Source organism: Varroa jacobsoni, unplaced genomic scaffold (assembly GCF_002532875.2).
Source record: "Varroa jacobsoni isolate VJ856 unplaced genomic scaffold, vjacob_1.0 scaffold_761, whole genome shotgun sequence".
Classification (NCBI taxonomy): Eukaryota; Metazoa; Arthropoda; class Arachnida; order Mesostigmata; family Varroidae; genus Varroa; species Varroa jacobsoni.
This window is the reverse complement of record NW_019213663.1, coordinates 140,826-212,914: the sequence shown is the minus strand read 5'-3', so window position 1 is coordinate 212,914 and position 72,089 is coordinate 140,826. Positions and strand designations below refer to the sequence as shown.

The 72,089-nt window shown below is 41.5% G+C and overlaps 1 protein-coding gene and 1 long non-coding RNA gene across 5 annotated transcripts; both read left to right on the top strand.

Moving 5' to 3' along the window:
* The first annotated feature begins 36,374 nt into the window (after nucleotides 1-36,374).
* Nucleotides 36,375-37,492, top strand: LOC147753081 (uncharacterized). Its single transcript, XR_015312287.1, has 2 exons — nucleotides 36,375-36,529; nucleotides 37,191-37,492. It is a non-coding gene; the product is annotated as an uncharacterized LOC147753081 (long non-coding RNA).
* A 22,360-nt stretch (nucleotides 37,493-59,852) lies between these two features.
* LOC111263384 (uncharacterized) lies at nucleotides 59,853-64,486 on the top strand. Of its 4 annotated transcripts, XM_022838411.2 has the most exons (7): nucleotides 59,854-60,102; nucleotides 61,076-61,585; nucleotides 61,907-62,296; nucleotides 62,603-62,929; nucleotides 63,247-63,471; nucleotides 63,676-63,981; nucleotides 64,245-64,486. In XM_022838411.2, the coding sequence occupies exons 1-7, from the start codon at nucleotides 59,998-60,000 to the stop codon at nucleotides 64,371-64,373; spliced, it is 1,992 nt and encodes a 663-aa protein (XP_022694146.1). In that variant the 5' UTR covers nucleotides 59,854-59,997; the 3' UTR covers nucleotides 64,374-64,486. The 4 variants fall into 4 exon arrangements, with proteins under 4 accessions (XP_022694143.1, XP_022694146.1, XP_022694145.1 ...); XM_022838408.2 differs by having other exon boundaries at nucleotides 59,853-60,102; nucleotides 61,907-62,929; XM_022838410.1 differs by having other exon boundaries at nucleotides 59,885-59,926; nucleotides 61,907-62,929.
* The last annotated feature ends 7,603 nt before the right edge of the window (nucleotides 64,487-72,089 follow it).

The window sequence follows — 72,089 nt, the reverse complement described above, 5'->3', positions numbered from 1 at the left end:
GTATGCAATGAGGGATGAGGTTAAGGAGGACCATGGATGTTCAAAAGCCAGCTAGCGATCGGCGACGACTAAAAACCCAACAGAAAAATAGAAGGCCCTTTGTCATCAAAACTTCTGTCTCAGAGACAAGGAGAGGGCACGCGCTGGATCTAGTGGGACGCTTAGGGCGAAATTGTCATGGTGACAGTTCCCTGCGTCACCAGCAGCGCAATGATTATTCGACGGAACGGGATGTATCAGTTGGCAGGTATAGAGGTAGCAACATAGTAGAAAGGAAGGGCTGTGCAGTCACTGATATTAATGCCACTATAAGGAGACTTCGTGCAGCTGCTAAGGGAAAGATGTACGAAGCCTTTAGGGAGCTGGGAAAGAAAAGACGTTCGTGGGAGAAAAACTGTGCAATTGTATCTCATCTGCCTGCTGAAGACGACAATGTGACAGCGTTTAAACCATTTCGAGTAGCGGGCGAAGGAAGGACTTTGAAATGAAATTATCATTCGCGCAGTGCATCTGAGACCTACGAATCAACCGTAGGGTTCTCCGCTTCAACTGTAAATCTCCTTTTTGTTTTATCTGTGAATGTACCAGTTCTCCCGATTTACTTATGCATACTCTTGTTACATACGTTGACAAGGTCGTTTTAATTATAGGGTCATTCCTATAAATTGCAATAACAAAACAGAAGGCCAACTGTTAAGTATTATTATACCTTTCCTGCAAGCTTTATTCGACCTTTACTTCGGCTTAGCCGATACCCACAGTAATAACATCTAATATCCTTTAATTCGAATTAAAATTGATTTCTGGTAGGTTTCATGCTAAAGGATTGGGTATCAATTATGTAGTGTTCGTAGGCAGTAGTACGTCTCGGACTAAACTTAAAAGTTATTAATCAGTATAGAGAGTCCATTATGAACCGCCTTGACTCACATACGACAGACGCTGGTACGGATGAATGTAAGTCATCGATAAATATATTGTGATGTGTACTTTTTCGAACTTTTCAATGCAACTTCCATAGTTTATTCTGATCGTAGACGCACTTCATTTAATCTCAGACAAAAACGGCCCGCTGCACGATCATCAGATCGTAATTTTACCACCATGAATTTCAGTATCAAACTGTAACAAGAGTTGTTTATACTTGTAGAAAATAAGTTACACCATAAAAACAATATGTTGTTTTTCACTTACGATAATGCTGTCGTTTTAGGTGTGTTTAGTCTTTTCCCTACAATATCATGCATGTTTTTTGTCGCTTCTTTAGCCTATTTCGAATGGTTTGCTTAAGAAGTGTCTTGAAATGCTGTTTGCTAACGACAAGCTGCAGGCTATTTACTATTAACAAAGTTAAAACGCTTCACATCAGTGTCGCCGCTTGCTCAAGCCAATGGAAACTGTGGCAAATTGGTCGGCGAATCTCCGCTTCTTCGGTTCCTACCGAGGAACCAGTTGTGCGTGCATTTCCTGCAGACTCATCAGAAACCAGTATATCCGTCGTGCTCAGCTACGTTCCTCACTTTTCAGCGGCTTTAACCGATCTCAAGGGTTGACCTGCTCACCCATTCAAATAAACGCGACTTGGATGAAAATAATCAATTTCGCAGCAAAATTACACCCCTTTTTGGCTGAGCTTGGTACCCGTCTACGACGGGCAGAGAAGTCTGCCTTCGGGCGAATTTATAAGCACCGGGACAAATTTAGAAAGTACGTTCTAATACTTGTCCTTGACGTCCACATTGGAGACAGCCTATTTAAGATAGCTAATTTATAATCCCTCAAAGTATAACAAACATTGATCATAGAGTATATATCGGCGATCATTTTATATTTATAATTTGGGCAGGTATAATTTTGTTTTTGACTACAATTAGGATATAAGCCATATTCAGGAACGATGACAAAGTATCGTCTCCTTTGTCGACGCTGGTCAACCGGAGCAACTGAATATACGTATGCACTTTCTATCGTGTCCTAGAAATCATTTGGCTATTTTTATAATCGTTTGCAGCATTGATTTAAATTCGAATAGAGGCTGCATATTGTGTGGGAGGAACAAACGCAAACTGTGTTCAGCGTACATGTTTACTGCTTGCTCTGTCACACTGAGTAACCATCCCTATAACCTCACCTGCACAGACCTGAGTGTTTGTCTGAGCGCTGATTATGATAGTCTGCTGGTGATCACTGATCTCTTCGGTTCTGTTTGCCACCTGTTGAGACGTTTTTAGTACTGCATTTAAGTTTGCTATACAAAACTCGGCCTTAGCAAGAAAAAAAAACCATCATTCGATTTAGTGGCCATGTATGTGTAGTTGAGAAACAACCGTCGCGATCAATGCAGTAGAAAAATATCGTTAAAGGCCTGTCTGCTTCGTGATTGGCCGTCTCTTCCCGGTCACTGGCTGTGTCTTTGAGTCTACTTCTGTCAAAGCTACTAAGCCTGCGCGATACGTTTCCTGTCCCTCTTTACTTCCCCTGATTTCTCGAACGTCTTGACAAGATAGGCCAAGCGAACGAGCAACTCGCCAAGCTTCTTGAATTCATCCAAAAAGATACAGCACTACTGAAGCGGCGACGCTGGAGGGAAGGATGAACGTTTAGCTTTCAAAGAGATCAAAAGGCTGATTTTTTTTGGCCTTCACCCTGGTGAGGGATCAGTTAGTAAAGAGAAGAGAGACGAACAGGACCTCCGGCCCAGGCCGCCATCCTGTTGGCTTGTCGCATGAGTTTATCATGATATCCAAGGCTCCTGTGATAGAGGTAGGCAGAAGAGCTGGGAAGCAGCATGCTACAAGACTCCATGGACGAGCCTAACAGATTTGAGGATTCTGCTCATGAGATGAGTTGGAAAACGGCTTCCTTTTTCCCCTCAAAGCAGAGCCCAACAGCTCACTTCATGGGGGAGTGGTGGCCAAATTAGAAGCAAACATCGCCACCTCATTCAGTTTCCGCGCCAAGGGGGTAGCTAAATAACCAAACCGGGTTAGGTCGGCAGCTTGCTCTTGTCCAAGTTAAAGTTGGCACACCGCCGCCAAAATGCCAATCAGGCCAGTCTACGTCGTCGACTTTAGCACACGACTGATGAGGAGTCTTCCTCGATTCCTTTACAACGTGAACGAAGCATGTAATCTAAATGCTGCCTCTGTAGAATTTCGGCTTTTCAATGGAATGATATTCTTATATACAATGGAATCTTTTGGCTACGTGAGAGGACGGCCTGATATGGACTATGATGCAATTTATACAAACAAATCTGCCGTTTCACATGCAGCTGAACATAAGATGATGTATGTGCACAGTATTTAAAAGGACGGGTGTATGTAAAGGTTGCGGTTCATCGAATGTTTACCCAAATCTGAATTTATTTCTCTAAGGATTACAAAACTCGACTGCTAAGATAATGTGAATTCCAATAATACGTACTTTAATAATCGTTATTCCCCCATACACTCTGGCGCCCTACCATTGCAAAAGTACAACATTTAGATTCTATAAGTGCTAAACACATCGGTTCAATAAATTATATTCGATAATAATAATACAATAGGTGCTTGGACCATAAACGAGCCTGCCGCAACGCTTTACCAATTTTTGCAGGCGCTAGCCGTTTACTAGAATCCTACGTATCCACACACGAGTCCTATCCTTGAACCAAAATCGCTTCGCCCCCGATATTTGAGCATGGAAAACAGTATGTCTCGAATCCAGGAGCGTACGTATGTAGCTTAAGCAGCCACAATGTTTCTCTTTTCCTAGTCTCACCTAGCCTGCGGCCCATACTACTCAGAGCCTACCTAACCATTTTCCAGTTATCTTAGACGAATCCTTAATTTAGAGGCAGCAACAGCGGGAAAAATCTAACAGGCACGACCGCTTGCAGATGCAGAAGTGCGCGGCAGACAACCGAAACGCGTAGTTAGCTTTTTCGCGTCTGTTGATCGGACGGAACAGTCGGAGAACAGCAGCTTCTCGGTGGGGACGTGTTTCACATGCGAGCTCAGGCTGAGCTTCACACGCGTTCCATTGTGCCGTATTTAAAGACTTCGCCTCAAAGATATCTTCTCCTCCCATCCTCATACCTTGTCTAGACTGTGAAGTAGCGAGGAACATAGTAGTCGTAGTAGGAAGACAACGAACTGTTCCGCTCAAATTCAACGTCGCTTCGCTTGCTCTTGCACGCTCATGAAAATTAGGCGCACCGTGCTGCACCGCAGGGGCTCACAGTCGCCTGGACCACGAAACAGCATACGGATCTAACCGCACCTATTTAAATTGGCTATCATCTGGCAAACGCACTGTGCTATAAACAGCGTCGGTTTGCTTGTTGTTTGTCGCAGATGTTTTATTGTCGGTAGTCGGATTGCTACATTGCAGTATGCAATAGGGAAGGCGAGCTGGGAGATGGTTGTCGTCATTTACTGACTCCTTTCTCTAGCTTGTTTTCTATCTCTGCGATTGCTCGCCACGTATTTAGATATCTGCGACAATCAGTACTCTCTAAATGAACCGGCAACGTATCGGATAACCAATGCACGCCACTAATAACACTCAAGCACCCTTTTCACGAAAATGAGCTTGATTTCGCCCACAATGTGCCTCCTTTGCAGAATAGCGGGTTGGCAGAGGCAAATCGGAAACCGAAGATTTGCTAGTAATTGACTCGGTTTAAGTAACAAACCGCACTACGACATTCACGTTAGCAGGTGGGTCGAAGTGAACTACGAGCGTGGAGGAGGAATAGCGCGGTACAGGGGTGTAATTGAGTACACCCATTTTCCATAGCAGAGAGCCCTTACGGCAACCAGTCATGTTATGTAAGTAATCATAGAGGAAAAGTTAAGCGTTACGAAACGATTCTTTCAACCATTTAAAAGTATCAGGTTCATTCGTAAACCCTATAGGAAAAAAGTTCAACCAGAGGTGGCCGATACGCGACAGACCATTCGTTTCTTCTTCGAACTCGTATTTTCTCGCAGCGGATAGTAGCAGTAATGTCGCAATAGGATATACATTCCGGTTAAATTTGCGTTGCTCATTGAAGTAAACAGAAAGTTATCTTTACTAGTACCAGCAAAAACCTAAATTTTACTTATAAGCTATGTTGGTACCTTTGCCGATATGGATCGCGGATTACGGCATTGAAAAATTTGTAGTAGACACTATAATAGCGGTATCAAACACCACAAGATAACATAAACCTTAGCTTGACCATTTCATCTAATTGCGATGCTAGCCGTAATCTTCTGTTTCGTTTTTTATTTCGATTACAAAGAGTCTCATTTTCACATAAAACTATTTTGTTGCAATAGAATAAGTCATGTTTGCCTAGGGCTCTAGATACGAGCTGGTATTCCATATATATAAACATTTATTAGAAACAAGCGATTCTATGCGTAGATCATCTATGGTATGGTGTCATTGACTACCGTAAAAAGAGTATTTTACTGCAGTGGTTAGTGGCTTTTGCAATGGAAATAGACAGAGGGCGATGTTCCTTTTGCGATGTCTCGAAGCGCATTTCCGCTCGTATAGTGGCCGACTTCCCGTTTGCTATTGGCCATCAAGTACCCTGCTTGTTGCCCTGCTAAAGAGGACTTGTTGGTTCGAAGGCAGCGTTGGGCCAAAAGGAACTTTTGAAGGACGACGAATTAAGTGGAACTGGCGCAGTGCAGGACAGTAATTCCAGGGCTTCTAGTACAACTGTTTTGGCGGCTGCTGGTGCCTTGGTCGTATTGATGGTAGGGCGAAGTAAACGTGGCAGGACTTCCTGACCGAACTCACTGTGAAGCTGAAGGCGGTGCAGGGCGCAGAATAACGAACAGTGAAGGAGAGGACTAGAAGGAATTGGTAACGTCGGATTTCTATAATGCAACAATGGGCTTGTCATGGTGATGGTGGCTTCGGGAAAACTGGGACAGTAAACCCTATCTCAATTTGAGCCTTCACCCAAGCTGTTCAATAGATATTCTTTAATGGAGAAAGTACAACAGAGTTGTAGTCTTTACAAATGTGTGGACACAATCCTATATGCACTTTACGCAGTTTTGTTCTTGGTAGTAGCAAAACTAAGAGTTCCATGGAAATATATATTTTGTGCTTTTATTGAACTTGAGGTTATGCCAAACATAATAATAATAGTAATAATTGTTAGCGAAGTGGACGAGAATTTTGCTAGAGTCCAAGCAGTCGTCATCACAAGGACGATGGCTTTATGACGAACTTACAAGGTCGTTCAAAGTGTTTCTGTCTGATTCAAAAGCTCAAACACTTTTTTTCGCACCACACTTGTATTGCTTGTAACAAAAAAAAAATTATCACCTTTTTCTTCTTTTCTCTTCTGAGTAGGGTGAGTAACGCTAACGAAAAATTTAATGAGGCGCACTATTTCTTTCTAATACCATCCTATCGGAAACGCCTTTAGAATGCTATAGAAGCATATATATATATATATATATATACGTCCAAAATTGAAATAATTGCTCTAATTTTTTTCTAAACATTTGTACTGACACGTCAAAACCTTACAACAAACAAAAGGAATTACCAGTCTTCGATTTAGTATCTACTACTTACTCATCGTATGGTCAAACTGTTTGGTTCTGATCTAATTTCGAACTTTCTGTTAGCACACCCGTAGCATCAATAGGTGCATAATATATATATATTATATAATATAATATTTATTAGATAAGAGTCAGTTATCCTAGGTTGGTGGAGCGGACCAACCGGGCGCAGTATCCACGAGCTGGTAGCCGTCGGCAAGCCACGATGATAAAAACTCTGAACACTTAACGAAATTTCTGCTGAGCTTCCCAAGATACATAGTTTATGACTCAAGCTATGTACAGATTCAGTGATCGTAGGAAAGAAATCTTTCGAATCACTATCAGAAGCCACCCTTTACAAAGCTGCTGATACTATACACAATTCTGCGCATCAGTCCCACACTGATAAAAATAGTCGATTTCGACTATACACCTTTGGCAGACTTTAATACAAGCGAATGGCGAAGCAGGACTTGTAATATATAGGATAAAAACCCATAGCGCTAGCGCCCGCCAATAAGTCTGTGTGTACACACGTTTCTCGTCTCAAGGGATCGTCCGCTGACAGGGAACGATAACATTATTATACATTGACGCTTAGTGACAGCTTACGGATGACAACGAACGGGAACGATTCGAAATGCCTGTCCCCTTCCATGTTTGTCCGGAGATCTGGTTACGCAAAACAAAACTCCGGCATTAGTTTTGTTGTTTATTCCGACTTAAATAAGCTTTAAAAATGTGTATAATATATTGCCATTGCGTGGTCTATATCTATATTGGCTTCATATAATTGAATATACAGCATGGGGTAACACCTAAGCAGTGGGCTTGAAAAAATTGATCAGTAATATTTGTTTGGCATATATATACGTAGATGTAAGCAAATATGAGCTATATCTATCTAAAATAGCAGTTTAGCTCAGGTTTGAAATAAGTACAGCCAAACAACATGTAATATATCTATATATATAGTCTATATAAGATACCTGTTTTACTGCGTTCATTATTGCGCGCTCATTGCACTGAGATTTCATTGGTAGAAATAGTTAAGATTTGTTTTAATATGCAAATTTTTCTTTTTGTTATTATTACTGACATTCTCACTCAGGTTTAGCCCCAGTAGGATGCTTTACTTCTCTCATGCATGTATATATTTTCAATAGCTAGCTTTTGTTGCTGTAGTAGTTTGTCAGGATCGTAAGCTTAAAGCTGCGTTACGGACCCGTTCGCATTCTGCGAAGGATTGTTTTGTCCATCGTCTTTCTTCCGTTGTGTCATAATATGACTATAAACAGTTCGTGACCGAGGAAGACGGTGCGGAGACCCGTGAAGAACAACTGAAGAATAAGCAAGTGCGTTACGCATCCGGAGTCGGATCTGTTCCTGACAAGCGGCAATAAAGGTTAATTTAGTGGCTGCAGTAGCAAAACCAAAGACAAAGTGGCTTTTGCCTCTGGCCTCTGTTGCCTCAGCCCTAACTGTACTTGGAGAGAGGCGGTGCTAGGGTATTCGGAAAAACTTAGCAATCGACGAAAGAATATGGAAGCCCAAGATCAAACATGACCCAACGGGATAAGCATGTTTTCCCGGTTGTCATGTTTATATCTGTACTACAAACTGGCCAGCAGGAGGCATGTTGTATTAGTTATGAGCCCATCTGTAGGCCCCTAGCTTTTCTACTGAGCAGTAGAATAGTCATAGTTTGCACGCGAAGTACTGAACTTGTTGTTGGTAGGATCACTTGGTCTGTCTACGAAGCTCATGAAGCCATTGTGCGGGTGGAGGGCAAGACTCGACAACGCCCAAAAGATCTTTCTCACGGACAATTGGATAAGAAGGTCGTGGAGACAGTCTTCTTCCTTGTAGTTATCAACACAATTCTGACCGCTAGGCGGTTGCGACTTCGTTCCTTTCTCTTATAGCAGGAGCCGAAGAAGGAGTCGTACCCCACTTCGTCTCCTCTTCGTTCTGCTCCTATCTGTTTTCCTTAAAATGTTTCTTAGGTTGAAAATAGTTCTTTCGAGGAGCCGTTCCCTTCTACTGCTCGCTCTTTGGGCTGACGCCCACTCTCTATGAGTACCCCCAAATGTATCGCCTCCCATATTTCCAGTGCGAATTTCGGACGTACTATAATAATTTCAGACGTACCCCGCTGCAATATTGTTTCTAATATTGTGGAGAACAAGTGATGTTACTGTCAAGGAGTATCGAATGATAGAAAATCAGAAAAATCAACGGGAGAAAAGGTAAGGATCAGGTTCCCTTACGACAACAGCTTGTTGTTGACGTCCTCGTAGTTGTGTGCGTTGCTCTAGTTACTACTGCGAAAATGTTTTCGTTAGTTGTACTGAGGGACAGAGTTCGGAGGTCATCGTTAATCGACAGACACTGGAACGCCAACAGATAGTCGAAAGAAAGATGGTTTTCTAGATATTAATGGTAAGAGCTACTGCAACTGCAGCGTTAATAACAACGGTTACAGCAGCATAAGGTTACACAAGGAACAATAGACAAGAAGAAAAATGGCCTCCTCTTGTTCTAATGATACTACGCACTCGGGTCTGTTTATGTCGAACACAAGTAGAGTGCAGGCCAGAGAGAGCGAAGGAAAAATTCAACAAAATGTGGACAGTGTCAAAACAATCTGCTTGCCTAAATGGTAATTTTATTGTCCACTTGACAAATTTCTATATTTAACAACAACAGTTCTTAGGTATTCAATATGATTTATGAAACAGTTACGTTTAACGACGACCACCTTCAGAAACATCTCTTGATCGGAAACAATCTTGTTTAGTTTAATAAGCTATTCAGTCAACGCTGTTCACCATTGTTGGCATGTGACCATCTTATAAGCTTGAAATCAAGCGTCCACCGCGTTTAATGACGTCGTAAATGCCGAAGTTGTATTATCAGCGAAGATGATCTGGGCTGGAAAAAAAGTCATCCTGTGCATGGTATTTGAAACACATATTGTGCAACGTTTTTTACACATCGTTTTAGAGCACCCTCTATATTATATACACAACCCTTCTTAGAATATTTCAGCTAGAGTTTTTTTTTTTTTTTTTCTGTCTTTTTGTTTGTCACGTCTTCTGAACGCCGTTCCCCATATCGACTACTTGGACGAGCAATCCATTCCTTTTTCACTAACCATCATCGGCGTGGCGGCTTTAAATTACGATAGCGATCAGATATAACGAAGTCGAATATGCTATCTATCTTATCAGAAGACTCTTCAATGGGAACTGGACTGACTGAAGCCGACCGGAATCGCGAGAAGAACTTCCTAGTAACTGGCTTGTATCATGGGGATTTCTATAGCGGCACCTCCGTTTAGCGTGGCGAAGGGTGGACTGCACATGGCACGTGGAGCACCTCAGTTCAGCCGATGAAGTCGCTGGTGTTGTACAGGCTGATAACGTCACTGTACACAAGGGAAGATACTTTGTGGACTCTTAGGCGGGGTGTGTGTGTGTAAGAATGGACGTCTATACGGTTAGAATACAATATGTAGGGTCAGAAGTGATAAAAGATAGACAAATTATGAAACAAAAGAAGCTCAGCTGTGTTCAAGCTAAAAACGTACTTTCTACAAACTGGTTACTGAATATGCTTATGCTGAAACCAGTTATAATGTTTTATGGCTGTTTTTGATTATCAGCTATTACCGTTTACGTCAAAGCATTTTTTCTTTCAAGGTCAAACGCAGGCGGCAGCATAGCTTATTATAAAGGCGATAGTTCATCTTATTTGCACAGAGGCTTGTTGACGTTTTACGTTATCGTGCCTGAGCGCTTTCACATAAATAATCATGTCCGTACAATGGCGATAGCCGTTTAGAAAAATTGGCAGCTTTTCAATTCGATTCGTTTTTATGATACTGATACTTGCTTGCGTTAATCCGGATATGTGTTTAGATTATTTTCTTATAAAAAGAGTTTCAGTATGTTTGTAGCGTAAGTCGTCATAGAATGTTACTTTCCTATTTTACTCGCATAGATGGCAACGGAATTGTCCTACATTTACGACCTGTAATCGCACCCTTCCATCACCATCTTCCGCGATACGCCATAAGTGAAATAGAAAAAAGAATATTTCCGCTGTCCATCCTCATATTCACGATATTTTAAGCCGGAGAATGAATAGCTTAAACAGTAGACAAAAGTTCAATTTAGATTGATTGTCATAAGCATCCGGGGTCCGTGGCATTACTTGTAAATTTGTTTTACGCCCCTACCTTTCTAACCCAAGGTCTTTACCCTAGCAACCACAAAACGACAGAGCAAGACTAATGCGGCGTCCACACCGCCTTTAGATTTTTACCGGCCTGCTCTGAGCTTAATCAGAGCTCGCTTTTTCATTGCCGTGCACTCACGATAATACATTCAACAATAACGGATTTCCGTGACGTCGGACGCGGCAGGCAAACGGGCGCCTTACTTCGTCCTTCCCTGTTGGTTCCAAAGACGGTAGTCTATTTTAGGAACAGAGTCGAGTAGTTAAAGTACCCTTTTAGAAAGGAAAACTGTGCTGACGGGACAAAAATATGAGCTAGCTGTCTAAGTTTGCCTGTGTGTCTATTATCCAAAGAGGAGTGATTTCAGGAATACGCTAAAAAAAAATTGAAAAAGTTAGGAAGACATCAAACGAAAACAGGCTGCTGAAGCGTCCTGGGTCCCATCTAGCTGCTGACGCGGTCGATGCTGGCCGGACAATTTAGGCGGAAAACAGAAAAAAACTCTTGTTTCTCTATCTAGAAACAGAGAGGACATTTGGAAGAAAGCGTATTGGCAGGAGGAAACCGACTGCGCAGGACGCAAGTCTGTAGTTAGCCACGCTCACTCTTTCTTCTTGCTTGGTCCTACAAAAAATTCTTCACCCCTCAAAATAATTTCTAGGACCTATTCAGCCATTAACCGAATACTTGTATTTCTTCGAAGTGAGTGTGTTAGAGGCCAAGCAGCGCCTAAGCGTATTATTGTCGAGTGGCTAATATCAGGACAACTGAAAGGCAACGCTTGGCCGATTGAAGCCTATGATGCTCGCGTTAGCGATACGGTTTACAGGGTTCGACTATATATTATATATGAAAGATTACTCATTAGTTTGATTATACAGTTTGTTTCTCATATTGCTCGATTGTACAGTATAGTTCGGCTTTCAGTTCCAGAATTCTGGGGGGTAACATTTCGTAGTAATCGCTAGTAATTAATCTTAAAAGAATGCATTCGCATTTATCTAGCTTTCTACGAAACTTGCTAAACGGAGCGAAGGACGGTTTATAGTTCCAAAGGCCTAAAAGAAGCTACAGACGGACAGAATGGCCTTCGAAAGCTACGCAATAGCTGCTGAAACACACCTCTAAAATAAATTCAAAAGGTCAAACAAAGTAAAAGCTTAAGTGTATCGTATGCAGTTTAGAATAATAAATATGAAGCTTGACATCCAACGGAAATACGTCTGACTGGAGTGTCGAGATTGTAGGGCCCCAAAGATTTATTGGTTGTATTATTGACACAATATGAAAATACCATTACTACAAAGCTCTCGGCGTGTTAACCCAGTCCGTGACCCAGTGATTTTAGCCTATTTGTTACACAAAGGCTTGAAATATGTTGTATTAACTTTCCGTATTCCAAGTCACTGCGTTAGGTGATTATGCAAAGGGGATGCTCTTAGTAAGAGAAACCGAGAACAAAGAATCCATGCTGCGCGGTTTTATGTGTCCTGCTCGTTTTTATAAATACAAATGATACCATTTTTATATCAGTGAATGAATAGACTTTTTCCTTTAATCTCTCAAGCGGCCTAAGTTCAACTGAAATGCAGTGGTTAATGGCCTGGGTAGTTGTTTATATTTATCTCTTTATTAATCTTTTGACGGGTATAACTCCGTTTTGATCGTTTTTTATTACGGTTTCAACGAATCGGTCGTACGTAAACACCACCTACTAGACTTCTGCAACTGTTAGGGAATCTAATTAAATTATATATTTTCAACCAGTAAAAGAATAAAGATTTGTATATATTTTTTGTGCAACCGGTTTTAACGATTTTCTATCGATAGACCTGTCCCGATGGTAAAACAGTACCGCAAAAGCGAAATGTATATTAGCGAAACTAAGTCTAGTAATCATATTGGGCCCCTATCACAATTATGTTAACAAAGGTTAAGAATTTTTGAAAAATTCAGATGAAGGAAACTGGTAATTTTTACGAACTCAGACCCAGTGGGTCGAAAATAATATTGCTAGAAGAAATTGACTTAGTACTTTCAATGGACAAAGTTACTGACGCAATGTAAACTAATCTGTGAAACGATAATGAGATAACTACAGCAAGTAACAACATAACAGAGTAAAAAAAAACAACTACGCATATTAAGGAGAGAAGTGCAAATAGGACCGAACTCGCAATAGTGGTCAAGCCAAACGAAGCAGAATTTATCCAACCTGAGGAATCGTGATGGGTAGCATCTGTTACGGAAATGAAATACGAGGCATCCTTAGGTAAGGAGGAAATAAACATTTGAGCCTGCATATTCGTTGCCTATGAAAATGAGCCGAGATTTGTTGCGTTTAGGTCGAAAAATAATTTTTTCAAAAATCAAGTATAGGCTTAGATACCGCGCCTCGCTTTCAGCTATTGGCTACGCGTGGGGTTTCAGCCAGCGTTTTCGCTGTAGTAGTAATAGTAACGCTCACCAATTTCACATCGATTTCTGTCTTGAGCAATTGTGCATCCCTTTACTAATAGCAAACAAATGCGTGTACTCATAACAAGGACCACACACATTCAGACGATGCCTGCGCGAAGGATCACATCTTTGCTCCGCTTTTCTTCTCTACCTCTAATAAACCTCATGAGTACGGTATATGTACAGTGCCATACCCATACGGCTCTTACAACTCCTCGCCGCTTTCATTCAGACTGGACTATTCGATAGCTAGCTTATGGCATCACAATAATCTTGGCTGCCCTGCCTCCGGTGCTTCGACTTTATTGAAACAAATCTTCACAGAAAATCCTCATCATGGGCTTACGTCAAAGAGGCGGTGCGTTTTTGCCCGACGACTCGAAGCGACCGACCTAATTTCCTTCATAATAATATTTGCGCTTCTGCCAAAGGGTTTGGAGGGAAAGCGTAGGATTGTGAAGATGGAGAATGGCCAAGTCAAAGTATCAAATCTCAAACAAGTTCAATAGAATCTGTCAATACTAAAATCGTAGCGTACTTGTTTCCACTTGAGCTATAGCTGCCTGCCTGCCTGCTGTTCAACCCCGTCACTTGTTTCTCTGTGCGAATGCTACGCGGTATGAAAGAGCCGATTTCACCATATCTGCGTTAATTACAAAAAATGATGCCTACGAAGAGGATCTGCATTCGCTAGATGAGGGCATCATCTATTCTATTAAATGCCAATCAGTTGTTGTATTTCTACACATAGGTAAACATCACTTGCCGACGTATACGCAGCAACAAGCCATCGGATCATGTACTAAAAAGCTAGATTTTCGCAGGCAGCGTATCGCCGTTTACTAGAATAGATTCGTCCTTATTTTGAAAAGAATAGTCGCCATTAAAAAACAAGTTATCAGCTTGCACTGTACGGTACAATATGGTGCCTTGTCCGTCATACTACAACTGCCATAGCAGTACGTAGTAGTCTCTTGCCCAAATACCTTTCACTCACGATCAATCTCCATATCTCGCTTGTACGATCGGCTGGTTACTTCGTGGGGAACGTGCCTACAGAGCACTGTCCTAAGTCTGTTCGAGACCGTATGCAGTGAACAAGGGGCACTAAGGCGAGAAAAAAAAAGTACGAGAAGCAAGATGCTGCGTGCCAGGCAACTCGACTGTGACGCGCCGCGCGTCGAGTCGACTACTACTTTCAAATGGCTCAGTTTGTAAGAGTACGTGCCTTCAATTCACGGCAATTGCACCCTGCCAGTTTCTACGAGCTGCTGGGATTGCCGTGTGAGCCAGCCCCGTCGCTATTGCTTTTACTGCTCCCATGTATCCTCAGCCTGTCGCCTAATCACCTCCATCTTGTATTGGAAAGGTCTTGACGAGACCGTTGAAGGCAGCAATGAAGGGGACTCGGCGGACAGGTAACATAAGTTAAAAAGAAATAGAAAATAAAAGGAATCTCCCTGTAACTGAACAAGAAAGAAAGCTGTTTTGTAGCACAAAAAGGTTAATGACGAGCTTCTTAAAGGCATTGAGCGAGTTGTTGAAGTAAAGTAAAGAGAGCTAGCCGAAGGGATGAAGTACGACCTGGCGCCCCTAAAGGCGAGCGTTCGTTCGTCTCATTATAATGCTGATATTCGACAGGAATAATTTGATCAGCCTTTCAGGACGAAAACAACGTGAACATCGTATTGTTATCTATTTCTGTAAACTTGTACGCGTAATTTCCTTTCTGTCTGAAGATCCCGTGTTGGCGGAAGTAACTGAGACTTAGAAGGCACGCATAACCCGCTTTAATAACGGTAACAACCAAACTCAAAACGTATTTATAGGCTAAGAGCTAACTGAACTTTTCCCGGTAAAACTTAGCTATGTAGATATATGGCAGCGATTTAAGCGCATATCCGCTCTATAACACCAAAACAATAGTTTGCACTATTTACCCATTCATTCATCTCGTTTAAAGTATATTTTTTAGATTCTAGTGAAGAGACTAAAGAATCTTAGCAATAGGATGGCTAGACCTCACTTACAAGCATCACAGAAAAATGTTCACAGTCAATCAACCTATTGTATTCACTCACTCGAAAACATAGCTCTCCTTAGCTGATTCTCCTTGCGCTCAATATGGCCTATAAAACTGCTCCGAAAATGTGGAAGCATTGTACCGAGATTGAAGCAATAATGCTTTTCTGTGTGAACTCTCACTGAGTTTGGTTTATTCCCCCGCCTATGTCTTTGTACCTGGCTTCAACATACGCACATCGAGCACGTGTTGGAGTTCTGAGTTCCTTCATCGTTCTATTGGTGTCTACACGCAATACGTGAATATGCATTCTCAATCGAAATACTAATTTTGCAGCGAATCTTCCCGGTTTCGATACCTACAACACGCCTCTCCTTTAGCCTTTCACCTTGTGCTCGTCCGAGTCTCTGTTCTTCTCTTTACATACGCTATAATTATTTAACGGCGCATCACCCCCCGAAGAAATAGTGGCTTTCGCCCATTCAAACACCCCGCGTTCATGGAACACGCACGGGCTGAGACGTGTCGAAACGCAATCCTAGCTCCAATCTTTCTTCCGTCGTTTGCTGTCACGTATTATCAACAAAGTCAGGTCAGTCAAGATGAAAAGTAAGAAGTCACAACAGAGCTAGTATGTTGTTAAAGTACTCCTCCCGAAAGGATAGACCCCCATGAAGTCGGCTGACTGTGCGCGCTAAATTCTCTTGCTGATCTCGCCACTACTCTCTTTTCTAATATAAACTAAACCTGCTTTTGCTGCAAGGCGAAATAGGCGAGCAACTTGTTATCTGTACCCATGGCACCTCGCTGTTGGAGGAGAACTGCCTGAGGGAAGGCTGATTTGAAGAAGACTGCCAACATCGTGACTGTTTGCGTGATTCTTTGCGCTTATTGGCGTTGTCCACTGCTCTTCTAATTGCTTTATCGTGTGCTTTTGTTCGATTTTGGTTATACCTATCAAATCCAAAGAGGGCAAAGGGTATAAGGGCAGGAGTCAAAACAATCAACTGCTGCTGCGGCGGCGGCTTGATTCGATTCCGGGTAGTTCGAAGCTGGCTAAACTTACGTGCCAGCTAATTCCTATCTAAATTCTTTGGTGGTGCATTTTAGTTTTCCTAACTTTCTGATTTCCTCATGATGCATCCGATTTGGCAAGCGCTCCACCCGCAGTTTCTTTTGCGTGCCGGAGGGGCGCATCGCAACACGGTTGAGAGGGTATTTCCGTGTCGGCTTTACGCCTTGCTAGCTCCCTCTGTTACTTTCGGTATTTTTCGCCCTCTCACTGGAGCTATTGGGCTTTAATTAACTTTAAACGTTGTTGTTGCTTTACTTTCCCTTCTAAAAGATTCTTTATTCGAATTTAACAACTGACTTTCATTCTTTGTCCGTTACTTTTCTCTTTGGTCATAGGAATCGAAAATCGTAGGTGTAGCCAAAAAATAAAGTTGAATGCTGAGACGTGTGAAGCAGAAAAATGCTGTAGAGTGAGTGACGCAGAACAAGAAACGGTAAAACACGGGTAAAAATAACGGTAAAATACAAACAAAGGGTAAAAGTAAAGAAAAATCTACGCTTTCCTTTCCCATAACAGCAGGAGTTAAATGGTGCCAATTAAGCGATAGCGTAATTGACTGGATTGCTGTTTGCGAAGAACGTGAAGCCGTTCTACATATAACGTTAGGCCATCCAAGGAGCTATGTCGCGAATCGAAACGCTTGAATAATATTTAAGCGTTGGCAGACGGAACTGGATGAAAACGTTACATCAATTCGTCGCCCGACTACAACTATAAGAAGCGTTTAGTTTTTGCTCTAATTTTTTCGAAATTCTTCCTAGTCATGGCCTAAAGCCCCGAGGTATAATCACTTTTTCTCTAGCTTTCAAAATCTTAATTTTCATTGTTAAAATGATTGCATAAATGGTGAACTGTTGTTTCGCTGAAGACACCTTATCCAGTGTTTGCGCAAATTTTTGATGGATTCCACCACCGGCCCAACTCTCGAAAAAAATAGAAACTCTTTTTTTTTTTCTCTTTTTACATTAATTTTCAGCTCTAAACAAAACCATTATTACCTCTGAACTCGTTACTCTGATGGGATACTTTTTTATTAACCTTTATCTCAACCTTATCTCAATCTTATTCAAACCCCTCGACTCGCTGAATAGCTCTGGAAAGCCTAATGTATCCGTCATTTTCCGGCTAAGTTGAACACAATAGTAATAATTGTGAGTCTATACAGGACAGTGTTCCTTAATCCGAGGCTTCACTAATTCAGGTGTCGCAGGCCAGCAGTTTTGCGCACCTGCTCGACTACTAATTTCCCTCTAAAGCACGTATATGATCATGAATGAATTGAACGTTAGTGATCACCGCGATTTCTATCTATATACGATACTTATACAGACTCTTAGGTGGTAAATTGTGGACTCATTGGTGAAATCACACGAATCGTCTCCTGAAAACATGAACATCCTCGTTTGAATTGTTTGAAGTTGGCGTCTTATGTTGCGTGCATAGCTGCACCTTAGATAAAAGAGACTTAACGACATGATGTTTTTCTGGACACTCTAAATTGGAGTCTCAAGGAAGAGACGACTTTGTTCAATTTATATAATAACCGACATCTTTCCAGGACGAAAAGTATGATTTGCCCTTGTGACTATTCGAACAGGGTCTTAAAACTAGATTGCCTACATGTTTGGAAGATTGGACATATTCATCTTATGTTGTGACTATTCAAACAACACAAACTTTCTCACTTATTGATAACAGCATACGATACAAAACTCCTTACCGATTCTGCCTTAAGTGAATGTGGGCACGCATCTGTCTTTTTGACTGTCTAAATGACAGCCCATATCCTGTCTAAATTCTTACAATGATTTTAAGATTATTTTACAGTTAAAGTTATTACCTCCGTATGTGATTCCCACTAAGTTCGTCATAGGACGTGACCGCACTCAGTTTCGTGCTGGCAGCCAGCCTTCTAAAGTAGCTGACGTAAAACATGTAATAACTCGTACTAGTTACTACAGATACATATAGTCATAACTGGCATTCAAACGTTATAACTAGGATCGGTGCTGGCGCATTAATGTAAGCTGACTTTTTTTTGTGGGCATAGCCGATGCATTTACGTAGAAAACATTCTCGGTGCATCGGTTAGGACTTGAAGCTGTGCATGACTAACTTTGGAGCGAACACGAGTTTCCCGAATGAGTCCAATAGGCCGGTAAATCGACGTACCCATTTGGGTGAACGAGATGATGCAAATGCCGACCATATCGTTTATTGGGTGCTCAGGCATCAGTGCATTGAGTATGTATTTAATGAGTGCTTGTGCTTCATCGGTGCTCACATCGCTAAGAGTCAATCGCTGTCGGCAGTTTCATCATCACGAGTATTGCATTGGTCGCAATGGCTAAAAAGGATTCGTTCCTAACCTGAACCCAATATGGGCCCTGTCTATTCTTGCAACGGCTTTACTTGTTCCGCATCGGATGCAAAAGCATGACTGTTGTTAATCGCTGGCCGCCTTCGAACATATTTGTGAACACATGCAATCGGGCGCGAGTTATCGCACTTAACATTCTGTGCCAGCGTGCTTACTTCGCTCGAATGGCCCGTTTTCGGCGCTTCTATAGCGGTGTGGTTCCTTATTTGTTGGCCACCAGGAGAACGCTTGCTTCCCTACTGGAACAGCATCAGGGTACCGTTCAGCTGCTGTAAAGATGCCGTACTTTCCAGAACTGCTGTCAGTACGGCATCTTTACGGTCGTCCTAAGTAGCCGAATTCTCGACTCGGTTTACGCACTCCGTTGAAGTCGCCCTGTGAGCTACTACGTCGGCATCAGTAAGCGGCGAAAAAAAGAACGAAAGAGTGTACGTTGATCGTACGTGCACAGGTCTGTGGGCATGTTGATGATAAAAATCGAACGTGGTGCAGAAGAGCAGTCCGGTGAGGCCTTGATGCTAGCGTTAGTGCATCGCAACCTCGGCGTGCGCATAAATGGTAACACGGATAAATTGGTGAGAGCGGACGAGAATTGAAATAAGCCTATATGTGCATATCTGAATTTGCCAACTCGCATATGAACATCACATGGAACCGAGCAAGTACGATGGATACAAACGTCAAAATGTTATGTATTCGTTTTAAACGGTGCATCATAGGGCCATTTTTGAAAACTGAGCCTGCGAGGGCCTAGGTAACAGAACCGTATGACCTAGATACTAGCCAACTTGTTACGCCATGCTCACTATAAGGGCGTAGAGCTAGCCTAAACCGAGTCGGCATAGTGGGAACAACTTGGGCCTGTATTGTTCTGTTTTTGAAATTAATATCGCAACATCATCAGTTAGAGAACATAACATATTTGCTAGTATAAGGGTGCATTATTTATTTAGCTCTCAATCATTTGCATCATAAGTGCGTACTTCGTGTCTTAATTCAACAGAGATCAAATGGCCACGTGATAGTACGGTGGTGGCTTATTTACTTACTAAACTAACGGCCCGTAGGCTAATCGAAGTTCGAACCTGGGCGTAAACGTAAGTTATCTCATAGTGGGGAACAAACCGCAATAAGCAACGTTTAACATCAAGTACCAAATGTAAAACTTTATTTCTAGCAAATATATAAAAATATAATGCTTATGACAGCATCTCGTTTTGTATTGGTGCACCTGATATATTAAACGATGATTACGCTGACTGAGTTTAAGGTGCCCAGTAACGATATTAAGTGTGAGATGGTTCTGCAGAGAAGGGAACAGCTACGTTGCTTAAGTAGAACGAGTGGTTATGGAATAAGTTTGTTGCCTTCTGAATCTAAAGATCGGCGACGATTGAGACGCACCTATAAACCAGGAAGCACGTCTTTTTTTGCGAATAGATCATGTTCCGCTTGGAATTTGCCTAGTGACATATAGGGGAAAGATAGGGGATTATATGTCACAGGGATTTTATGGACCACAGCGGTTTTTTTTCTAGTAAGAGAACGTTAGTTTAAAATTTCAATGTTGTCAAACTTTGACAATTTTCGAGATGTACACGTGCCAGGGATTTAGTGTAATTTACGTTGCTCGATTTGATTTTTGAAGGTGGAGCTACACAACGTCGATCGAGAAAACAGCAAAATGAAAACAAGTTGTCTCTTATAAAAATCATGATATTCAGTCGTAACACATGACTACTCCAAGGGCCGTATGAAACATAATGAGGTGACCCTGTGTGGTCTATTGTGTTTCGACCACGTATAAAACCGAGTGCCATTAGTGGCAAATTAAGTGAAGTAAGTAGCCTCACACCATATAAAAATCCGTATATCCTCTATATACGTCAAATATAGTTAAAAGGTTATGTGATATATTTCAAGGAGCTTATTGCCATAATTGCATCGTTCAAATAAAGCAAAATTGTAAACATTCATTAATCAGAAATTACTAGAGACATTAATCCGTATCGAAATCATGCACAGGTACAATAGTATACAGCTTTCAGTGCTTTTTAATTACATTAGTCAAGCAGCTCGTTTATATCCTAGTACCCAGGCCAATCAAAACTCAACATCATACACTGTGCAGAAGAGCTTCATGTCCACAACCTTTGGCCTCTCTAACCTTAAAGTAAATAATTATAGAGCATCGTCTCCGTTAGTTAGAAGGACAGTCCTGTCTCTAAAGAAATAAAAATTCCCTAAAAAATAGTTTTGTTAAGTAATTGAGCTTTTCGTAGAAAATAGTTCTCTGATCCATATAACTTCACCAAGAACTATATGGACCAACGACGTAGGTGTCTATAAGTAATATCTTTCTACGAATGAATGAACTGTGTGAAATAACTGAGCCGCGTTAGAACACATAGTAGAAGAGTGTTTGACGAATATACTGTTATATTTCTATTCTCTGCCACAGAATCGGTTGTTTCTAACGAGTGCCTTAGGCAAATTTCACTCTATAACTTCTTCGGTCTATAATGATTTTCGTTCTAGCGTACGAAGCTATCACATTTCTGTAAAGCTTCGTATGTTGCGACGATCTTCAAGCAAACATATTGCTCAGCCCACAGGAAGGCTAACAACGGTAGTATTTAAAAAAAAATTACGAAAACAGCGTTCTTCAAAAGCTAATCTATTTCACTGTTGTGTCAGGTATTTTGACGTTAAAGCACTTTTTCAGAGGCCCAATTCTGTCTCCAGTCAAACCAGTTTGCTTTCTATGAAACCACCTGAAGACTTTTTCTATACATACGAAAAGATTTTTAAACTAACAAAAAATAAATACAACCCAGTTTAATAACGACTTTTGTGTGAGGGATATTAGAAGCAGAAACGTCTTTAGCTGAATTATGCTATTCCATTTGCAGTATATTACTATATATCTATGCTAAGCGGCTATTGCTTCTTTCTGCTAGGACTTCTCCTAGATCAACCTAGTGTTTCTGCGCTCAGGTTCGTACCTCAACCACCACCGTGTTTCTCAATTTAGTTGGCAAACACTTTAATCGTGACAAAGTCTATAGAACACCTGGCCGTTTTCAACCTGCCGACTGATTCGGAGAGCCCACCGTACGATACTAGTGGCGCCCTCATCGGCCATCACGATAATGACGAAGACGATCGACTTTTTAGTACTAGTCAATCATAAGTTCTACGGAAACGTAGATATAGGTTATTACGTTGTCATTTGCCTTCAGTTGCACAAATATGTACTCGAATCGCAATGCGTGCTGCGGCTTGAAAGTCAAGTACGTTTGGGTATTTTTCCGTTTCATTAATCGCTTCGTATCATACGGCACCGTCTGACAGAGCTTCAAAGGCGCCACCCATATAAGAATCAATAGTAAAATTAAAAGCGTTTCAGGGTCTATTCGTTAGTTAGACGCAGCCCTCACAATGTCATTAGTTGCTTAAAATTATTATTTTCTGAATTACTGTTCACCCAACGACAAAGAAACGAAAACGGTGTGGTTGTTGTGTCTATGGCGCGCTTTTTCTGAAACATTTTATTGTGACAGCGTGTCTTGGCAAATATTCAAAATAAAAAGAAACAGACTTATATGGGACAGATCGAAATGTTGCATCAAAATAAGTCAAATAATCAAAGAATCAAAATACATCTCTCGGATGCCTGAAATAGGACGTCATTTGAATTGCAAGATATATTTTACACTGCCAGAATCGGAGTCACTCAGGGCAGGCAAGTAATTTGTTCACATTAACCCAACCGTAGACAAAGCTATGAAGAGTGGATATCATCAAATCCAAATTGATAAAACTATCTGTTTACCGGACAGTGCCAGATACACATGGAAAAAAACAATTAAGACTATCTAGATTAAGATTGAAACAGAACTCAAGTGTGGGGTTCTACAATATTCTTCAGCCTTTGCATCGAAGATGTACCACCTCTTTCCTTTCGACTTGGATTGGTTGAAATCGGAAACGATCAGACGATGACAGTGATACATAATAAGTGCATCTGCTATTAGCAACTGAGTAAAGTTCCCTAGCCTTCAATCCTATAAAATTCTAGTTTTTCGCCGCGACTTCAATGAGTGAGACGTGCAAACGAAGTAATTCAATTTACGTTCGTATTCGATATTTGTTCTATACTTTTACCAGACCACTTCAAAAACTACATAGATAATAGCGCATCACTTTCGCGGCAGCGTATCCAATCAAGTCTATCGACTCAAACCACCATTAGGTACCTAGACAATCGATGTATATTGTAACATTGTTTTAAGCGTTAAATGCTGCTAACTCACACATTTCTATTTTTGCTTCATCGCTAATGGTAAACAGGGTTAATCAAAGGTCGGATCAAATTCAAGTTCTGCTATCATTACGGAACGATGCCTGAACACTGTTCGCATTTGAAACTGTTCCCTTTTTATACCTCGATATTGTGGATCTCTTTGCGTATGACACGTTCCACAGGCGTAGTTTGTATTCGCCCGACTAAGTCCAACTCGAAGTGCTCACTTCACTTACTGGGACCTCTTTCCGCCGCGTGGGGCTAGCCGTTTTGCCAGGTTGTCGATGAGCGTCGCATTATCGTTTTCGCCCAGCCCAGGACCGTCGTCCCCCAAGGACAGCATCCTGCAGCCGTAGCATTTTCTCATTGACTTTTTTTAATATGTCGACGTTAACAAATGAAGGGCATTTTTATCAAAGTCTGGCGGAAGAACCTGCCCCACACCCTTATCCTCCGACAGAAGCAACGAAAGCTTATTCGCAATGTGAGTTCGGGCCGCTAGTCAAAGGGCAACGAGCATCCGGACTCCATGGCCAAGATACATAAGAAAAAAACAGGCAAGTCAAAGTGGGTAACACATCCTCGGCTTCCTGACGTATTCATACAGTCGTGTATGTCCGATGGTGTACAACACGCCATGAAACATGGAAAAAGATACGTACACGTATAAAGGCTGCCATAGGAATTCTACTTGTACTTTTTGCTATGATTTTCACCTATTTGTCCTGTTGCCGGATCTATATACATCTATATAACCTATCTATATACATCTATAGAACCCCGTTAATTCACATAAAATGTATAAAATATATATGTTGTTAACGAGATTTATCAATCAAACGCTCTATATATGGATGAAGTTGGAAACGTATGCAAAGCTTGTTGTTTCACGTACATATACGCAGTTAGACTTATATATATATATATATATATATATATATATATACACTCCTAAACATGTGAAGTAACATTCAGACTTAATAAAAAAAAATGCTGAAGTTCGATGATTCGGCCGTATATTAAATTCTTCCTCATTGGGTGCTAAATGACGTTGGGTTCTAAGAAAACGCGTGCCTATAAGTTGTAACAAATATTTTTTTCAAAACTCGTAGGCTGATCCTTGAATGTACGCTTATCATAATACATTCAGTGGTATGCACACCGCTTCCGTGTGAGATATCGCGTAATGTTTTTTTTTTTTTATAGCAATATCTCTAGAAGTTTCGTACAAATATCTCGTAAGCTGATACTTTTAGGTGTGTACAGACGAATGATGCGTATCAGCTATCTCAGACTCAATCTTTTCTTCAGTCTAACCATTAATAGCAGTAGTTATTTAGCGTTGATTTTTTGATGAAGCTCTTTCACTCTGACGAGTCATAAGAGCGACAGCGGGTAGAAAAGTTCTGACAGGTCGTCCGTATTCTCCGTGAGCTACGTTTGCTGAGACACTTCCATTTTTCGTTCCTCTTGCTTGCTAGCATATTGTTGAAACAACACCAGCTTCCAATAGAATTCACCGGCCCGTATCTAATCTGAGTGGAGTGAGCCGATTGGTACGGAAATACCGCCATAGTGCGGACCCAGTGCACGGAACAGTGTAAGTACCCCAAGCATTTATGTGGCGGTACAACGAAGTAAAGACTGTGTCTGCAACTCCCAACTCCGTTTGCATGTCAATAGGAGCCGTCCGCGCTGGTTTCATACGTTTCTATTTCCTTTATATACATACAGTCTTTTCGAGGCCTTCGCTGGGGCGTTAGCTGGGCCAGTCGGGCGACCGGCTTGTACAACCCAACTCTGGCCGTGAATCGCTTTTGAGCTGCTTCTGAGATCCTTCATTTGCCATGCACCTCCGCTTGGGACAGAGAGAGAGAGAGCAGATGAAGAAGCAGTAGCATTTTCTCCATTGCTGCCACCCGTACAGCCGCGGGCACAGGACCTCCCCACCCAATGCGCGCCTATTGAGATGGTGAAATCGGCTTGACTTTCAATAAGCTGGTCCGGATTTCTTTTATATTGACGAAACGGGATCAGGGCAGTATACGCCCATTGAGAGGAAGGACAACCAAAGACGAACACTGCAGGAATGTAGATCATAGAAAGGATCAACAGCAATGTGAGGTTTATACAAATACGTCAGTTCTAATGGCCCACGATCTCACGCTATACCAATTTCGAGAAAAGGCAAAAGAAGGTAACGTCCAAATGTTTTTTGTGGCTCGCAGTAGTGGTGGAAGCAGTCTTTGACGAGTTCATAAGTATAAATAACGCTAACCGTCAAGGGTGGATCACCAGTTGCGACATACAGATCTTTTTACATTTATCGTTACTTTATTATAATAATGGTTTGATTTTCTTCTTCATTTTTCTTGAATGATCGAACTGATTCCAACTTGCTGACCCAAACAAAAAATGGGTCGATAGACTTATGGGCGTTGAACTCACAATTCTGCCGTGAGCCCCTAAGTATAAGTTATAATTATAGCAGCGGTCATCTCGATATTCCGGGATTCGCTTGTGCCATTTATATGTCACGTTGATCCGTGACGTGATCATGAAGAGCTTAGTGATAAATATATCAATGAGTGATAAAATCTTTCGGCATTGCTAAGTTTGGATAGACGGTGTATAGACTCATAGATATCACACGCCTCCTTGCGAGTTCTACTGAGAAAATAGGAAGGTTAATGTAACGATACTGGTTACTTGAATACACTATATATTAACTAGACTGTTGTGATAGGAAAAATTTCAACACCATAAACACATAACAATCTAGAGATAGTTCCGGACTACTTTAGGCGCTGACATCGGCTGCCCGCCACAACTAAACCAGGTTTAGCTCACAAACCTAAATATGTCATTGGAGGCTAGTAATAGAGATTTTATCGATGGAACAAAGTGTTATGAGTTTATCTCATAGAGGTAGTCACAAACTTCAACGACTCCAATGAGGTAAAATCTATTTTTATGTGTTCGCTTTTTTTTTAGCCATTCATTTCTATTTTTTCGTATAAAAACGGATTCGGAAAGAAGCTCCTCAGTGTAAATAAGATTATAGTTCCGGAATATATAGCCAGACATATCTGATATAGTCAGAAAATTACCGATTACCAATTGCAGGGATTACTTCGCGTCCCGCTGACGAGTCGAAGATTAGCGACAGATATGAGACAAAAACCCGCTGTTGGACTAAGGATGGGATAATAGACAACCCGAAAGGGATTTTGCTTTGATACCCAAGAAAATTATTCTCTATTTAATAACTGACATTTGTTACCTAGGTATTATAGCTCTGATTAGATTAAAGTTATCTGTTTAGATACAAACCTGTCTGATCATTACCAATCTGAGAGCATAGTTAGCTAGATTTCACGGTTAAAAACACAACTACCTTACAGTAATACCCTTTCTTTAGTAAATACGAGATATTAAATGACAATACACATATGAAGCATCCTGTAAGGCATAAATGGTACTCCTTGTACATATATGTAATTATTTCTTGTGGTATAAAGTTTCGTCATCATTTGACTACATATATGTGGTAGCATTTTTTATTTGTGATGCCATAAATAGAACTATCACCATCAACTAGAATATATGAATTTTTCTTAACGTTTACTGTTAGGAGAATGGCAAAGCTTTTGTCCTGTGAAGTGCTAATGATGAAGTTTTCTATAGAACAAACGTATCACTTGCTGTAACTATCCATTTAAACAGGTTTTAGAGTACGCCGGTAACTCACAACGCTGCGTGTTATACGAAGCTTTAGATATAACATTGATGCACAATAACTAGCACGTTAGCACAGATTAAAGCATTGTCGTCTTCGCAACGATGTGCCCAGAATCGAAGCCACAGCTGTGCCCCAAAGAATAATCTTTTTCTCCCTTAATCTATATACATAAGCCTGCATCTCCCCCCCCCCCATTGTGTCTTAGCCCAATCAGGATAAACCAGAGGAATACAGGACAAGGAAGTCATCGTATGTAAACGATCTCTTTAGCAGCCTCTTCGTCTAAAGAGCCGTTTGGTGTTTTTGTGCGACTACAGGCTCGTGTAATCAGCCAACAGCATTTTGTTTCGACCGTTTTGCCATAGAGATCCAAAGGTTGACCAAATGCTAAGCAGCCGCAGCAGATGCAGTACGGCTATAGCAGAAAACCAACGCGTTACACTGAATACACGAATGGACAGTCTTTCACAAAACACGATCGGCAATGGTGGACCAGGAACAACAACGATAGCAACAGCCATCGCATAACAGTAACCAAAGCATAAAGCAAGCCATCAATCCTGGCCAGGCAGCATCCGTCGAGACGAATACATCCACAAAGCAATAGCTGTTAGTTGGCTAGCTGCCGAAAACTTTTTCTATTCACAACGATCAAGACGCCGTGGGTTTGGCTACTTACTTATTCTCTGACAATGTTCGTTCTACTTCGTCCGTCTTTCTTGAGTCGTGAACACGCGCACTGGTACCCCTTTTTTCGAACTTCGCATCCATTCCCATATCGAATTGTGGCCTTACATACAGGCCTTAACGATGTCTTCTTGCCCCATACTCTTCTCCCCTGCTTCCCCAAGTTTTTATCTTTCAGAGCGGCATTTTTTCCGAAATACTATTCCTTTGCATTGCACCCACCTTTTTTCCATCTGTCCATCTGTGCATTTTTCTGTCCGCCGCAAAGCTTCCAAGATGCAGAAATGTTCCCAAACAGCTGTAGACGCACTTATGTTCCGGTATACCAGTTTGTCCTGTCCCAACCCTCTGCTGGGTATCTGCCGACCCTACAACGTCACTTAGCCCAGTTCCGCTTAGCCCTTGTTGTCTCTATCGTGTTTACCGCTGCACAGCGTAGTGGCCTGCGCAGTGACGTTGTCGGTAGCAGTACATGCATCGTCGGATTGTCAACCAACTGTGTGTGCGCGTCTGTGGCCAAGCTATAAAAGATAGAAGAAACAAGGAAAACGTAGAGGCGTCCGCTCGGGGTGTCCTTAGAGAAGCTGATGCATTACATTGAGGCACTGGAATAGACAGACAAACAGACAGTCAGTCCGCTGTTTACGTGTTTGTTTGGCTGGGGGTTCACTCTTCATAGACGGATGGAGAGACGGCGAATGTCTTTCGAGCAACACTTGAGAAGCGACGAATTCGAGGGGAACAAGCGGAAGGTTTCTAGAGATGTTGTTGCTGCGGCTGCCGATGAAATGAAGGTGTAGTACTATTTCGATTACTGATTCCTACTACTACGTTGTCCTGCTGCGTCATAATAGCTGGCGTTAGCAATCTTTTCAATTGAAACGAATGGAATTTGGAAATGGCAATTCTACAACGCACCAGTGACTGTGGCATCAGCGGCGATAATGGCAGAGGGAACGTAAACTCCGCTGGAAATTCTTATTAGATTTACCGTGCACAGTACAGGTAGAGCGATAACTGTATAATGTGCGTAGAGAAGCAGGACTTTGTCCTGTTCTGTCCATAAAGAGAAGAGATGCCATATAAAAAAAAAAGTGACATTTGGGTATACCTTACTACCCATAACAGTGGTCATCTCCAAGAGAATCGCTAACCAGTCTTTGCCCGTGTGAGTGAGAGCTACATATAGCAGATCCTAAATTCTAAATTTGGCCTGGTGGACTTGTCCTTCGAACTTAACGACTAAGAGGAACTAGACACGGCATAACGCAGCTGAAATTGAACACATAGAATTTCTTAGATGACTCAACAGTCATTCGTGCGTTATCTATGTGAAGCTGAAGACATTGTTTAAAAAAGTTGACACTTATTTGTATACTCTTACCTACATTACATTTAACACACTCGTTCTATTGCTATGTATACTTGAATAGTCAATGCGCTATCACATCATCATTCTTAAACATGGTCGACGTAAATGTATAAACAACCGGTGTACCCCAATGTTCCGGGCCCCGCTCGAGTATTACCCAAACCACGTACGATTAAGAATTTAAAACCTAAAATATTTAACAGTAATATTTTAGAATTACCAACTGATTAAAGCTGATCTCTAGCTGCGCGTTACTGGACCGCCATGAAAAAATGATCACGAAATCGTTTCACGCAGAAATACCATATTCCCAAATTTGAAATTGTTTAGTATACGTACTTTAAAACAACTGCTATATACATCGATAAGGGTTGGAGGGCGAAAGTAATCTTAGATGAGAATTCATCGAAAAGAAATGCACTTTTACTCTAAGAAGGACCAGGCTCGTAGTTGAAGCAGCATTTATTTAAATTGATAAGCTATTTTTTTTGGCTATGTAAACGTTTATTTTACCTAATTGCGGAGTTGTGGCCCAAGCAACTATACGGCGATTTCCGGATTCGACCCGTGGCCTAAACAAGGTCACGGTGCAAATGCATAGTGCTTGATTCCAACATGAAGATTGATCGCTAGATTTTGGTCACCGTCAAAGGTTCGCATCAGTTATAGGTATTATACAATTTGTTGGAAATATATCATTCGATATTCCCTTAACTTCTTCTAAAAACTCGTTACACAATATAGATATAGGACGTTTTTGTCACCCCTTTTTTTGTTAAATCACAATAGCTGTTACTTCACACGCGGACAGATCAATCCTAAAACAAAGCCTACCGAACCCGTCTGCGGGACGAGATGTATTTCGATGCAGCAGGATTTATCATATATATATATATATATATATAATGATAAACTATTTTGAATATGAAAAACTACAGATAAAATTACCTTATGTTGGGAGAGAAATTTACTTTTGGGTTTCTACAAAAATTCTGGAGTATGCGAATTTTACTTGGGCTCGCTCAGTGATAGCATGTTTGCTGAGTAATAAAAAGTCTAAGTCAGTATAGGTGACAGCCACGTGACGGAAGTCGCAAGTTAACGTTTCGCCCCCACATTGTCTTCCGGCTGTCTCCGAAAATGGCACAACATCGTTGCTGGCTTATATACGTAAATGAAAGCGCAACACTTAGCATCAGCGTCTTTCGTTAGAATACACCCAGTCTCAGACATTTCCTAGCGAGAAAAAGTATTAAAGAGACGCTGGTTGGCAGCTGCCAATGACAGGCGCAAATTGCGAAATCTCTGGAAGAAGCTGGGGGCGACAGCTGAGTTGTTCTCTACAGTCCACAGAACCTGCACACGGATAAACACATATGGTAATAGCGCAGTCTTTGACATATCTAAATCCACCTCTACGCCTGGATCTATTTTGCCGGTACGCGCGAAACCGTAATTTGATCAGAGCGAAAGAAGACGCAATGACAGCTGCATTGTTTGCTGATTTTGGCAACATTTAGCTAAAGGCTGTAAGCAATAGTGTTAATTTGGTTAGCCACCAAACGAACCTGCTAGCAAAACTCGTTCAAAGTTATCATATCATGGCCTAAAATGAAACGATGCATAAATTTCAGTGTCAGTCATCACAGAATAGCAATGTACACCACACTTCTGGGCCGTTTGGTACCTCTCCGACATATTTGTTAAACGCGACAGACGAATCATATATAGCCCTTTTTCAGCGGCCCTTGTCCCTTTCATGGCATAGTTCTTTATCTCATTCCGAAGTGTTGCATGGCTGTCTGCTGTCCGGCAGGTCTCGTAGTCCATTGTAGGACAAGTATAAGCTCTCTACAATTGGTTGAAATGAGCGGATAGCACCGTTGAAATCTAAGGACAGAGCGAGCGGCGGGGGGGGTAACGATCCAGATAGTAGGGACGTTTTGATGAGCGCCTGCAAAGATAGTTGTTCAATGGTTGACAGAGCTGATTTCTTTGAAGTGCGGTGTAGCGGCAGCACAGACGACGCTAGCATCAACACCGGACGGAAATTCAGTTTTATGGCAGGGTAACGGGGCCGATGCCGGTGAGCCTTTTCAAAGACCCCTGGCATAACGCAGATAGGGGGAAAAGTGGACGAACGAGGTCTACCCGTGGCATTCTCTTTCCATAGAGTAAGCATAGACGAGTAATGTAGGCGCTGGCTTCGCATTTTGCAAGCAAACAGATCGCCGCTTTTTTCAAGGCGGCTTACGCCAGTCACAGAAATAGCTATAAAGGAGCTGCGTTTACTACGCATTGGTAAGAAAAGTGGTCAGGGTAAGACGACGAATAAACCGTTATTGTACACCCGACAAAAAGTCTTACTCAACGTTCGCCAAGGCTTCAGCAAGTGTCTTCCAATTTGCTTAACATGTTCTGTGCCGAAGCGTTATCTGAAGGCAATTTCGAGTTGTGAGGCCGGCGTAGCGACAGCATTTAAGTAGCGATCGATAGCAGCATCGATATTGAGAACGAGCTTTACAACGTTGTTCATAGAATTGCACATTCTGTAGCTGGATCCAAATTGGCCGTGTAATGACTTATAATCAATGCGAAAATATTGCATCCGAAATGCGACCAGGTAAAGTATTAACTCAAGCCTATCCGTCTCACTTAAGTCAGTTGTGTCCTATTGTAGCGGACAGCCGGAAACGTAAAGGTAGGAAAGGTAAACGACAGGTAAAAGAGATGGGGTTTTCCTCAGAAAAAATAGACAGGCTATATTGTATTGTATTGTAGATAGGAGTATAGTGTTACCTTAGTATCTTTAATAAACTAATAGATATGTAGCAGCGTAGTTCTTACGAGCTGAATTTCTATGAACAGTAGGACTATAATGTAGAACCGACATACGAATAGGTACGTTGGTGTTCTAGATAGTGTTTTTATCCGAAATCGATTGTTGATGATGCAACACTTGTGCAGCGAGCATAGAAACGTGAGAGCGGAATATCTGAAACCTGTCACTGCATGAGATGATCAAAGCGAGTGTCCATTCGTTCAGTCTCCTCAGTGTATCTAGTGGTACTGTTTATATGAGTGCTTCTGCCGAAGTCTTAGCATCAACGCAGAAACTTAGGTTTGTCGTCTGCAGCTGGTGGTGGACCCGAAACAAAATCGATAGAACAGATTGCCTTCCTTATCGTATCGGCGAAGCTGACCTTACATAGCTTTCCGCGATAAATTTTGACTTGATGGTCTTGGAATTTGCTAAATAAATCGATCTAATATCTGCTATCAGACATCACCCCTATCCATCCCTGGTCTCGAAATACTTACGAAAGCGCATATACATTTGTTCGGCAAAGCCCTTGAAAAACTTAAGAGATTCACTCCAGTTAACTAACAGCATGACCCTTACCTACTGGTTGGCGTTTCTCTTGAATAGGGTTAGCCGTTCTGCAATGGTCGGCGCATTCAAGATCGGATTATAGCATCGGTACGAAAGGCAATGTAGTTAAATTAATTAACCCTACTTCTATTTATTATTTGGCAATTTCAATATGATCAGCTGCACAGAAGATGGTAACTGCCACGAGTTGACGGCGGAGCATTTTGTCTTACGTGTGTATTAGATTAACGTCATATAGTTCGGCGTAGCTTCGCGCACTGCTCTTGGTTCCCAGTGCTTACATTAGTTATCGCGCTAGAAGCCCCTACAATAGCCACAATCGTCTTTACGCTCCATCGTTCAGACATCCCGTGCTGCGTCTTACACAGTACATTGTCAGCGGCTGTTCGCTTGGTCGGCACAAATCACTAATAGCACTCAATTATCCTAGCACCGTAACGCTCCGCCGGTACTTCATCCCGGTGGCCACTACTACCAGCTCCTTAGTCTTGCTGGCCATGTTGAAACCAGCATCAGCAAGGCCGACAGGGCAATTCCAATTGCAACATCTGCAGGAGCAGCTGGCCAACTAGTGGCCTACTGCGATGACCAGATCAGCAAGTAGCAATAAGTCTCTGCCTCGGCAAAATCCTACTCAGTGCCGGGCCGGGTACGAACAAAGCAGCCGTTGACAGCGCGAAGGCCGGGACAAAAACAACCGCTAGAAACACGTCTAACACGGTGGCGCTCGAAGGGACGTTCGGTCGTTACGCTCAAGCCGGCGCAAATGCGAAGTTGTACTATGCAGCTCTGACTGTGAGGACTCTGGGGAGAAATACATATGTACGGGAAGCGAAGGTGCAGCTAATTCGCTGACTGGGCGCTACCTGGAGCTACCTGCTCTATTTCCTTTGGCCGAAGGTGCATTGTAGCAGAAGTATAGTAGCAAGGACCGGCAAACCCCGCATTGCAGCAGCGACAATAGTACTTAACTAGACAGGATATGGCCACAGGACTGGAAGATAGAAAAGCAGAATATAGAATTGATGAATCAATCCAGCTGCAGATGTCAGGCTGCTATGCTTTAGTCGCTTCTATATGAGACGCCATTGCTAGGTTAATAGTAAGCTGAACGCAGAGCTAAGCCATCGACGGAGTAGTGAGAGATGAGAGGCGTTTTGCTATACGAGATTTGAAAAAGGTAGTTATTATGGTTGTAGAAAACGACGTAATTAACATGAAAATGTAATTTAAAAGATGATTTAACTTGTTTAAGTTAAATAATGTCTATTTAGGATCTACAGATATAAAGTTACGGCCGTATTAATAATAAGCATTCCCTATTATTCGAATAAATAGCACTTGTGCTTATATTAGTACGTAAAATTAATGCCAACGAGAGGACAGCAGATCGCCAAGGCCAAAAGGCTAGTTAGTTTGACGATGGGTGAAGTGGTTGGCCAAGCTGAAAGCCTACGGGGTTTGGTGATGCCTTGTGTGTGCAGGGTCGCTACCGAAGCTACCACCTTCTAACTCGATCGTTGCTAAAGATGTCGAAGTGCATGCGTGTATGCATCAATGAATGAATGAATGAATGAAGTTCAATGGCGGAAAAAAGTTACGATTCGAGCAAGCAATGCAAGCGTCGCAGTTACAACGACGGCTTTACAATGTTGGGGGGTCGCGCGACACTGGGCGACTGTCAGCCGGAAGGCCTAAACGATTGGCAAGAACAATTTTAGGGCGCGAAAGGGCCTAGGCCACACATTAAGACACATGCGTGGGTTGCGCGGCTGAGTGTTGCGGCCCGTATCAATAGCCTTCAGTATTTTTCATGTTATTGTTATATAAAAACGAAGTGCAGCTCGAACATATATAAGAGAGGGAAGATCTACATTGGTGAAAATTTAGTTGAAGACACTATTAAAAATAGCTAGTGCTACAGAAGAGGAAAAAATATCTGTATATTCATCAAAAGCCCTTCAATCATGCACTCTAACTGGGCCTATTGCAATTTATTAATTTTCGAGTCACCCTTGTCGTCGATCGGAATAGGCTTTCTAAGTAAGCCTATATGGGCCACTAGTAGTTTTCTGCAAAGAGGTTAATCATTTAACAAAACTAATGGGAATATGTTTTTCTCAATAGAAAGAGCTGTTGTGTTGGCTACAAAGGACAACGTTTGCAATTATTGTTCAGCCAATTTCTACAAGCCATATAATTCGCCTACGACGGGTTAAAATGGGGTGTTACGACACGGTATGAAGCCCAGTTCTAGATCATGTGAGTACTGGCATATCCACCAGCTGCGTCTTACTGAGGAGAAAATATTAGCATGTTACATGTACTACAACGAACGCAAAAACGTTACGTTTGAATTGTTTTTATACACATAGTTTCGTTTTCATTAGTTACATCGTATTCTGATCCTATGTAGTTTTTTCAGTTTTTCTTTGAAACTCGCATAAATAGTATTTGTTAGAAAAAAAAAGAATCGGTTGCCTTGCTTTTTTCCTGTTTATCAAACGTTCAATGAAATTTAAAAACATCTAGCGTTCTTATATAGGTTAATTTTTGACATTAGATCAAAAGCAAAAATTCAGTAATTCGATTTCCACTAAATTGCTGACTAGTGCCCGTATCGAAAATTCTGCAATTTTTTATATTACGAAAACAGAGTGGCCTATATGGTCCAGTGTTCCCTTGAATAATTTAGATCTAGTAAAAAAAAACAGAAAACCAAAGAATTAAGTAAGGACCACATTGCGCTCACAAATAAGATCATGTTAGCGAGCTTAAAAATTCGATTTGATTCCAGTAAAGCCGTCTGCCCCAATGCTGGAGCACACTCAGTATTATATTCACGTATTCAATTTGTTCTTTATGTGCAATATAACCTGTCGTAGAGAATTACCATTGTGTCTCAGTAACCATCCCGTACCGTGCTTGCTGCTTTCTGCCTTCTACCTTTGCTTAAAACTTACACAGCCACGATATTAATATTTGTACCAATGTAATGGGCACACTTAGTATCTAAGGGCCAGCGACGTTTGAGGAGGACGTTGTCCCATCTCGACTACCCCCACTCAAGTATTCCCCACCTTTTTACTGCTACAACTTCGCTGTGGGCGTCTTCAAATTCTTAGTGATCCATCTTTCAGCCCCAGCAGCGAATAGTTTTAAAGCTGGAACACCTATTCCGAGACGCTAACTTTAACCCGCACCTTGTGCCTCCCAAACTAGCTGCTTATTATGCTTTCTTGCCGCACTTGCCTATCATATACCGTGCGCTAATGCATCCTAGCGGTGGGAATTCCGCCAAAGACGACAGTGATTGCCAGTCGAAGATGGAACGTTATACTGGGTATTGCGAGTGCTTTTGTTCAACCCATCTAGTTAAAAACGATTTGTAGGCAGTTAGCTCGTGATCAGGAAACGGTTTTTTTTCAGCTCATCCTCATCCTTTTGCGCGCGCGCTTTGAAGTGTGCAAATGTCTATATCATTTCTCTGCTGCTGTAGGCATTACGTGTATTAATTGGTCGTTCTAACTGGCAGAAGCGTTGCGGCTTGGCGTATATCTGTTACAGGTGTACATGCACACATATGAATGGGTCATACTGAAGAGGCCGAGCAAAACATTGATTAGAAGCACTGCATGTAACACACATATAATGGAGCATTAGACATTTACTGCGGGCTGTTGGGACCTTGATTCTGGAAAGCCGGACTTACGAACGTCGAAAAATGTATCATCCACGGTTCGCAGTCTGTCCAGTTGCTAGTCAGTTTAAGTCATCCCGGCCACATAGTCAAGGCGAATCATCAGTCTAGCCTTCGCTCAGGGTAGTCGCACTCTTTCATCTTCCATAGCGTAGGGAACAAACGCAGCCGAAACAAGAGACTGGTTCGCCTATTTATTTGTCCGACACCATATGACATTGACAAGCGACAGCGAACGTTGGACGACTGTTCGTTTAACCGTTGCTTCGATCATAGAGCTTTTACCAGCTATACCATGCAAACTTCCTACTGCTTCAGGATTCGGGAACAGCTATGGGAAATCAAGTAATCCATCCATCTCTTCACTACTGTTGCCTTCAGTACTCGTAGTAGCTACCGTGCTGATGGCGGTAGCTGACTCAACTACGAGCTTACCTATGACAACGGTTCTAGCGACGGCGTCTGCCGACAGCAGCGTTTGCATCAGCTCGCCGCATTCAACGCACAACGAAGCATAATGATAGGATAGCAGACCCTATGGCGCCTGCGACTTCGGCAAGTAGTTGGCTTTTGTAAAAGGGACGGCAAGGATAAGAACGGTAAGAGGAGAAAGCGATAACAACAATAGAGCAGTTCCCAGAATGGAGGTGGGTAATTGGGCACTCTGCAGGCACCTGTAAGACGTCTAGATACCATCTGCTACCTGCATTAGTGGCAACAATTGGCAATCCGTTGTGAATGTATGGCTAGGTAGCTATCAACTAGGTTTCAATGTACGTTCAACGCCGGTACGTGTCTCTGTGATTATATGAAAGGGAGAAAAAGTTTGCTTGCAGGCATTATTCCGGCCGTATTGTGTTACATCTCTTTCCGCCTTCCTCGCTACTTTCCCCATTTGTCCTACCTTACGTGTATTGCCTTTATGCTTTCATAGTTAATTGTGTAGCTTTGTTTCCCACGTCGGCCGCAACGATACGATTCGGTGACCAGGTAGTACAGATTATACCGGGAGGCATGCGGATCAACCGAACTAGTTAGGAACAGTGTATAAATGGAATGGGGAAAACGACGATTAGAGGTAGGAATATGCCGAATGGGGCAGCGACAACATGCGAGAGCAAAGGCACTAGGTTAACCAACATGAAATGTTAGGAGGCAATGAACAATGGATGCAGTTAGTGCGGATAGTAGCCAGCAGGCAGAATGATGAAGTCCAGCGCGATCTGACGCTCTTTCCGGTCTGATGGCACTTCCGGTCAGGTCAGCCCTGCCAGGCAAGTAATGGTACAAGAATGTCACGGCCATTCAGAATGCCTACGACCAGGCCGAACGTAGCTGGACCGAAATTAGCAAGCAACCCAGGTGCGGCGCGGAGGGAGTGACCGGCGACAAATCGAGGCATGTTTAATTTCGTGTTGTGCGGCGCCGCCTGTTTCGATGAGGGATATCATGGAGGTCCAACGAGTGACATAAATAGGCCACAGTGGCGGATCGGCGAACGTTCACAAAAGTGATCAGCGGGAATGCTAGTGCGGAGAACAAGATACGCCAGCGACTGTTTATTCATGCATTGATTATTTTAATTAGTTCGAACTTACATATCATATTCGCTGTTAATTTGTCTCCTTCTAGAGCCATAGTTTGAGCACGAGTTTCTCCTTACTTCATGCATATCGCTCTAATTTTTGTACCTCCTGATGATGTTTGTGCGGTGCACGACTCTTTTATAAGTAGAAAACATAAGCTGATGTGTATTAGGTTAATTGTTTACGGAACACGGTATGGTAGATTTTTTGTATTCTACAATTTCGTGCATGTATAAAAATTACGGCTGGCGTGCAACGCAGTCTGGGGGCTAGTCGGTCTCTTTTTCAGTGCGTGGCCACGGTAAACACGAGCAGGCGAGCATCTAAACTTCGGCAAATTTTATTCTTTAAATGCTTACTTAATCTAACATCCTAACATTTAGCAGACGCATCTAAAGCAAGCACAGCCTCGTCACTTTGGTGTTTTTTTTTTTTTTTCCTATAGCTTTCAAGTAACTTACAAGAACTTGTTCCAGAACAAGGATTTTTATATATACGCTAATATTGTTCGGCGAACATGATGGCCTTGAGTAGTTTTGTAAAACATTATTACCGAGAGCTGAACAATACGGTTACACCTTAACGTGTCCTTTAGAATTCATTATCTTTTCATTATTATTTCCAGACCGCTGCATGGCGCCCCCTGTGATCAGATCTTCCCCGTTCATTCCTATCACTAACCGGTCGGCGGCTTCCGCCAGCTCTCTCCGGGGGCAATATGTGATAACTAACTTTAAACCCGAAAAACGGGCGCTCTAGTTAAACGAAAATGAACGCGTTATCTTCTCAGGTAAATTGGCCGTCCCTATCCGCTACTGCTGCCACTGCCGTCGCCAGCGTCTACTTTATCAGAAGCTAACGCCATTGGGCCAATAATATCTAGGTAACAACGACCGTTTCCGTACATCAGTCTCATGGTTGCCGCTTTATCCGCTAAAAGGGAGGGCAAGAGTTGCCGGCCTTGTCAGTACGAGCCAAAAGCGATCATCTAGTTTCTTCGATTGACACATCCGGTTGTCGCAGAGACATCGTAACTGCGCGCTGCTATCCTCGGTGAGTTTCGTTTGGGACGAAGCATAGCGTCATTTGCCGACGGCAGACTGTAGATTCACCGGGATTGCTTCAGATACCTTTCGCTGAGCACAGATTTCGAACACCTGTTGTTTCTATAAAGCATGGACAGTACAAGGGAGGCGCTATGGGAAGAAAAGGACCACGGCTGCGGGCGGTTACGGACGGCCATAGAATGTAGCCAGCCAGTCTTTAGATCCATCACAGTCAACCAGGGCATATTCTGTCGCTGTTATATTATCACATGATATATCTCTCTGCGATAGCCGGACAGCACGTCTGTGATAAAGTATAGTAAGCTAGAAGCGTTGGTAAGTAAGCAAAGAAGATTCGCCAAGGCGAGCAGACGTTTACAGGAATACAGACGACAACGTGTGCTGAAATTATATTGAAAGGGGATAATAACGTGTATCTAGAAATGGTCCGCGGCCGATTCTACCACCGCGACGCCGTTCTTTACCCCCTAATACACCATGTACGTGTGCGCACACTGGCGACGACATTATCTCTTTTTTCCCTCGCCCTATTTCCTACCCGTCCATAGTGCTCGATCTGAGAATTATGTACTCTAGCTTCATATGATGTGCGGGATCATACGCATCCAACCACGCGCATTCATTAGGTGAAGTGACGAACATTTGTCGAGCTATATCACATGAAGTCGTTTCAGTGGCCATCGAATACCTCATCTCTCTTTATACAGTAATATGTGATAGAAAAGGTTTATTGCCGTCATTTCCAAAAGGTCGCAGCTTGCACATGTTCGGCATTTGTCTTTCGAGCTATCCCTCGAACAAGTCGTATGGCCCAGCGGGCATCATTAATGCGCAAGATAATAAAAAACTTACCGTAACTACGGTAGACTACTGGGTAATTAAAGTTATTTCAGTTTTGTTGACAATTTTGACGTCATTAGAATATTTCCTCTGATCAAAAATATCGTAAAATTGTAGCGAGGCACCAATATACGCGATTGATTTTTTGTTCCTCAATCACTCTATCTTTACTTTATTATATTTTTCTATTATATACCTATATTTTTTGTTTACTTATTACTATCATGTCTTGCCTTGCATAACTTCGAAAATAAACTGTTTGAATTGTTCTACTCACTTGTTAGTTTGGCTTACATCTACTGAAGTTTTAACCAATATAACGAAAATTGTGCATCGATAAATTTCACTAAAAGAACATCTCCAGAGAAAGCTAGCGCCATAAGTAAGAATAAGGAAGCCATATTTAGAAGTATTAATGCCTAGAAAATTGGCACTGGAAAAATAAGGCCAAAACTTTAATCAGTTTTATTGCCTTCCCGATTGTCGCCAAAACTTAGCAAGCAGATGTGATGTGACAGCGACTCTGTTGTCAGCTGCCTTTGAAGTGATTTTGAGACAATTATTCTATAAAAGCACTTCTATAAAAAGACTTTCCGCCACTAGGTGGTGAACTTGGCAGAGCTGCTAGAATTATGTAATATTCCCTGTAGACTTTGTACGTCGTCCTGAAACTGTGTCTCGGTTTAGCCACTGCAACCGCCCACGAAATGGGCCCATCTACCTAGACTAGTATAGCAACTTCAAAAAGGCACCCAGTTTGAGTCCTCTTTGAAAAGATTCGAGCAACAACAATAGCTGGCGCGGCATCCATGGTAGCCAGGTAAGTGCAGATTCCAACACCTTTCAGCAAACTCTACAGCTTTCGTAAATTGTGAAAATGTTAGACTGTTTTCGCCAATGGCCTAAACCTGTCTACTGTCCCACGCAAAGCCTAAACCTAGACCTAAGTGGAGTTCTGTGCGAAACCCAGGGGACAACTTCGCCTGATCGTTCGTTAAAGCCTTACCGGACGACGGGTGCCATCAGAACGGAAAGAAACGCGTAAAACCGAAATTGTAAAATCGTCACGCCAAATCGAGGTTACAAAATTGCATCTCTTCACAAAGCACATAGATGTTTTCCAAGGAAATTATTTTTTTTTGCTGTGCATCTGTGTGTCAATAGATCTCTCGCACTCAGGGGAGCATGTAAATAGGTACTTGCCCTGTTTGTGCGTACACATCCAAGGCTGCAGTCAAGCCTTTAGTTGCCACTGTAGGAGGATACTGGAGGGAGAGGAAAAAAAAAAAAAAAATTGGATAAGACACCTTCTCCAAATTCATAAGCGCTAATCCACCTACATCTCAACTTCACAATAATGTTGGAAATTATATATGAATCTTAGGACTCGTATTAAATATTTTAAATTCGTATCTTATGAGTTTATACAATTTTGTATATTTTGTTAGACTATTTTTTCTTTGTGTAAGGAAGCATTGTTTATGGGCACTCCACGAGATACGTCAGTTAGTAACGAGTGCTAAAATGAATAGCCATAAGAGTCCTTTATTTATGTGTTATTTTACGTTGCCCTGTGGAGAGGGGCAAAAAAATTTGTAGCAAGTTTGCAGTCTACCTGTGGCTTTATTGGGCCACAGATTGCTCTAGTCTATCAGGGGTCAGTTACACTCTAAAGAAAGCGGGGGCGATGAGACCAAAAAGGTTATCAAGGTCAAACATTTTGTTGCTAATTTTTCCGTTGACGAGTTTCTGGCGTCTAGAATCTTGACGGGACGTTGCTAGGAGATAGGCTGCGATTGACTGTTGGTGCCTGGAGTATCATCGGCGATAACATTGATAGGTTTTTGCCGACGCAGGTTCACGCCGATGTCCGGGAAGATCGGCTCCTTTGTTGGTCGATTTTACTGTCTCTCACTTCTCAGACAACAATTACCGATGTTCCCCTCCACAACACAGGTGTATATTTGTATTAGATGGATCTTGTTATGTAGTAGTGGTCTGTTAGCTTGTCGACGACCTTTGGATAACCGATTCAAACCAAAGATTTTTAACTTTTTTTTTTTTTTGAAAATGCAACTGCTTTTTTCCTCTCAAATATGAATTTCCTTTGATACTTTCAAAATTTCTAGGGGCGCGTACTTTTTGGCCATCTATTTGCTAGACGTTACGATAGAACGGCATATGGAACTGGTATCATTATTTAATAATAATAATTATTATTATTATTATGTTGGTATGTAAGAGATGACGATTTCCTTTCACTGGCCATCGATAAATTAAGGAGGGTAGAAGTGTTAGACGTTCTATAGTGGCTTGCTAGGTTTATCGTACATTAGCATCAAAGCTAACAATATTGCAAATACATCGATTTTCGGAATTAGTTAAATCAAGTGTAACGCAGTCTGCTTTCTCTCGGACAGTTTTTCTGGCAAGTATATGATAGGCCCATATAACATCATGTGTGGACCATAGGGTCGACACCCTTGTACCTTGTATTTTTCTGTTTGTCTTCGTATCAAATTCGTTTAATATGAGACAATGTGAAAATCTCCCAAAATACGAATTTAATGAGATATACTGTTTTAAAGTAATGAATGAACTCTGCATTCTCTCCGCACGGAGCATTCATTATTTTCACTCAGTGAATGCATAGAATGCCCCACGAAAGTTCTCGGATAAGTCTATTTACATTGTTCCTGTATCGCTGTTCGCGGAGAAAACAGCAACGATACGAAAAGTATTGCCGCCACAGCAGAAACACTGTCTGTGGACCTACCAAACGGAAGGTTTTATACGGCAACGATTCAATAATGCCTCAGTCGTGAGGCACGCATCTAAGTGTGAATATGCCACGCGATGTACTACTCTGGCAAATCTTTCGTACGCGCTACTATTTTATCGTGAGACGGTATTTTTCAGTTAAAGCCTTTTTTGCCCATATTTGATTTCTTTTTATCTCTCAATGTGTCCGTAGAATGCGGTACGGCAGAAATTGTGTTCGGCGTAATCTGTGAACCTTGGTGCGTGCGTTCCACCATTGGCCAATGGATTTGAAGGTTTGAAGGGGGACGATGTGAGAAGTGGGATTGAGGAAGAATTTTGACGGGGGTCGACGCTTCGAGATAACGCCGTCAACGCTATCGATTAAAGAATGCACGTCAGTACTACATTAGCCGACTTGCATAGAGGCGGTAGATTTTGTCCGTTGCGATATCCGTGTTCCCTCTTCAATTCAGCCTTTTCAATCTTTCTTTCATGCTCCGTTTGTGAATGAATCGGGAATCGACATCTCATCAACGTTGGATCTGTTCATCAGAGTGGACGACAGGGGGTAGACGAATGGAGGAATAGAGGTTCAGATATACAATCTACTAGCGTCACGGGCATTCAGCAAAAAATAATCAAACAAACGGTCTGCTGGTAGACACGAACTCCCTTAGATAGTTCTCCGTCACTAGTTGCTAGTGGCATGTAACAAAGCAGTTTTCCTTCAACACAACATTATTAGAATTTTATAAAAATTTGTTTGTCATAGATGCAGAAATATAGCCGGTATTTTATGATTTGTCCGATCGCGTCTTTCGTTAGGTCTTTGATCACGGACGATCGCATAATAGCATATACTCATATCCTCATCTCGATCGTTCCTAAATTATCGATAGACAAGGGACGAGGGCGGTAATAACAACAGGTCAGCAACAATTACACTGCGGCTACGGTGAAGACGATTACGGAAGCTGCCGCGACAGCTGCGGTCATTTGGCGCTAACGGACACAAAGACGCCAAGCCTTCCCAATGTCCTTCCAATGCTTGATAGCTAAAATCCAATTGTGCTTTATTTGTTTTTAATTGCAACTGTTTTCTCGACAAGCGTCGTTTGGTTGCGTACGATACTCTCAATTCCCTATCAGCCCCAGACGATTATAGTCTGTCTCTGGCCAATTGCGCGTGGCACTTATTAAGACCGATCGTTTTCGGTTAACTGATTAGATTCGTATTTCTGCTTGCGAGAGAGGAATCTGATTGCGCGTCACAAAACTCTGGTGACGGACAGCCAACTTCTACTATATTGTATATAGTCACTTAATTAGAAACAAAGCTCGAACGTTTTCCCTAACAGTGTAAGCACTCTTCTCTTACATCACCTCGCAGATGTTTTTTGCTTTTCATAAATTAGGAGGTTGTTCTATTTGTTGCACGAACTTCTTACATTTGGATCCACTGTACTATTAACACCTGTCTCTACCTCTCTCCCTCTCTCTCTCTCTCTCTCTCTCTCTCTCTCTCTCTCTCTCTATACAGATTACAGCAGGTTACTTGGAATCTGTCGTTAAGCAGAATCTGGTCGGAGCTAATTAAGAGCTGGATGCGATTGTTCGTAAAACCAGCTGCCGACGAGGAAAAGAATAGGGCAATAATGTCCCCCGTAGTCGAATACGAAGCAACATAAGGGACTCTGGCGCATTTTCGGTGTGCACAGAGGCGCGAAAATGAGATGGCAGTGTGGGCTTATGTATAGACTTTGCCCTGTCCAAGGGGTGGTCGAAGATGTGCCCATCGTCTTCATTAACTAGAGGAAAAGCGGTGCGTCCCACTAGAAAGGACAGACATGTGATGTAAAGGAACGAGGTGAAGTACCGAAATAACGTGATAGTGATCATACCACGTGTACTATTATCGTTTTCGCAGACATGAGGAAAATAGTTAGAATGTCCAGGGTCGACAAGCCCGAATGTGTGACAACAGTGTTGCCTAACAGAAAGACAGTTATGGATTGTGGACGACTTTGTTCAAGACTGGTCTGCCAGAAAAATGTGTTAGGGCTCTGTGAGGTACACAGTAGGGCTAGAAGAGGCCTGATTCCAAATAGGGGCATGGAGTATGACAAAACAGGGTTGTGATAATTTCGTGTAATACGAAGACAAGCATTGAAATTCTAAGTATGCGGGTTCAAACATTTCAAGTCAGTCAGTGAAGCACATATTACAAAGGGCCCTATGACGTATCATCTTTTTTCTATTAAACGCATTGTTTCCCGCTTAAATGAAATAAAAGCCTAGACGTTAGAACGAATAATTTAAGTTGATAAAAAAGATAATCATTGCTATATTAACTTAGTATTTTTCAAATTAGTTTGCCCTAATAAGGTTGGTCATCAGCAATGTCAATAAAATAGGCTATGGCTTTAAAATTTAAATTCTAAATGAGAATGCCGCGCAGCCTTGAGTAGCGAGATCTACTCAAGTTTGTTTTCTGGTCAGCTTCGAATTCAGCTTTTCTGCCTCGTTGTATAATACAATCTCGTAATCTTCTAATAATTTTGCTTCTCGACTCAAAAGGAGGAGAATATAGCTAAATTAATGGATTACAGTTAACTATGGATTGTCTGTTAGTTCTGACAACTTACCTGACGTTTTGCCTTTATATATTTTTCTCTCGAAATTAGAAAAAGAATCGGCTAATGCAAGCTGTTACGATTTGTATGCGTTTCCGAGATGACATAAATATGACAACTTCGAATAGGATTATTAGGATGTGGAACGGCATTGATATCATATTTGCTTGAATTCCCCTGAATCCCAAAACGGATTTATCGATGTCCTGGAACTGATGGCCGTCTACGTGAAAACCTTACACGGGAATAAACTTCAATTCGTTGGCATCAACGAAGCTACCAAAGTTGACCATCGTCAATTGCAGACACTTGGATGGACGACCCGTTGTTTCTAGCAGTTACATCTATTGAAATATAGTTATTACGCCATACAGCTTTTATCCATACTTATCTCCGGTTACGTATGTGCTCAATACAAGTTCAAATTCAAAATTTGCCATAGCTCTTGTAGACTGCCGGATAACCTTTAGCTTTTCGGTTCCGCACTATGGTTCATGTTTGCCTATCGGAGTTACTGTTCTCTCAATGCGATAATTTTTCAGGATTTCAGAGAAGCGTTACTAGAGCTGAAAAAAAAAATAGCTTAATAGGCACATTTCACTCACTTTGCACTAAAACTTCACTTGGTTTGGGCTAGTTTCAGAAAAACGGACCTGGCCATGTCATCAAGACGGACGAACGAACTGGCCAAAGGTCTGGCTTAGGACGTTCTAGAAAGTAGTTCTGTCGCAGTAGAAAAACTCTATGTAAATCGGTGCCATTTGACATAACCGTGGCAATGGCGAATGGTCTACTAATGAGTCGTGTTTTTTCTTAGTTAAATGGTTTCCACTCCATCTGAAAATCAATAGGCTTGTAGCGAAGAATGGTTTACCAAATAAACCTATCACATGTTGGGGCCTGTAAGGCATAAGGTGCCCCGCTGACATATATGCGGCATTCTCTATTAAATTGAATCTACTAGAGAAATTGCCTTTACTGGGACAAGGATATTGCTACTTTTGTAGCGAAACGTAAGGAGTTCTCAAGGTATCCTCCTCAGGTTCAGTCGATAGCAGTATAATGTTGTTCTTGAACGGACCTTCATACGATACGATATTGTAATCAAGGCGGATTACTTAAAACGCTTCATCGACTTCAGTGGTCGAACGGAGAGAGGCGTCTCCTCCTCACCTCACACGCCAATGTGCCCCGTAGCGCTGTCAAACATTATTTTCGGAGATAAATAATTCAAGTGACGCCCAAGACTATTGAGTGTTCGATGTAAGCCAAGCATAGATACGGACTGCTATGCATAAATGGGTTCGTTTGAGTGTCAAAGATTCTAATAAAGTTGTTAGCATTTCAATGAGAAAATAAACCGCGAAAGGGTGCAAAGATACGCTAGTCTCTTGATGGTTCTCTGTAACTATCTGGGGATGACGTTTACAACTCATTTCAACAATATTAATAAGCGCTAGGTACAATAAAACCGTGTCATCGTAAGGAGTACATTCGAAGATCAGATATACAGGAAGGCATACCTACAACTCTACGAGTCTAGTCTCCTGCTTAAACATGTCGAATTATTATATATATATATATTATTACATGGAAATCTACAGCGGATTGATCGGAACACTGCAGCGCTATGTAAAAACCTGCAATTGACGGTTTATGTGCTATTACATGTGGCGTGGTGAGCAACAGTATCGAGTGATAATTGTAGAAGGGCATATATCTACTGTACTGAGTGGAACATTCTAATAACAAGAGAAAAACGTTTGCATCGAAGCAGGCATGGCAAGACACAACTATGTTGATGATACAAGAACATTCGGAACGAATCATCTTCAGAGAGAACCCTATAATTACCTGTCTTGCCAAAAACTAGCGTGATGCCTCAGGCCTTATCCATTTACAACGTTTTTCTCTAGTACGTTCTAAATCGGGGCGATTGCCAATGTCCCTGCCGCTGGCAAGACGACAGTCTCATTGTTATCCTACGATTGGTCTGTGTACGTATGACGGCTACGACGTCCATCAAGAATAGCAAGCATACTTAAATCTGCACCCGTACGGCTAGCAAAACGCGAAGACAAATACTTGTGACCAAAAACCAGCTAAATAAAATTCAGTGCTTATTTTCCGCTGAAGTGATTCACGGTCCGGCACTTTGTGCCTAAATACTAACTAAGTGCTAGTTACCTTACGTGTACATCAATAGTGCAGTAAATGTAAATAACTTTGCAAGCCTTAAAATAGATTTTTAATTTAGATTTAAAATTTTGACGACGCTGCTACGAGATCTACCTCGTACCAGAAGGAAAAAGCCGATGCCGAAGAACGTTCCTTTTATGTAGGTACGTAACGATTAATATAGCGTGGCGGTAATTTTGGCAGTTTTCTGTTAATCAGTCCGACTAAAATTATAGGTAGGCGATATATTTCAAAACTATTCAATAAACTTTTTAGCTTTTTTGCAGTCGGTTATAAAATTATTTTATCGTCTTAGTCATAACAAAAGGAATTAAGGTAAACATGTCCTTTTTTTCATTCCAATTACTAGAATGTTCTATAGAGATTTACATTTTAGGCTGTCTTCCTAAAATTCGAGCATTATCTGAGCAATACCATTCGAAAGTAGGACTAGCTTCTTCATCTTCAAGTACCATTCTTGCAACTGTACAGGTCTGAAGGTGTACTGAAATCTAGAAAAATGTTTTAATTCCATATGCATACAATGCAAATTCATATAGCTTTATGGAATCCAGATTTGCAAGAGTTATTTCTTCAATAGGCACGCCTGAATTTTCCAGCCGTTTTTATTTTAAGAATACAACATTGTTATAGAAAAGGTTTTGGTCTCAGTTTCAATATAGTCCTCTTTTTCGTATATATATATATATATAAAGAAGTAAAGACTTAGAGGGCAAATTGTTCTATCGGGTAAGTCGGAAATAGCTTATACGTTTGTCGGATCAAACAGTGTGGTCTCCTTTTCTGCTGATGTGGTCTATAGTTCAGTATCACTCATCGCGTTCATACCTCACCCGGCAAAGTGTTGATCTTTGATCGGCGCAAAATAAGGCAACCTAAGAGGCTAATCAAGTCAATTTCCTTAAGTCGGGGACCGCCCTCCGTTAACTATCGACTTGGTTAGGTGGGGTGGAGCCGTCTGGTCCCAAAAGGATCTCTACCGACATTTTTCTCCCTGGATGCCCCCCATCATGATCCGACAGCCGCAATTATCTCCACAGACTTACTGTTAGGTCGATCGCTTCCTATTTACCAGAAAAAGTCAACCTGTAGGTCTGTGGGGCAGTCGTTGCCCCCCTCCTCCACACACATACAAAATGAGTGCATTGCTTTATTGCGTGAGTAAAACGGCCATTTTGTCCCATTGCATCGTCGTCCAATCACTTAGCCAGCCGACCACCGACCGGCCAATCAGCGAATCAGTCGCTGAGAATCACCAGTTTTATAGCAGGTGTGCATGCATAGTAAAATGGAGATTCAACTACATCTATGAGGTATAGGGTCTGATCTATTAGTGAAGATATTATCGTATAGCAGCCCAAGAGCGCAGGGCAGTAACTCGAAACGGAATCTCTCTCTCGCAGATTACTAAGAGCGACAATAGTTGTAGCATCTATATGACATAGAGCAGTAGGAGATACCCTGGCGATATCTAGAGCACCCTATACTTAGAGGGTCCTATCGAAGTCATTGTTATTGATTGCTGCTGCCGGCAGAAAAGCCTAGTTGACTGCTTACTTTTCTAGTTTTTTTTTCCCCGAAGGTGGTAAGTGATCAGCGGCTCAACCCAACTATATGTTATGTAAAAATCTGTAACTAGGCTTCCAATTACATATAGTTGAAAGGGAAGAATGGAATTAAGTTACTATATCATTACTAGTAACTAGTGTTTTATACTTTTTTTTTGTTTGGGAAAGAAAGCCGCTTAAAAAGTGAATCGTATTCAACTTGTATATTTTGAGCAATGTGTGCCCGATGTCCCGTGTGGATTTATGTTAGTATGGAATTCTAACAGCTGTATGGAACTTTTGTAGATAGATAATAAGAATGTTTGCGTTAAAGAGACCTATGTAAAGCTAATGATGTGTTTTACAAAAGAGAAATTAATTTCGATTCAGGGAAACCTTAGCGCTTAACCACAAGTGTTTAAGTTAGCGCGGTACCAACGCGACCGTTGACCGTTCTGGATCAATGCTACGAACATCAAAATTGAGAAGTAACTAAGGGCTGATTGTTCTCGCTTACGTAACTTAACAAGTGGGGAAATGCCGGCCGATTCGTCTTTTGTAGGACATAAACTGGACAAGCCTATAATCTGACTATCATAGGCTATATTAATAAAAACATAGTATCAGAACCACCATGTTCCTGTACACACGCTCAACATAGGTAACAAAAATAATTTTTATTGAAACTAAATAGCAATCAGTACAGTTAATCTCTTAGAAACAAACCTATAATGATGTAAATTTATCTTTGTCTGATCGTAATGGGCGCATAAAAGATTTTATGGTTAAATTAAGGAACTATTATAAATAAGCTGTGATACCTGAATGGCATATACCCCACTGACATGTGTTTGTGTATCGTGTCAGGTGTTGTGCAAAATGCTGGCCTTTGCATAACATATCCCAACTTTCCCGTTGTCCTACGAAGATGTGCACACTGCGATGTTCTAGCGACTAGGTAAATCGGGTTATTCTATTGGCAGCAAACGACACACCGGCTACTTCACTGCTTCTCATGGTATTAGCGGTAGTGTACGCGTCCAACTACACGATAGGCTTGCGAGTTCGTCACCTTCCACACAGAAGCATCGGCATCATGAGATTGATTCGCTTGGAGAAGCTACGACTTTTGGGCCACAGCGCCATCACTTATCTGGCTTCTTTACGGTCGTTCTTTTCGACTGAAGTAATCTTTCCGTATGCCAGTGAACCGCCAGTTAGCCTTTTCCTACCTTTGTGCGCCTCCTAATCTTGTTAGCCGACCAGTTCCTCTGAGTAGTAGGAACAAAGGCTGCTTTTTGCGGTTAATTATTAAGTTTGGATAAGCGTATGGCTTTTTTGATGAAATTACTTTCAGACTAAAGAGAGACGAGGAGGAGGAGGAGGGGAGGGGGGGCTAAATTGGGAAACAACCTTCAGGTTATTTGTGGGGCATTTCGTAGCGAGAACGAAAACATTGTTACCGGTGTAAATCATCCGGTACAATTTATTTATAAATATCACACTTTCTGAGCAGTTTGATCCTCTGGTGGCACTTAAGATTTGTGAGCGACTGCATAATATTAGTGCAGGAAGTAATCCCTCTGCTATACCTAGATTCGTGCAATGGCATCTACAATGGTGATATGTTGAGATACGTAAATATAAAACGGCCAAAAAAGTCTCATCGTTCCTAGATATGTCATCAGGATTAAAAAAAGTTAACTGGTCCTAACCTACATTCCGTGCCCACCCTTATATTACAGGATTCCCTTTGTTTGTATTGTAAATTTCAGTGAGAACTACAATACAGACATACTTTAATCGAAGCCTTTCATCTGGCCGATCAAAAAAACCGGTACATCTGCACGTGGTTGCTATCGCTGCTGTACAAAGTAGGGTAAAAAAGTAGAGACATATTTTAAACGAAAGATCTTTTTACCCTCCATCACGACCATAGCCCCACGGAAATAATGTTCATCTGAAAAATGACAGGTTTTATTTCGTACGGATGCGCAGGACTCTTAGGCGTAATACTTTTGTACCTCGACCTTAATGACATATCTAATTATTAGCTTGTTCATCTCATGCAGAAACGCTGAAGGCTCGAACCACTTTCTTGTCCTTTAGCGTGTAATTACAATAGCGCTAAGCTAAATCACTTTTTGCGTACAGAAAGTGATTTTTGGCATATCCTTATTTTCGACCAGCCAGATTCAACTAAGTCCGACCTTCAATCGTTAGCTATAATAGGTTTTCCCTATTTTTATATAATAGGTTCACCCCCTGGGTAGAAATAATTCGGCCGAATATACGGCTACTCAACCATAATTGCAATTAAATCTTGTCTCATTTTTTATACATATATATGCATGCTTAAATGTACAAATAACAATAGGACATGGAAGCTGTAAAGTTGTATATCAACAGTATAGCACAATTAGCCTGGCTCAAATCAGATCAAATGTGCCCCATCTAGTAATGATTCTTGCCTGTAAAAGCAGTAATGCTTGAGCTCTAAGCAAATCACATCCATTGGTGCCGGCTGTCCCTGGTCCCCCTGACGCTTTGCGACACATTTTTCTGTTCCGTTAGGTTTATATTCGGTGGCAAAACTGAGGGTTGAGCTAGCAGGATTAGAACTATCCTAACTAAAATGAATTGTAAGGCTATACCCGTTACTTCGTTCCGCGCCATTTAACATCAAGAATATATGCGAGGGACCGGCTGGCAGAGCGTATTTTTAGGACGAAGCAGTTGCATCGTCAACGTCGGTATGTGGAGCGGCACCTTGCGCTCTGCATCGGTTATGGGCGTCACCTGTCTATTGTGTTCAACGGGTGCAGCACGTCGGCTTGTCAAAGGCTAGTCGGCGTTGGCGGCTTTGAAGAATTTAACATTAGGCGTCACTCGTACTTACTATTATGCCCCTACGCAGCTACGTCTAGCACGTGGCAGCCGGCAGCGATGGGCACGTCGCTGCATAGCAGTATGCAGCGCGCAATAACCTTAAAGTACGTGTTGACAGTAGCAGCAGCGATAACAGTGACGCCAGTGGTAACGAAACGGAAAAACAACCTTTTTTCATAAAACGTTGTCCTTCGGGCAATACGGGAGCAGATGCTTCGTTCAAAATTTGATCCATGATGTGTGTGCGAGACACGGTGAGGCCAACTCCAGGCAAATTAAGTGACTGCTGCAATCTGAATGACTAGATAGAACCTATACTCTACCGGACAACCTACTGAGCAGGTACAGGATCCCTCTATCGACGGACAAATGGGTGTCAAAACACGTGAATGAAAAGCTCCACAATCACGAAGGGCGGTGTGATATAGACTTGCATAGCGTCGCCCTTTTTGTTGCTGGCATATGGAATATTCAGTTGAAGCTTTGCATCTGTTAAATTATCAAGTGAGAAGTTCTACGGTTCTAGACCTTCAAAACGGCTTTCGCGCACAATTCTGATGAGGTAACCTTTTGCTGAAATTCTAAAGCAGCAGAGGAAAACTGCAAACGTAGAAATTAGGTCTCGGATTATTTCAGACAAACAATGTGTATTCCTAGCAGAATTATATATACAGTTGTCCTTGATTGCTCTTCAACCTATGCTATTATACTTTTTATTGGTACCTCATAAATAGTTATATCAATGGGAGGCTAACTGAGATTTGATGGTGTCGATAGTGACTTTTAATCTTTGTTTAACAACATGTCTAGGCAACAACATATATCTTAAAGGAAGAAACTATATAGAAAAAAAAAAGTGCTCCTATAAAAACTGAACATTTTAGCTGATGTTCTGCAGGAGACGTTTTGTCAACTACAGGCTCTTTCTTTAATTATCGTTAATAGGACTAGTTACTACCACGAAAATTTCGCTTGCAGGTTCCCTTAGCGCCTGCATTCTGTTACATTAAGGCTGCGTATGTCGCTAATAATTGCTAGTGGATGTCTACGCTCAGCGCGTTCATCTCAATATTTTTGTGCCGAAGACCAGAGAGATCTCTCATTTTTCCGGACGATTTATCGAGTTGGCACAAGGAACGTATTCGGCAAGCCAAAACTTTCCTTCACTTTCTTTTAGATACCGCCTCGGCTAAAACTAGAGTCGGTATTTCTTCTGTTAATGCCGAGTTAACTACCACAATGTAACATTAGTATTTCAACTAATCTTGTCTTTTTTAAATATTTAAATTGTTATTTATGATTAAGTCTTAGCTAGTGTTTGTTACATAAATGCTGACTTTTTTTTATGGTAAATTTACCGGTTCCTCCTATTGCTTGCTGTCTGACTTGCACCTTTTTCCCTTCCGAACATCATCAACAACCTTTACTACTGACAGGTTTTTTGGGCAAACAAGTTTAACTTGGTTCAGTGTGTAACAGCGATCTATTTATATATAACGAGTTATATACACAAAGTTTTGTGTTACGTAGATTGTTCGCTCAACCCTAGAGGCAAATCATGGGCAAGCATATAGACAGACCTGGGAAAATGTAATTTTTTTGAATTAAAAATCATATTCTTGAACTGAGAATCAATATCTTGCCCGCCCATTAATTAACTAAACGGCTACAACAAGTTATGTGGCCTTCGTAACAAGTGGACCCTTACAGCTCAACCTGACGATTCGTATGTCGTACTGCGAGGTTTACGCAATTTACAAATGAGAGACTCTCTCATTAGATAGATTATTATATAGATAGGATTATAGGAAATAGTACAGAATAAAGAGCAGTAGCAGTTTAAAGAAAAATGAAAAACTGCACGATAAAACCCGGACTATAAAAACTATAGATTCATAAAGTCTGCTTAAGGTTCCTATTGAACCTAAAAGGACCAGCATAGTCTTAATTACTATTCAAATGGTAAATCATAGATTTGGAAAATTTCTCGAATTGTCTCGAAATTTTCAATTGGATTAACAAAAGCAGATAAGCTGATATATTATTATTAGATTTTTATTAGGTTGTAGCGCTTTTGAGTTCTGGTAATTCTAGGCCAATTGCCAAATATATAAACTGATACCGAAAACAAATACCTATAAAAGTGACAATATAATATATAAATGATAAATAATATATAAATGATATCGATATATTTAATGTATTTTACGACAATGCGTCTTTATATAGGCGATAACAATAGTCTGCGTGTTGGGATCCATAATAAGCCGACCCTATTTTACCGCCGTTGAGTACTGGAATGCTTTCACAAAGGCCGCTGCTGGAAATATTCAAACATGGAGTAATTACTGAAGGCCGACCCTTGTAATGAGGGCAGATTCTAAAGCTTCTCGAGATTTAATTTTCTTTGCTTGGTTTTTGCAAACATGCAGGCGCGTTTAGCCTAGCTAGAATGTTAGAGTAGGCCCTAATCGTCTTAGGTACTTTTTTAGATATTGCAATTTTTGGGAGAAAAAGGAAACAAGGATAACAAATCAGTGTTCTCCAACCGGCCAAGAAATTATCGACCTGAATCGCATGCACTAAAAATAAGATCTTTTCAGTAATTTAGCTCTTTTTTTTCTTCCCTTGCGCTTATTTCTAGACGACAGTGCGCGATAAGTGGCTCGTCCGGGTTGCATCAACGGTCAAAAGCATATGCTAAATACGGCTGCCAACGTTTCTTACATAATTCAAACAATAGCTTAAGTCTAAAGCCAGAGTGCATTCTCTAGCCAAAAAGGGAACCTGCGAAACCTATGAATGCATTTAACTTAAACATGTAAAAGTCTGTAAAAGAAATGGAAAAGTAGTGACTTTTAATAATCTTCACAGCTTCCAGCATTTCACAGTTATTCATTAAGTTTGAAGTAATTGAGTATATATGCCATAAGCATTTGAGCAATTTTTGATACATTGCTTATTTCTGCTTCTGCCAATGGTTCAGCATTAGTCCTGATAGGACATATTCTCAATTTGTTAATACAGTTACAGACACTTGCTATTGTTCGATGTTTCTTAGTTTTCGCGCAATTAAAGGAGGACGGTTTCCGACAGAAAATAACTACGACAAAATTTTGCTTTGTACAAGTCTGATTCGTATATTTTTCAAAGTTTCCAGCCTCGAACGGCTAAAGAGTCAGACTTCCCTAATACGTTCTTCGAATCTGATTAGATATCTTATGTTTAATAAATATATAAAACAATAAAACAACAAATAAAAACATGAAAAATGGCACGTTAAAGATATTACTGTGTACTTCTATTTCTGACCGCATCCTTAAGAAACTGAACCACTTTCAGGGTGTGTCAAATCCGATTTTCGTACTTCAGAGATCGGACGGTATCCGCTTCAAGTTCCATGTGCCGATTATAGCAGTCAATGTCACGAAGCAAAGTTACAGTTGTGATGACCGATTAGAGCTGACATCTACGATTTTCAGCAAAAACTGGGTTTTTCTGTTGTAGTCAAGGTAATTTAGTAACAACGACAGCTATACGGCCGTGTACATCTGTTTCGATTTTCAGACACTCTCCTGTCTGTTAAAGCGTCACCAGAAGGAACAGAAGCTGCCGCTAAGTTCCCATTCCTGACCGCTAACCTAATCGAGGCTAACAGGTAAGACGACGAAACTCAAGGACGAAATGTTGATCCAACAAGGGGTGTGTCAGGCCAGAGCCGTTTCAACGTGCCGTGCCATCAGACACGACGAGTGTGAAAACAGGGAGCGACATGTTTTGCTCACACTGGCTCCCTCACCCTGCCCGTCTCCTGGGAAAAAGTCTCCTTTTTGACAGGGAAGAACAGAAGGACCGACGCCCGAACGAACAGCCGTTGCTATGTTATTCTTACTAGACTATAGAAGGGTCAGAATCAGCTTAGGAGTAGTGGTTAGCTCAGGAGTGGAGGTAGGTTAGTTAGCTAATAGAGAGCGGACAAGACGGGTCTAGGTCGATCCTCAGTGTGCCAAGAGCAGCTGTGATTAATTGGAACGCTTAACTATCTCTTAGATAGAGGTCGTGGGGGATAAAAGGGTGTCGTGTGCACTAACCCAAACTGGCCATCGAACACGATCGGCGGTAGAAGAAAAAAACTAAGGCCTTAGTGGGATGTTGCGTGCAAATGCTGCTGGCATTGTAGACGTTATCCTTACTGTAGGCCACCATAGACTTTTCTAGGCTACATAACCGTCGTAGATGTCGTTTTATACTTCATTGAACGAAAGCGACGCTCTGTGGTCTTGGTTGAAGGGATTATTGGCTAATTGTTACACATACATGCTCGCAGAACATATCTCTCTTTCAATAGAGGATGACACGACTTGCCAGAGCACACTGGACCGTGTCACAGGCAGGGAAACGTTTGGTTTTTGTTCGTCTCGGCAGCTCTTCTTGGATTTGGCTTGTCAATCAAGGGCGTAACTGGCAATTTCTTTTTCATTAAAATTAGTTCTCTCGCCTACTATAACAACAATCGAGCCTTCGGGAGACCGAGAATCCATAATCATAGTTTACAATATATCGAATCTGTGTGAGTTAATGATAAATGATTAGACTTCCCAGGTACCAGTCTTTGCTCTTGGTGTGCAGTTACTTTGCTTTAAAGAACTTCGATAAGTATATATATTATAGTAGGACTATCAGTCACACAATAGGTGGCACTGACTGTAAATATATTCAAGGGCAAAATTTGCTAGAGACAGCTCTAATATAGGAAAACGGTTTGCTGTGTAGTAATTTATGCTTTGCGTAATATGTTTTGCCTGCCGGTATAGAGACATAAGCAGGCGCAACGTCCAAGTCCAGAGTCGTCTCGCTCATCCAAACTGGATGTAAATGCGACAGAGAAGATACTCTCCTCGGCACCTCTTTGCTCTTTTGCTTTGCTGCCATTGTTTTGTTAGCAGTCTCTGCCTAAGGCACTAGGTAATACTCATGCGTCTCAGGTGCGCAATGGTTGCCAATGGATGTGCTACGAAGACAGACGTTCAGCTGTTTCTTGTAATGGTACACATCCGTAGACGAATCCCCAGCCTGAAGGGTACCCATTAGTTCATTTTTTATTTGGGGCTCTAGGTGGAAGAGAGGCATAAGTTGGCACTAACCTACGACAAAATCATACCTATTCGCTAGCGTTGAGCTTTGTTCGTATCTGAGCTATGATTGCGGAATGCTGTACCTCCAAAAGCCAGTCAGACTATCTATATGTGGGGATATATGTTGAATTCTCTGACTTTGTGGTTCTGATCAGTTCAACCAGCGTTACTTAAAGTAACATACGTCCACCTCCAATCAGTTTCCAAAAACTCAAAGCTTTGTTTGCGCGCTACTAAAGCCGGAAGTGCAAGAACTACACTCTAACAACGCCAGTCTTTCTGTCTCTAAAGTCTTTTATACGCTAGGACACTTTGATACAAAAACGTCGTATATAGTAACCGGGTAATATTAGTTATTAACCTCTGTTACATTGGGCACTTCGTGCGGTGAGAGGACTGTAATCTAACATAATTTACTTCGCAGTAACGCTGACATGACGGTGAAAAACACGACCATTCGAAGACGATTTCACTCAATTGCAAACAGAACTTCTGAGCAAATTCGCTTAAATCATCTACATTTACATGTATCTCATACCGTTACTAGACTTTGACCGAAATGTTCTGCTTTAGCCACTGGCTATTCGCTTGTTTTGTTACTCACTGAATTTTCTTTCATTTTTTTGCATGTATTGCGGCCAATATACACAGAGCACGATGTCATTTTCTAAGGATGACGTTACCTGTTTATAGATCAGGATATTAGGCAAAGGTGACCGGAAATAATAATCAGCCAATGTAGCTTAAAAATCGGCACCAACTCAACAAGCATACGATTGCACTAAATAAACTTACAAATTCGTGTGGAGTGCACATGTCTCTGATGAAGGATAGCCTTTTAATCAAGATATCTTATTAAATAATGTGCTAATTCAGCTTACTTGACAAGGTACCTTTGGATTTCAATATAATATCATAGAATGAATTTAGCCCAGGTTTATTCGATTCAGTGGCACCGTAGTAATCCCGATGTAGAGAAGGTTTACCGATTTGTTCGTTCTCTGAGCCGCTATTCATCGGAGTATCAAAACAATACAAGGTTTTCGCGGGCGGGCACCGAACCTGTTTTGAGTGGTTAACAGCGATGTTATCATCTGTCGGTGACAAGCAAGAACGACTTTCTGACAAGAGTCACCACAAACGCTTGTGATAGGGGTACTTTGCATGGAAGATGTCTTTGTCATGCCTCGTTGAAGGTATGCTCTCTGTATACGTTTACATGCACGGTAAACATGCATATGTTTGGAGACAGAATAGGGTTGCCTCAATATGAACTGAATAAGGGAACTTGAGAGAAAACTTCAACCATTAGCTTGAGCCCTGACGAAAGACGAATTTCAACTAAAAAAAGGAAGGGGAGCAGACAAGAAACAATTACAACTAATCATCGCCGATCTTAAATCAAATAGTATTGATCGATGCATAAATGCTTTGGACTACCCCCAAACGTTTCTGTAACAAAAAAAAATATTCTCCAATACGATGCATGTACTACGCGAAGTATTCAGGTTGATTGTTTCGGTTTTAAAGGGATACAAAGTTTGTCAATACTGGACACCTACGGCCTGAATTTTCGACTCCACTCATGAATGATGATTTCGTAAAACATTAAACTATGCGGTAATTTGTATAATCAGGCTATTTAGGTAGTTATACAAATGTTTTACACCCGCACGCGTAAGGCAAAGCTCTTCCCTACAGCACAAAAAGAGATTTCCATATACAGGGGAAAGATGCTAGCTGATCCGACAGTACATTAATAGAAAAATACAAATGAATCATAGACGTTTTTCTTATTGTTCTTCCTTATTTAAAAATGCCTCTACCTTACTATGAAACTGTAGTTTATTTTAAATCTACAAGCAATTCCACCAAAATAAGTGCATATTTTCCCTTATACCCAAATAGACAGATATGTGTAATATCTAGTGTGTATATATATACACTGATCTTATAATGGGTGTGCAAACAAAAGAATCAAAACAAATGACGTGAAACCAAACTAGCCAAAAAAAATCGGTCAACTAAGTTTTTTTTAGGATGACGACTTTTTTGGATCTTCAGTGTTCCACTGCGAAGTGCTCCCTAACGCACTTCGGCCATAGCAGTACCAAACATGACCTCGTAACAACGTTATATTAGAGAATACCAATTTCAACAGACATTTAAGAACAACTACCGCAATAACGTCATGTAAACGCTTTAGGTCCGTTAGCAGAACAACTGTTCTATCCTAGGAAAATGTACGACTAAAAACTGTTACCGAGGAAATCATACAATGTATGCCTTGTATGCCGCAAATTACGAAAGCAAAAGTAATTAGTTTGCATTAATAACAACTTAGTCGTATTTAAAATAATCTTACCTATGCATCGTTAAAAAAATACTCTTCCATTGAGATAGGGAGGAAACATTGAAAGGAATCCCAACGCTGAACAACACCAATTGTTTAGTAAACAATTGTTTTTATCAACAAATTATATCTCGCTATTATATATCATTTGAATATTAGAACTTTATAATCAGTAAAATAGTATTGGCGTGAATGGGCTGGGCCACCAGTTGTGTTTAAATCCATAAAAACGCGCTGTTTTTACAATTTGCAAGAATCTTTCCTTTTTTTGACATCTCAACATCGCCGCTATACGACCACCATTCCAGATCGTCCCCTCACCATGCAGCAGCCACTTTCTGCTTCGGGTAAAAATGTACATGTACGAGAATATCGGTACGCAAGCAGAGTGTTGTATTAGATGTCCACACAAGATAGCTCATAAAAACAGTCATATGGAAGTGTCTTCCTGTTGCGTTCTTTTTCTTCTCGTCATCGTACGAGCTCATAAGACCAATGTAATTCCCCAGGTTGACATGTCAATATAAGATACTGTTACATCGTATAAAGAACGCATGTTTTTCTGTGTCTGCCCATAACAACAACAATATCGTGTAGTAATCAGGATTTTCGCCTTGTCGTCCTACTCGGGTAGCGCCTCTCTGAAGACGTATGATATATTGTTGGCGGCAGTTTGATAGGTTTTTCGCTTCTGTACCAAGCTGCAAGCACACGAAACATCTACTGTGTGATTAATGGGTTCTATTTCGGTAGGAACAAATAGACAAGTTAAGTTCTAGCTGAAACGACGTCAGAATTAAGGTAGGCACAACAATACCTTCAACATGGTCAAGGCAAGCACGATGTATTGATTCATGCACGCATTCACGTGCACCTGACATAAGACGTGAACACGCGCTGGCCACAGCTGGCGCCGAGTTGCCCCGAACCGATGGCAATCAGCATGCGTGTGATACTATGCGCAATTTAAACAACTTCTGTAGTGTAAAGTAAAAACATAGCTTAACTTGGACCTAATCGATACTAGGTTTATTAAAAACGAACGTGTAGTGAATATGTGTGCCGCAAGGAATAACGCTATTGAACCGTTAACTACTTCGCTTAATACAACCCTCGCAGTAGAAGAAATTATAGCAGATGCTATAAAGAAGTTTCGATCGGTAGCGCCTTCTATTTTTACAGTTCTTTGTAGCACTTTTAGAGTGGGGAGTGTCCTCGAGCCTGACCTTTTTTTCGCAGGCTTTGACCATCCGAAACAGCCCACTGAAAGCTCTAGTCATCAAACCGTCCACTTGTACCGAGGCATTTAAATTCCCTCCAGAATTAGGTTTCACGTAGTTATATATTTTCAAAGTTAGTCGTTCTGAATAAACGTAACTTTGCGTTACTTTGCCGTATGACTACTATGAATGATGAGCGTCGGACTAGCAAGATGGACAATATGCTAGACCCACTGCTACGACGTCCCGGGTTTGATCTCAGATTGATCAAGGTTAACATGCTCTTACGTTTGATTATTATTGCTCTCAATGTTGTATGTTCAAGGTTAGTTCTTTGCGGTCATTGCGCATTGCAAGAGTATAAGTTCTAAAAATTTCAACGCCCCCCCCCCCCCCCCAACTCTGAAAAGGTTACATCGGGATTAGACCGCCAATCTATATCAAGTGTGGCCTTTATAATCTAATATTTTTCTAATTAAAACAAATTAATTAAGGCCCAACGCATTGCTAAAGTGATTTTATATAGTCGGGTTCACATATTGGATACTTTTATGTAATCAAACATCACACATTAATGACCAAGCACACTTCTCGAATAGTAAAGAAAACCCCTGCATTGAACACGATATCAGGTTAGGTAATTTTGAAAAACATATAACACATGAGTGTAAGCGATTGCATACTTACAGATGATAAACATGGACACGCAGTGCATAACAAGGGAGCAGTTCTATAACAAATGACTGTTGAATTAAAAATCGTTCAATTCCGGTTTTATGGTTTTTGGCACCAGAACCAGAAACCTCTGGTGTTTAGCGGCTCCACCAAAAAAATGCCACAGGCGTTTTTGTTTCAACGCCAGCAGTAGTTACTTAAGCCCTAAATTTTTAAAATATTGTCTTTTTTTCTATAGGACAATTTTAGGTCTGAAGAATCTCAATTGTCGCCAAAATACGCCCTGCCCCAGTTTTGTGGTGAAAGACTTCACCATTTGACTGGAACAGATGTTTTCAAATCGTCAACGGGCCATCTAGTAACAGAAGAAAGTACTTCGGGCCTCAGCATTTCAAATAAAACATCGACAGCCATTTCGGAGAACCCTTCATTGATTTCGTCAGCATCAATTGAGGACAAATTGGAAATTGTCAACGGGAGAAAACTGAATCGAAAAGTTATTGGTAACTTAGATAGCGCTCACAATTTAACTCACTCAAACTATTTCGGCGAATCATATCATTTACCAGTACAACTCAATTCAACGGAGATATTTCATTCTGTGCAAAAGATATCTTTTGTTGACGGCGACGTGCAACAGAAAGAATACTGTTCCAACCACGCTTTACGAACATTTCCTGCAAGGCTGAAAGCGAAGGCCTACGTTTCGGGGGCATCAAAGAACAAAAAAGATAAGGACAAACACAGCGTGAGTATGCAGATATACGAAATACACAGTCATGCATGGATGGTTTTTCAGAACTCCTATTTTTTAATAGCTAGATTCTACTTTGTCTAAGTGCAGCAAGCTAAAGAATATGGGAGCAGAACTGGGTTAATTCAAAAATAACTTTCAAGCCGAATAAATCAAATAAGAGTGTACAAGTGATATTAAATCAACTGCCAGCTTGAGACGATCTCAAGTATGGAACTGATCAAATAGACGAGTTGTTACTGATAATTAAGTAGCTACTATTGAAGGCTTTGTGTTATCTTATGTATCCAGGCTAAAAATGTTTTGCTTTTTCAGGTGAAGGCGCAGCTTCCGGCTTACAACATAGACTTACCATATTTCCTCGGCAACATCGTCCCAGGCCTCGCGACACAATTTAACCTTGCTATCAATCCTAGTTTGGACGCTAAGCCAGATACTGTTAGGTCGTTTCTGAACAGGCAACCAATTGAGCTGTGTACGGTCACCTTGCAGGACCAAAATGAACGTGAACTGCAGATCACAATTACTGCCCCTTTACATGCACGAGGAGAGGTCAGAGTTGAGCTAGAGTTTTGCTCCGGATTAATATTAAAAATGACTGCGTTATGCATACTTCCTCTTCTGAAACTTCCTGATCTAATTGTGGCTCCCCCGGGAATTCCAAGCGAAATAAGGATTAAGTCCTTGGTTCCGTTCACACAACCGGTGAGATTACAGCTGCATTCATCTATAATGGCATCGAAATATGCAACTCTGATGCCGCACTGCGATTATCTAACGTTAACGATAACGCCCAACGAAGGTGACTCTACTTTCAAACTTGGCATACTGAACGAAGCTAATAAAGTGATCTCATTAAAAACGCGTATCGAGACTCGCTTTCCTCAGATCTCTCTTCGTTATGAAGAAGCAAAAAATACTCCTGTGCTAATTTTAGTTGTCAGAAATGACGAATCGTTCCCGATTGAGGTGTCTCTAAAAGATGATTTCGGTGGGCTAATCTATACGCAGGAGGTGAAGGTCGGTAAGCACGAAGAGGCACCAGTCGAAGTACGTAGAGGTTACATTCGTTACAATCAGACAAAACCTGTCATAGCGACGTTTAGTGTAACGTTACTATCTCCAACACGAATCGAACAAACCATAACATCGTGCCCTGTTAAGCTCGCGCCTACCGGCGCAGATCTCAGGCCAGATATAGATTGTGTGGTATGGCTCGCGGAAAAGGAGCTCATATTTACAATGTTCCACATGGACGAACGTGATCAAAGGAAGCCTTCGTCGTGGAAAGACGTCCTTAGGATTTCCGCCTGCCATCGAATCTCGGACTTTGTTCAGGTTATCATCTACCTATATTTATTTGCAATAATTAAGCTCGTATCTCACCTCGGCGCTGCTATTTGCATCGGTGGTGTCGGCAAGGGCATTCGCTAAGATTGTTTCGACTCAAGTGTGTTTCCTATTCGAAAATAACGCGAATATATTTTTATCACGGGTGACTCGTATTTGTTTCGTAACCGTCTTAAGTGGCACCCGGCGAGAGATATAGTTAATAATAGCTATCACTAGATCATGAATAGATGATTGAAGAAATAGTTTAAATTGTACTCACTATCCGACTGTTCTGTATAAAATTATTCTGTTGAGTTCTGCAGATCACAAAAGAACGAGATGACCCAACTAAAGTCGTGCTGCGCATCTCTAGACCGCCCAGGTTGGCTGTTGGGCGGTTGATTTTTTATCGACGCAAGGATGGACCAAGAGCTTTCCCATATGGATTCCGCTATGCAATTCTACCGCCTGAGAAACCGTTTCTGATTTGGGACTCTGCTTCGGCGAATGCCACTTCACGTGTATATCAATTGCCCCCCGATGGAAAAGTAACTGGTTGCTTATTTCTAGCAGTTAACAAGTTTTCTTATCGATTTCTTAAGAAATAATTATTAATAGTAATTATTGGTAATCAATTAGATGATTTGCTATATCTCAATAATAATCATTATTATACTGATCCGTATTGTACATATAAGTAAGACTATAGCAAGCAAATAATTGTTACGTTCCACAAAAACGTATTCTTGCAGGTTCGCGTGTCAAATGTAGGTAGATGCGCCGTATTTGTTGTAATCAGCAATGAAGCCTGTGATCGGGGTCGAATTATTGCCCCTGGTGTAACCGCCATACTCTTCCTTCAACGACCTTCTCGGATTATCTACGGATTAGAGTGCTGGCGTAGCCTTGTACGCTATCGGACAGCTCCTTATTACGAGGGAATTCAGGCAGAAATCGCTAGCGAAGACCTGCCGCTTGGCTTCGAGCCCCAATATTTAATGGCAGATTTTTATGAGGAGTCCGAGGAGTCAATAGTCGACAAAATTATAGCCGAAAAGGTAGTCTCTGTTAAATGGCATTCGATCAAGGGATATTGGTTAGCCTGGGTCTTCAATTGCATTAATTATTGGATGTCCAACACGGGTAGAAAGTAATTTTATCTTGGGCCAACAACTCCAACTTATTCTAAATTCCCATTAAACTTTAAGGCACAATTTTAACCTACTACTTTGGTAAGTGACAATTATCTAATTGTTAGATACATCACATCGGCTTTTTGTGCACTTGTTCTTCTAAAATAGTCTTTTCTTGTTTTATCTAGATTCCAGATGATTTCGACACACTTTTGAGTCTTTACCGTCTGTTTATGTCAACTGTTGAAGAAATTCATATGAAGAATTGTGAGTCGGATGCAAGCACTTTCGTTGCCCCCACGTCACCAGTCTCATGAAATAAAGTTTAGGTCCGTCAATCCCGTACATAAGCCCTCTTGTACCGGATACAGAGCAGGCTAACGAAAACGTTATAAATAAATGCAATAGTTTTGTTATTTATTGAATTGAATGTACTGTGATTCATGTCGATTTCGCACGTACTTACGTTTTTTCACCTTGTGTATAATAACGTCCGGCGTTATTGTTAAGAGGGGTGGTGAAAGCGAGATAAAAGGAAATAGGTTTCCCTACCAGCTCCCGAAAATATTATGATATAAGTTTGTAGTTCGAAATAGTACGTATTAAAAAATGACGTGCCTAATTCAGCTATTGTCATTTTCTATGAAATATTAGACTGCCCAAGCAAATGGCCTGAAACAACTTTCTCTCTTATAGTAATAACAACTTCAACGTGCTTTAAGCCCGACTATGTGGCCACTCTATAATCACCTAACTTCCACGTGCCTTAAATCCAGCTCTGTGGCCACTCCATAATTGCCGCCTCATCCTTTCTTGTCATAATAATAAAGGTTTTTCCAGCTTCGCCAATACCGTGGCCACCGCTGCCTCCATGCCAACTTTCAATGCCCCCCATCCTGCACAACCTCTTACAAAGCAGGACCACTCATCATATTCCTGATTATAAGCTGTGGCTCATGACAGCAGCACTTCCAAATTTGCCTAGACGCAACACGTAGAGAATTGTTAATGCCCCCGCGTACGATTGTCGTGCGCTTATATACGATATTTCTGCTAACTTAAAACTCTAATTAACATCACAAAGTATTGTCTAACTAACTTTCGTTAGGAATAGAAAAGGAACTGTTGTTTAATGACGCCCAGCGCGGCAAATGACGTCAATGAAAGTACGGCTAGTATGAATTGTCGTGTATCCAACTCAATTTAGCTGCGTGTCTATTACGTGAAACAGGTTATTAATACTTAGCTTATCAAATATTCAATAGCGGTTTTAGGACAGCAAAAACAAAACGTGATACCACGCACTTTTTTAATCTGATTTTATCTATTCCCAGAACTTCGGCCCTAGTATGTCACACCGCTGCTTTGCTCAACTCTATGACCGAAACCGCTGTCGGGACATTTAATTCACGATAACATGGTACTAAATTGCTCATCAACTTACTTTCATATGCGGGCCGCCTCGAAACTATTCGCTAATTCGACGGAACGCCATGGAGCACCAGATGTGTGCTGTTTCTCCTAGAAAAACGTCTGCCATGCGTCACCTAAGGACAAGGTCATCGTTTTGTACAGACAAGGATCATTTGCCTGCGGGTAATCACACATGGTGAAAATTGCCATTATCTAGTCACGACATATTGGGCTACTACTATAAGCGTATTCTTACGACAGTGGGTTAATTCAAGGTGCCCGCTTAAATGTTGCCTATCGGCAGATGTCACGCGTCCGCTACAGACCACAGGAGAAAAGAATCATCCATCAATCGCCGTACAACTCATGTGTTGGCAATGCTTAGCATAGTAAATGTGTATTATTTGCTTCCTTAACATTTATTAACGTTTGACATGCGATCGGGTAATACTTACATGTCCCTCACGAACCTCAATTTCCTTTTCGAAGAAGTAAAACTTAAATCTTCTATTATATTCAACATATAAACGACAGCTTTTGTCGTGTTTCTAGCGCCATATACACCATCGCGTTATCTTCCACGGCAAAGGCTGGCCGCCTTTTTAATGGACGTCAAGCCTTCTCCATAGTCGAACCTTTAGAATTGGTCTCACGATCTCCAAACTCTTATCCAGTGTCTTTCAGCCGTCGTAATCGCTCTCGAAATCTCCGATAACAATACACACCACAATAAGAAACCCTGCTAGGACCGTAACTGGGCTGAACTTCACAATTATCAAATGAGTTGTTTTCGGCCTAGCGTAGAATAGAACTGTTAGTAGGTCGTCTTTCTTAGAAGTATTCGATAAATAGTCTGTATCAATTGTGACTTTCAATAATTCGGTAAGGTTACAGCGCAATGGCAAATTAACTACTGCGTTTTTTTTTAAGCAAACTATATTGGTCAGATAATAAACAATCTATCTGAACGACTGGCTTCAGGCAAAAATTAACATTTAACTTACAAGAGTAGAAACACTCTATTTGTTCAAGATGCAGCATTGCAAGCATGCGCTTCAGAACTTAGATCAGCAACTTCGAGTCGAACAGTGTAGAAGTGAGCCAAGAAGAAGATGCACTAAGTAACTAGTACCAGCGTTGAAATTGCTCGGGCCATAGGCCAATAACGTGCACCTATCGACGGATGTGGACGTCCACTGCACAGTCTCATTTCGTTACCTTTAATGGTCCAAAGACTACAATATAGCGAGTGGCTCTAAAGCAGTCATTTTCGGCAGTGTCAAGCAAATGGTTCGTTTCAATTGAGAAAGGTCTCAGAGATCAGATCTCATGTTCTTCATACATTACGAAATACATCAACATTATACACGGCCTGTCAAGAGGTGGAAATTGTAGCCGATAAATTGTTAGACATCACCGGCGTAAAGATATACGACAATTGCTGACTGCCTGTTATATTCCAGTCATATGAGGAATGAAGGGCTGCATAAACTTGACGACAGTCATCGTCATAGCGATTCTCGCAGTGTCTACGTTTCTTCCCCTGAGCTTTCGGGCTACTGAACTGGCTTGGTTATAGGAGCTTACGGAGCATCGGCCGAATAAAACTATAGTTTTTGTTACGGCGCAGACAGAACCTTCACTTTCACGAGAACTGGATGAAGTTACGGAGCCTGAAGGACGAGTCTCGGAAATAATAAGCTATCTCTACGAAGATTCTACGAGGCGGTTAAAAAATGAGAAATGCGGAGATGGTCATACAGGAAGAAAAACGATTTTTTGAATTTAAGCATCCGCATAGAGTATTTACGGAGATAATTGGCACAAACAAAAACCTCTGTGCTGATAAATGCGTACGCAAGCTACAAATCCTTTTAATGCAGGGAGGAAGCGATAAATACGAAAGCAGCAAAGTAACCCAAAACTTAGACGCAGATAATATAAAACCTATAAACTAAAATGTATAGTAGCCCAAAAACTAGCGGAAATAGCAGAAATGTGTTTTAGATGAGAAAAAAACAACATAATAGCTATCAACTCTACAAGTGACAGAGACACACATGTGGTGGGTATGTGGCCACGAACATGAGCGCGCACCTTACGGCTTAAGTGGGCTGAGCACTGAGAAACTTATGTAACTGCGACGCACTCCTAGCCGCGGATCCGGTTAATGAAAATCCCTCCAGAAGGTTAAACTGCTAGACTAAAAGTTACAAAAGTCGTTAGTACGGCTATTAATAAAGGAATCTGGACTACCCGCACTGTCGCTTCGTCTCCATTGAGCCACTTATCATCTTAAACGGCTGCCGCCCACTAACCATGTAAAGATTTACCAATAGAGCAAGAGGAAACCCAAAGCTGACAGAAATGTTTACCAAAGAGTAAACTTCAAGTAAGATGCAGGAAAAAACTGTCATGTAACCGATTTACTAATAACTATATCTAACTTTCATCCACACTGCACGAGGTTTTCATATGCAGAATGTTGGATAAATCTAAATTTTTTTTTCCTATAACCAATCGTAACGCATTGTGCATTACGGCAAATTGTGGATCATATAGGGATTAATTTCGAAATTATACCGTTCCTACTTACCGATCCCATAGTAACGCAAAAGCGTGTACCCTGTCTGTCGCTAATGGTCGCTGGGCAAATTTTCACATAATATATCACCCAACAATGCACTCCGAGATCTGCTGGATTGTATCAATAATGCACAAAGCTGCATGTCAGGAGAATCTGTCAGTAAAGAATGGTATTTTAGCGTGTCAATAAACCAAAATAAAATATAAGCAAATGTAGTAAGGCTGATTGGGAATGTACGGGAAGTTGCCACCAATAAGGTAGCCATAAAACGGAAACCTAAGATCAATACGCTACTTTAATTGTATAGCGACAATTTCTGTGTAATCTCAAGAAAGTTAAACTCCACACCCTATCAGAAAATACGGAAAACGAAAAAAATACAAAAGCAAACGTCATGAGGCTTCGACGATGCAAGTAGATTAAAGTCGAAAGCTCATAATTTAGCTGTAGCCCGAAATAATAGCCCGAATAATTATCTCCATGTTAAATTGAGGAGTTTTTTCAAAAGGCGATTTCATGGGCCTTTTGATGCGCAAAGCCAAAACCCAGTAGCACCCAGTGTAATGTCAGCCCTGACCCTGACGGTTGGTATTGGTTTTGCCTGGTATTTGTCTTATTGCAACTCGGTTCCTTGGTCTGCAAAGCTTGTCAAAGACACCGGCAACTTCCCTCTACCCAGAAAATCTCAAGAAGTTGTTGTCACGAAGAATGTGTTACAAATAAAGATCCAGCTAATCGGCTTGTGTCGCTGCAGATAACGCTTTCATAATTTAGACTAATACATCATATGGCACTAGGTGCTACTATTTACAGGTTTTCCGAAAGGACACTAGAAATGCTGCTGGACGACTCAGATCTGTCAATAATTCGCATGCCCAAGGCCTGTTATATTCTCTGAAACGAAGAGATAATATTCGACTTTGCAAGTAAATCTTCTCCCGCAAAATGAACAAAATTCTCATTAGGTAGAAACATTCATCAATCGGCGGGCGGTTGATTCGTGTTCGTGAAGATTTCTCAATGTAGCTGACAAAAAGATCTTGCCAACCCAGAGGCTCTGCTTTGGCTGATTTTTTTGGTAGGTGAAATACTTAGCAGAATCGACGCTTTCCTTCATCCAGTAAAGATCTCATCATCTTCCCCGTAACGTGCTTACTACATTTTAGAAAATGGATGTAGGTGTAAATACTGTAGTTACAAACAGACTTGTAACATATCTAATCTTTTCAGCAGTGTACCGGAATATGCAGTAATGAAAGCGACCGAACTGTTAATAGTTTAACAACGCAGTAGTGAATGTCAATAAACACATACAATCTACAATTAAAACATCAGCAATAATAGCCCACATAGTCTTAATTCATCCGTTTTACAGTCTAGTTACTGGTTTCTTTTTTTACGGTGCAGGTTTTAGCACTGAGCAAGCTTTTACTCGGGGCCATATGTTAGCACAGTAATTAACAACTGCCATTACGAGTAACGGTTTCAACTGAACTGTTTCCCAGAAATTCACCACCGGCCTAGAACATTTCCTGCATCTTGCATACGAATCAGCTTAAGCACAAGCTACAGGTTGACTGTAGATCGCGTTCCGCCATTTAGAGACTGGCCTCATATTTTCAACACCATTCGCCTGCGTCACGATGTCCACTACATCCGAATCCTTCGTCGCCGTTAGACCACCCGCCTCCATCTTCACTTCCGTCACCGCTGATGCTCTTGATAATGTAGGTGTTCTCGCTACTTCCACAACATGAGTTGCCTCCTTCGAAACCTCCTTTCCAGCCGTTACCACCGCTTAACCAGCCTTCTGCACCGAATTCGCCCTTGACCTCTGTGATAATATACGATTTTCCACCGCTTCCGTATTTTCTGTCTTTTGCATACCCTCTACCCACCGCCTCGGGTCCAGCTAGCACCGCTGCCTTTAAGCGCCCAACCTTTGCCTCCTCCGTCCCCAACTCAGACCCCGTGGCCGCCTCCGTCGAAATCGTTTCCAGACCAATCGTCGGCGACCGCCACTGACGACACAGCCACTAAGGCAATCACCCCAAGCAATGCGGTGCTAGCGAAAGTTCGCATTTCTTCCTGACGTCTTCACTGATCCTCTGCTTATGTTGCACTTGAATGTCTTTTTCGAAAGTGGCGACTTAGTTCGAAATGGTGCCTTTGTTTTCTCTATAGAACGGATTGTAACAATGGGATAAACAAGCATAGAGCTGATTAATGGGACGATATACTTTTTGTATCTGTCAGGTCACTCATTTCGCACTGCTTATATACTGTTGCTCGAACGACGTCACCAGCGACATAGTGAGGGTCGTTAGGGTAGCCGCCGACAACATTGGGGGTTGAGTAGGGCGGCATTTGTTGGCAACAGAGAAACTGATCCGATTTATCGCCGTGTTTTATACGTTCTCCTTTGTGCCTTGCCCCTTGTACAGCACTTCTATGGATTGCCTCCATGTGCAGGCAGGCCGCTCGAGAGGGTCGAGAAAAGCCACAGTTTTCCCATCCTCATCACAGAAAAGTGGAGGGGAGAAAATCTAGGGAAAGTACATGATGCTATCGTTGTCGCACTGCAGATCATTATCGCTTGAAAGAACAGCAATAACCGCAAGAAAGCATCGACGTGTTATTTTCTCCGTTGCCGCCACTGCTGCTGTCGTTGTTCGTTGTTAACGGTCGCGCATGAATACGGCTTTTTGACAGTGATGGCGAGGCTTTTGTGTGCCTGCTTATCAGGTTGACGGCTTGTTAGCTAGCCGATCGGTGTTCGCACGCTCGTACCGTAAGCAACCCCGTGGATAAGCGGGCCATAACCGTGATCATGCGTGATAATCCACTGAGAAACAGGTAGCAACCCAGTTATGAGGAACGATAGTAGCAACAGCTGCACTTGCTTTGGGGCCGCATGCGCTCGATATCAACCTCAATAGATAGTGAAGCAACTGAAGCAGCGGATACGGCTTTGCCGTTTCCTCAGTGGCACTATCAGCTGCAGTAACAGCAACATTACAAGATATATGATTGGCTACGCTTTCTGCTGGAACAGTACTACCGGGGGCCGTCAAGGATGGTGAATCTCGCGCCAAGTTGGCTCAAACGTTAACGGAACCTTTGCCCCTCTCTCGTGCTACTAATTATTGCAGATTTACACTGGATGTGGAGTAGGCCTCCGAAGATGATCAGCGTTTGTAGATCGTCCTACCTCATAGGAATCTATATAAGAGCATTGATCAGGGTTCACCTCTGAAAACAGCTTCAGTAGCTATAAATTAGTTCAAAGACACTGACGATCACAACTTCGGTTAAATATAAATTTTTAAAATAAAACATTGGATGTTCACATGACCATTATTCTGATACAAGAGTATCGTATGTATAGAACATGTGCTAGACGTTTAGAAACGAGAAGTTAAGAGTCTATCATCACAGCATCGTGTCAAACGTATCATACAAATAAATGAAACTTATTTATTTGTATATATTTATTGTGGTTCTAATCAGTTCGTACGGAACGGAGGATTTTTTTAAAAGTGTTATTCGATCGAAGGACTACAAAAATAACAACATTCGTAATATCATCGAGTATTATACATGTAGTATTTTGCTGTAGCTTCGCGGCGATCACCTGGGCGCAGGACTCTCAACAACCCTCAAATATTCTATTCTTTTCCATTGTGCAAAAATAGTACTAACCACATATGTAGATGGTCGGATGGGCTAGTCGTCTATGCATAGTATTCCATGTTGCCTGGCTCTTATTGATGTTGAAGTTGAATACGCTCTGTCACCTGCAATTTTAAAATATAAACGTGATCCTTCATGAAGGACCAATGCGTGCTCCGACTGATATTCGGTATGTCACACACTGTAGTGGAACTTGATGGAATAGCAGAAATGTATTTGACTAAGCAATAGAGGATTCGTTGAAAATGAAAGAGATCATGAAAAATTATCTCTTCGAATGCCTGTAACCTTATCTTATAATCGATTTTTGAAACACTAATAAGGTGGACCAATAATCCGA

Coding starts and splice junctions, on each gene's coding strand:
- LOC111263384 (XM_022838408.2), top strand. CDS start 59,998: ATGTGTGCCGCAAGGAATAACGCTATTGAACCGTTAACTACTTCGCTT. Junction 60,103..61,075: donor CTATAAAGAAGTTTCGATCG/GTAGCGCCTTCT, acceptor TTTTTTCTATAG/GACAATTTTAGGTCTGAAGA. Junction 63,982..64,244: donor ACAAAATTATAGCCGAAAAG/GTAGTCTCTGTT, acceptor TGTTTTATCTAG/ATTCCAGATGATTTCGACAC.